This window comes from Olea europaea, unplaced genomic scaffold (genome assembly GCF_002742605.1).
Source record: "Olea europaea var. sylvestris unplaced genomic scaffold, O_europaea_v1 scaffold290, whole genome shotgun sequence".
In the NCBI taxonomy this organism is placed as follows: domain Eukaryota; kingdom Viridiplantae; phylum Streptophyta; class Magnoliopsida; order Lamiales; family Oleaceae; genus Olea; species Olea europaea.
Genome location: NW_019247561.1, coordinates 514136 through 586224, shown reverse-complemented (window position 1 = coordinate 586224; position 72089 = coordinate 514136). Strand labels below are relative to the sequence as shown.

At 34.6% G+C, this 72089-nt stretch overlaps 3 protein-coding genes across 5 annotated transcripts in view; 2 read left to right on the top strand and 1 right to left on the bottom strand.

Moving 5' to 3' along the window:
- Window positions 1-634: 634 nt before the first annotated feature.
- Window positions 635-4528, bottom strand: LOC111384349 (protein CMSS1). 2 transcript variants are annotated; one of them, XM_023008621.1, is made up of 7 exons: window positions 4108-4528; window positions 3266-3415; window positions 3136-3181; window positions 2887-2959; window positions 2333-2382; window positions 1093-1206; window positions 635-969 (listed from the first exon to the last, which is right to left on the bottom strand). In XM_023008621.1, exons 1-7 carry the CDS (start codon window positions 4433-4435, stop codon window positions 843-845), a joined length of 888 nt encoding a protein of 295 aa, XP_022864389.1. In that variant the 5' UTR covers window positions 4436-4528; the 3' UTR covers window positions 635-842. The 2 variants fall into 2 exon arrangements, with proteins under 2 accessions (XP_022864389.1, XP_022864388.1); XM_023008620.1 differs by lacking the exon at window positions 3136-3181 and having other exon boundaries at window positions 3220-3415; window positions 4108-4527.
- A 22960-nt stretch (window positions 4529-27488) lies between these two features.
- LOC111384341 (prolyl 4-hydroxylase 1-like) lies at window positions 27489-35165 on the top strand. Of its 2 annotated transcripts, XM_023008613.1 has the most exons (13): window positions 27489-27623; window positions 28736-28783; window positions 29946-30011; window positions 30118-30167; window positions 30391-30456; window positions 31701-31775; window positions 32367-32441; window positions 32659-32729; window positions 32823-32874; window positions 33005-33094; window positions 33977-34069; window positions 34592-34628; window positions 34772-35165. In XM_023008613.1, the coding sequence occupies exons 1-12, from the start codon at window positions 27533-27535 to the stop codon at window positions 34616-34618; spliced, it is 804 nt and encodes a 267-aa protein (XP_022864381.1). In that variant the 5' UTR covers window positions 27489-27532; the 3' UTR covers window positions 34619-34628; window positions 34772-35165. The 2 variants fall into 2 exon arrangements, with proteins under 2 accessions (XP_022864381.1, XP_022864380.1); XM_023008612.1 differs by lacking the exon at window positions 34592-34628.
- A 30512-nt stretch (window positions 35166-65677) lies between these two features.
- LOC111384342 (eukaryotic translation initiation factor 3 subunit H) overlaps window positions 65678-72089 on the top strand; it is a 7290-nt gene continuing 878 nt past the window's right edge. The window contains exons 1-10 of the mRNA XM_023008614.1: window positions 65678-65854; window positions 66309-66425; window positions 66756-66859; window positions 68655-68721; window positions 69437-69570; window positions 69693-69744; window positions 70392-70463; window positions 70553-70654; window positions 70715-70782; window positions 71493-71645. Of these exons, the coding sequence (XP_022864382.1) occupies window positions 65768-65854; window positions 66309-66425; window positions 66756-66859; window positions 68655-68721; window positions 69437-69570; window positions 69693-69744; window positions 70392-70463; window positions 70553-70654; window positions 70715-70782; window positions 71493-71645 (956 nt within the window). The 5' untranslated portion in view covers window positions 65678-65767. The remainder of the gene's footprint in view (window positions 65855-66308; window positions 66426-66755; window positions 66860-68654; window positions 68722-69436; window positions 69571-69692; window positions 69745-70391; window positions 70464-70552; window positions 70655-70714; window positions 70783-71492; window positions 71646-72089) is intronic.

Sequence of the window (72089 nt, the reverse complement as noted above, 5' to 3'; positions counted from 1 at the left end):
GGATCTAATTTCACATTCCAGCATGCCCATGGATCTAATTTCAACCAAAATTACTAAGGATGCTAACTATGAAAAAAAACATTCGAACTGGAGTTTTGATCAGAAAACTAACCGGTTCTTTTACTTCCACTGTAGATGATGATCGTTGATTGCGACGTTGGTGGAACTCCGGTGGTCGGATTTCTGCACTGATCGGTCGGTTCGATCGGTGAGAGAATTATCAAACAGTCTGAAGGGTAAAATGGGAAAATACTGTGAAGTTTTCTTTTTAACGTAATTTGTTTTTTTTTTTTAATTCATTTAATTGGTCAAAGGCCAATATCAATTTTTGCTACCGTGTATGGGTCATTTTTGTGTATTTCCTCGGCATAATACCATCCTCTTAGAACACTTAACACGAAAGGAGAGAAAATTTTACAGAGCAGATAAATGAATTTTTTTTTTTAATTAAATAAGTTAAAACCAACTAGATAAATCATTTTTCTCCATACACATTTCCCAATAATGGTAGAGGGTAAAATATAGATTATGAAGTACTTATAAAACCAACCCGGCAATATGATAAAACGATATCACAATTCGCTAGAAAAGTTAAATCAGCTCAAAATTTAAATATTAAAATAAATGGTACGCATAAAAAAAATTAACCCAAATTAATTTGGGGAATAATTTCACTCCTCAGAGATACAAAAAAGAGCAAATTTTCTTTTTAGTAGTTTTACAACATTCACAACTCTTGTACAGCTGCAAATCTAGGCTACCGCTTCTGCAACAAAATTTATGGGCTATTAACCATAATAAACGGAGCTTTTGAACTACTTTACTCGAACAGTATTGTTCAGTCATGAATCGGTTTTCCTCATCTTCGTCTTGGAATTAGCTGGTACTTGACCGTAGAGGCCTATACGGAAATTACCTTCAAGCAGCCGATGGTGAAAATGGCTTTTATACAAGTCCCAAAACTCATCTCTGTCAAATGCGCATAGAAAAAGATAACAAATAAGATTTGCAAAATGAAAATTTTTTAAGAGTGAAAATCTTAATGAATATACTTGATAGTAACAAGGAATCTACGGGAAATTAATGCCAAACCTGACTTGAGGAAGTGTGAACAAGGAATATCCCTTAACATCTGTGTGCATGTCGAGCACAATCACTGCTAATCGAGATAGGCCCAGTGCCTCCATATCGATTAGTTTCTTAATCCTGTATAAATTCGAAAAGAAATAATTAAAAAGATAAAAAGAACTCAACTATTCTTCCAGTAAAAGCTGCTGTTGACTCCACATCAGTTTAATTACTCTCTTCTTGTTTCCAAAAACAAAATTTTGTTTCACTTATCACTCAATTAATCTTCCTTTGAAAGCAAAGTATATAATCTCAACTTACATTTGACAACTGTCAGAATCTAAATCAGTCTGTCTTAATTAAAATTCATAAACGATTCAAGGTGAGATTTAAAATTGGCTATTTCAAGATACTGAAGTCATCATAATCCGTTCATAAGATTGGTTGAATAGACGGTTTCACAGATAGTAAAATTCTTCTTGTTTCATATTCCTACATATTTTACTTCTTGACCAATTAATACATTAATCATGCATGTATCAAGCATGCATTGGTATCTAGTACATTTTAACAAGTGGAAGAGCCGGAGAGGGTTGTGCATAATCCAGTGTTGTATTATTACCTACCCACGTCCTTCAGTATTTTGCCTCCAGTCGAGGACTAAAAGGTAAATCAACTTTGTAGTTCAGCTTCCTGTCACACTAAAATTTTCTCCATGTCAGTTACTCCTTACTCCTATGCTACACCGCTTATTAGCTCCCTCTACTTGCTTTTGAACTTTTACAGATACTGCATCCAAGACATGTCCAGTATTCAACTTCTTATACCACTAACTATCCAAGACAAAAATGAATCGAGGACATAAGATTTACAACTTGCAACAGTAGGTCACTATGACTAATTTTTTTGCTTCTTTGAGAATCTGCAGCTCTAAAATCTCATTAGTTTCTTTGAAATTAAAGCATCAAAGAAATTGCATGCCGTGATCATGTAGCTAAATAAGCCACTCACAACGAGTACAAGAATTTAAAATCTTAATACACTTAATCGGTCTTTCTTCTGGCTTTAAAAAGGGTCTGTTTTATTTCATAGAAAAAAATATGGCATGGGGGATCAAAAAAGTTGAATATAAGCGACTATATAAATGGTATAATTAAAATTAAATTAAGGGTGGTGGCCCTAGAGCCAGTAAAGGAGAAAGAGAGGGAGTGCAGGTATGAGTAAAAGATCATAATCAACATATGCAAGAAAGATCATCACAAACCTGGTAGGTGTTCCACAAGCAATATTGACACGACTCTTTAACAGGGACACCTACAACAGCACACAGAGAGCAAATACAAGTTCAAACTTCAAGAGATGAGTGAAAGAGATAATAAGATGCAGGAGCAGGACAGAGAAAGAAGATAAAATGAGGCCACCGTTCTTTATAACCATGGTGGCTGTGTAGTTGTTTATCATTTGTTTTGATGTAGGACATATTCCAACTGCTTAAACAGATAAAAAAATGTGATACTAGAAGTAGTCTGATAGATGTTAGTGTTTGTTTAAAGGGGTTTGGGAGAAAGAGAGGCAGCAAAAAAAGGGATCAGGGATGAGTTTTAGAGGCAGCAAAAAAGGGGATCAGGGATGAGTTTTACTATAGTTCAATTTAGGCTTCATGTGGTTGGTTGAGACACGAGAGCGACAAGGCATTACCAGGCTACCAGCCTAAATTGATGCAAATTAAAATCCACAGTCACATCACTATTCAAGCACGTCGTGTCACATAATTTGTTCACAACTAATTTGATGTTGGTCAGAAGTAAGAACTATTACCTGCTCCTCAATCTTCATATGCTTAGAGAATAACTTTGCAGCATGACATTCTTTTGTCAAAGGACGCAATTCTCTGTAGAAGTAGAATATTTTGTTCAATGGTATTGACCAAAAATCATATAGAAAATATGAACACATTGAAATAAGCAACAAAATTGTCAGGTCTCGCAAGAGTGAATGATAGATGCGCAATAAGCACAAATATTAAAATTACATAATTTATTATTTGAATGCATGCAAGGCATCAACCTGAGAAGTTCCAGTGACCTCAGGGCAGATAGACTTATTACAAGAACTGCTGNTTTATTATTTGAATGCATGCAAGGCATCAACCTGAGAAGTTCCAGTGACCTCAGGGCAGATAGACTTATTACAAGAACTGCTGGATTCCCAGGATCAACTTTCCCTTCTTGAACATGTTTTTCACAAAGCACTTCTTTCCACGATGGCCCAAAAGCAACCTTGATATGCTGACCCAAATTGCTAATATCCTGAGCAGGACCCTCACATAGATCAAGGATGCATGTGTCTGCTTAATACAGAAAAATTAATCGCAATAATAAATTATATTCTGATTAACACAGAGTAATAAAACAAGATGAAGGGACTACAATGAAAAATATTTAACACATTATTTATTAAGTTGGACAAAAGGCAATCAATCAGCATCTTTCCACACAACAAATCACGCATCATTCCCAAGATAGTATAAGTGATTTCTCTCCATGGCACTTCCAATCATATTTCTTGAAGCGAGGTCCTAGACTATAATGATTTGAAAAGATAGATAGTGAAATTTTCAGGTTTTCATAAGTTTGCTAATTGACAAGAGATTACTGAATATGTACCTAGGCTGTGATAGAGATTTTTGCTGAAACAGAACATCATCTTTGCCAAAACTACTTGCATGATTTGCTATCAAGAAAAACGGTAATTTTATTTAACCATACCAGCTAAATTTTGTTCCGTCGTTGTTATACCTAAATTTTTCTACAATTTTCAAAGACTTTTATCTTATAGTATTAGCTACTAGTGACGCCACTAGTTAGTCCAAACCCAAAGATTTCCGATGCTAATCAAAAACTGTTTCCATTCAACATATTACTCAGAAAAAATCCAACAAAAGTAACAAAATTCAAAAAATATATATATATTTATAATTCGATATCAATTCTAACACATACAACCACATGTGTGTACAAGAAAGGGAGAGAGCCAGACCTTTGAGGGATTCTAGTTCGAGAGACGAAAGCTGAACGCCATTGGCAGATTGATACTGGTGAACGAAAAATCTCAGCTGCAGAGAAGCAGTCGCCAGTTGAACGCCATAGTTTCCATCGTTTTCTGCTGCTTCCGTGCTTTCAGTTACGTTCTTCTTTTCACGGATTTTGGTGCTATCAATTAACGTATTCCCACCGGAATTCTTTTTCTTCTTCTTCTTCTCCTTGTCCTTTGATTTAGTTTTACTAATTTTAGGTCTTTTCGAGTCCAGAGGCAATTGCTTCTTTTTCCGCTTTGAGGGGGTGGCAGAAGAGGGTTTTGCCGCCATGGTTGATTCCGAGAGCAGCTATGCGTGCTTCCGGCTAGGTTTGGGGAAATTTTTTAACGCATGCCTGGTGGAGGGGTGGGGACGAGTAAATTTTACAATGTTTTTGTTTACGACATCCTTTTTTTTACGACATCCTTTTTTTTTAAGAGATCCTTTTTTTTTTTTAATAATTACAGAAATTTCACCTATCAGAATAAATTGCTTATTTTACATTTTGCCAATTATTAAATATAAAGTTATACTTTGTTTGCCTTTTATTTTAATTTGGAAAAAGACAATAATTTTTTTATCTTTTTGTAAAAATTGATTTGTCATAATCATATTTTGTGAAAATTGATTTCTAATTTTTTTCCCCTAAATGAACAAACTATTATCTAAGACATTTAAATAAAATAAAAAAGGTAGAGGTAGAGCTTTAAACATTTGATGCCATCTATATTGCATTTATATTGTTACCATGATATTAAATTATTTTTTTATACTTAATATAATATAAATATTAAGCCTTTGTTTGAGCCCCATTTTGAGGGAAAAATGAATTCTTGAATTGTGTATTGATGAAAAATGCGTGATTAAAAAATAAGAAAAAGTTTTAAATTTGTGTATAATATTATTTTATTAAAAAATGTGTGATTGAAATGATATCAAAATACTGTTGAAAAATACATTTTTCTAATAATGGGGCTCAAACAAGGGCTAAGCGTATAAAAATTTAAAAATTAGAGAAAGTGCTACTAAATCAAGTGATTCAATAATTCTTAATTAGCCTTTTAAATTATTTAGAAATTTTTTGTTGGTATGTTAATTATTTGTGAAACATGTTACAGTTAATAAATAAATAGTGTATTATAATTCTTAGAAGGTCAAAAAAAGGGGTTAATTTCACAAACAGTCGCTGAACGTACCTGAAAAATACAAAACGATCACTAAAGTTTAAAACTTGCAGAAACAGTCACTGAAGTTTAGAGTGTTTTTAGAAACGATCACTAAAGTTTACAAACTTGCAGAAACGATCACCAAAAATTTTCAGATTTTTGAGGCAAGGTTTGCGACAATTTTTCGGTGACCTTCGACTATCAAGACTGTCAAATTTGATTATCTTTGGAAATCACACAATGTCATCTTCAATTACTATCTAAAATCTCTCCATAACTCCAAAAGATTTGGCCGGAATAAGCCCACAAAGTCAGCTTCCCGAAATCTAAAAATCTGTCCAGATTTTTCAAATTTTTGGGCGAGATTTGCGGCAATTTTTCGACAATTTCCGATCACCAAGACCGTTGGAAATTCAACAATGTCATCTTCAATTATCACCCAAAATCTTCCCATAACTCCAAAGGACTCGCCGAAAAAAGCCCACAAAGTCAGCTTCCCGAAATCTGAAAATCTGCCCACAATTTCAGATTTCGGGGAGCTGACTTTGTGGGCTTAATCTGATTGAATTTTTTGGAGTTATAGGGAGATTTTTGGTGGTAATTGTTGGGAATCTACTTATACATGCACAGCGGAATTTAAAATAATTTTCGATTCCCACCAAAAATCGCCTTTGTGTTTAGATAGAGATTGTGACAAGATTGTACCTTTTCCAGATCTGCAATCTTTTTGCTTTTCTTTTCGTTCCATCAACCTTGATTCGCCACCACAGCTGTCCAATTGTCCAGCCTCTAACGGTAATCCACACAGAGAATAAGATTGCAGTTTTTAGGGTTTCTCTTGTGCCAGCAAGAATAATGAAAACCTTATGGACTTTAAACCCTAGTTATGTATTTATATAAACCCAAACAGGCTCGGCCTGGTCCGGTCCAATAATTAATTAATCCAATTAATTAAACCCGGTCCGTGAATTAATTAATCCAATTAATTAATTCGAAAATATAAATAACAAATCCAATTAATTAATTTATCCAACGATTATTAAATTAACCAATTGGCAATTTGCAATCTTCCAATTCTCTTTTGTGTGTGACCCATTAGGTTCCCGACCACGATACCTAACGACGTGAAATATTATTTTGATCTAATCAAAATTGATAAATTAAAACACCCTTTTAATTTATCGTCAATTTACATTCGCCGTCCCTGATTGACATCTAGCAATGTGTCAGGGCAATACATGTGACGGAAAATGTCACGTGGTATGACAAAACCAAATTCGTTCGTTTACCGTGAAACTATAATCCCTTCGTCAATATGATTCGATCAATTACGAGATATGAAGTTGTGTCAATCTCGATCATCGATCATATCTTTCACTCCACTATTAAGTCAATATAAATCGAAAACTCCTTTTCGACTTATGAGTACACCTTGGCCAAAGATTTCATCATTGACTTAATTAAATGAAACGCAGAGCATAATCTCCTATTATCTAAGAGCGACGAATCCTTTATTGATCAATCACAACCTTCATACGATTCTTGACGTACCCGAACGATGTCGTATTAGCGGCTCTTTTCAGAGCAACATCCAACACCGCCAAAGTATGACTGTCCTCATATAAGGTACCATGACGACCTCAAGTCAAAGGACCAATTTCACTACCGAACGTTAGAGATTAACCACCGACACTCAGATAGTTATCCATGTGGAATCTCTCGACGGGTCTCCAATGTTTTGTTCTATAACAAAACATCCACGTGTTCATTTAAGTGTCACTACACTTTAACTTGTGAGATCAGCTACTTACTTCACAAGTAAGAAATGCCACACGTGATGGTCTATCCGTAATAACGATATCCGTATCTCGTTATTACTTACGACCACGGATGATTTAAGATTCAATCAGATGTAATTTGTATCTCACAATCACAACTCATTGTGATTAACAAATTACAAGTATTTGAATCTACGGACTCTATTATTTATTTAATTGTCTATTAATTAAATAATATATCTGTCATTTAATTGCATTAATTACATATAAAAGTATTTATGTCCAAAGTTGATGGGACCTAGAGCATAATACTTACAGTAAGTGAAAAGGACATTGTGGGCTTTCCAATGGTATCAAAATCCGACCGTCTTGGTGGTCGGAAAGAGATGATAAATTGTCACAAATGTCGCTCGAAAATTTAAAAAATTTGGGTGACCATTTCTGCAAGTTTGTAAACTTCAATGACCGTTTTTGAAAGCGCTCTAAATTTCAGTGACCATTTTTGCAAGTTTTAAACTTCAGTGACTATATTGTAATTTTCTGATAAGTTCAGTGATCGTTTGTGAAATTAACCAGTCAAAAAACACAATATGTGTCTCTAATCTTTGGTCAAAATAACAAAAGTACTATCAATTCCCGTCCTTGTGGTAGCTGACACCATCAAGATCCAATAACACCACCACTATTGTAACTGCAATTGCAACGTGTGTATGTATACATATACTATTCATATTTCACACACACACACATACACATATATACACAGGTAGGATACTAGCCATCATTGCCTTGCCCTCCATTATCCTTTTCACAAACACCATGTGAAGAAATCTCCATCACCCACGAACTAGGTAGGGGAATCCCTATGGTTGTAGCATCTGAAAAATTCATTCTATTTTTCCTATATTTTCAAGTAAACTTATTTAATGTTGATGCTGGACGGGAATTATTCAAATTGACAACAATTAAATGAGATTGCTAAACTTATTTTATGTCTTCGTTTTTAGCTCTCTTTTTCTTCTTCATAGTTCAATTGTTTATCATTCCATAGAAGATATAACCTAGTATGATGCCAGCCTTTGAAACAATCTAGTGCAACATCAAGGATTGAAAGCCCAAGAATAACTAACCAATAGGGGGTGAATTGATTTTTAAAACTTTTTCGAAAAAAAAACTTAAATAAAGGAAGCAAAGGATATGCTGATCAATTAATAATTATAAATAAATAAAAGCAAGTAGATCAATCAAATAACAAACATAAATAAGATAACAATAAGTAAAGGGGTGGAGAGGATTCAAGCGATCTAATTGTGGAGGTTCAAATAAGATAACAAATATATACATGGTTTTAAAAGATATTATACAAAAATATGTTATGCAAGAAATGGTTCGAAGTTCTATTTTTGATAATTCTAGTGTGAACAAACTTGTTATCGATAAATTTATTTATGACTTTAACCCTGCATTTGAAAATTTATTTTTTCATAAACACTGTGTATACCACATTATCAATTTGATTGTAAAAGATGGATTAGAATATATAAAATTGCCTTTAGATAAAATTAGACAAGTAATAAATTTTATTACAGTGTCAGTAACTAGAACGTAAGCATTTAACAATTTGTGCACAAAGTAAGGCTTCCAAGAGAAATCATTTGTCATTTATGTAATAAATAGATAGAACTCTACATATCTAATGTTACATTGTTGTGAAATTTATGATAAAAATTATTTTACTATATTATAATGTTAGGCATACATATCGACTCAAACATAATTTCAAAGATTGATATGGTCAATTGCATTTTGTGTGAAGAAATTTTTAAAATCTTTTTTCATTGTCACAAAAAGAATGTAGTGATATTTATTACCCTACAACTTCATTTATTTTACAAAACTTTTTCTACACTTCACAAACCTTTCATAAATATAGGAATTTGTCAATTTTTGTTGATGTAGTCTACTCGATGAAGTTAAAATTTCGTAAATATTGGGAAAAATTGCCCTCTTTATTTCTTTTAGTTTCGATGATGGATGCTCAATTTAATTTAACTAGCACAAAAGTTATTATAAAGGGAATTTCAAATTCATGAATTTGGAATTATCACATGTGCATAGAATCTAAATTATGTAAAATGTATAATTAATACGTTGAAATATGGCACATCTCCTCTATACTTATCGCACCTGCAAAAGTTTCATAAAATCACACAAAAATCAAACGCATCTACCATTGCAATAGAAGAAAAGGAGGGAAAAAAAATAAAAAATGAGAAGCTATTTTGTCATTTCATTTCTGACGGTCAGACAAAGACTTTATATTTGAGATATATTTCTTCATATATGATAAATTGAAATTCCAAAAATTACAATGTCCAAATTATAATTGTATTTTAAAAGTTATGGAGATTGATTTGACAAGGAGACTATAAACTAGCAATCAATCGTGCAATTTTTCTCATGCTCTTCATGAAACCCCAGATCTTTTACTATAAATAAATTAACAATCGATTTTGAATCTCTTTAAATTAAAATTCTTTATGACTCCTAAACCCCAACTCCCATGCCAGTTCCTTTCTCATACTCATTTTCAATCGTACATTCATATAATAAAATATTTTGCACATAAATTCAAAATTTTTCTTTTTAATCACATATTGTCCAAAAAATCACTATTCAAAATATTATTTTTCTCCATTTTATCTTTATAAAGTACATCAAACGTGGGCATGTTCATATGACTTTATTAATTACACCGTATTTTTAATTCTGTGTTTAATTGTGAAGATTCAAATTTTAATTTTAACAATGAAACACACAAAAAATTTAAAATTTTCAAATGATGAAAATAGTTTAAAATTTTACAAAAATATGTTAAAATTAAATTTAACTTATTGTGTAATTGAGTAATCATTTCTTGCAAGATCGACAACCTCGACTCTTTTGTCCATTTTATCACTTCTATGCGACCTGTGAGCTCGTGGTGCACAGTTTTAACGAACAACAATCTGCTTGATTTTTATAAGTTTAGTGGCCAAAGTTTAACCACATTAAGTTTCAGTGAACAATTTAAGACATTTTTTGAAGTTTAATAAGTAATCGAAGACGTAACAATTTGTTAACAACGTAACGAGATGCTATATGTATAATCCATTAGCTACATCTTTTAACGAACAACAATCCGCATCATTTTATAAATTTAGTGGTCAAAGTTCAATCACCTTAAACTTCAGTGAACAATCTAAGACTATTTCAAAGTTTAATTAGTAATCAAAGACGTAACAATTTGTTAACGGTATAACAGGGAGCCACATGTATATTTCGTTAGCCACATTACTAATTTCGTTACAATTTGAAATGGATGTTATGTCTTTATTATATTTTTTCTTTAATTCTTATTTTTGTTTTTTCCTTACATTTATTAAATCATTTATTTTTTTATTAACGTCTATGAAAAATGAATTTATTTCTTGTGTGTAGTAGTTATAATTCGATTAGCTTCATTTTCTGATATTATGTTTTATTCGATTATCTCTTGTAGAAGGTTCAAACAGTTGAACTTTTGCCAAATGAAGTACATCCTGAAGATGAGTTGAGATAGATGGTAGAAAAATGTACTTGAAATAGTAGCTTCGATAGTTTTACTACTGTATTAGAGTTGCCCGATGATGAACACATAGATATGCTACGTTGGTCCTTTCTATAACACTGTATCAGGTAAAGAAATGTAGTATTCAAGGCAAATTATTGACGCATTATTATGTTGATTGCTTAGGCCATTCGACCGGATGCACTCTATTTTGATCTTAGGGGCAAGATAACTATTTTCTCTATGGTTGAGTTTGCCCTCAATACTGGATTGAAGATTACAAGCGATGAAATAACAAGCGATTGTACTCGAAAAAAACAATAGGTTGTACAATGCCTATTTTTAAGAATGGGGGATGGTGCTTCTACCATAGTTGATTTGTGCAATTAGGGAGTGCGATCAGATGTTTGATAGATTGAAACTGTGATCAATCTATATCATTAAGAGCATAGTGAGGTGTCATCACAAAAAGATTGCAATTTGACCTTTTTCATTTGGAGATTGTTGACGACGTCAGTGCCTTCAACAGGGGCGGAGCCAGAAAATGATGTTAGGATGTGCTGAAACTTAAATTTTTTTTAATGAACTTACGCCACAAGAAATCGATTTCGGAGGCTATTCTTGTGGCATTCACAATAAAAAGTATACGACACTCAATGAAAAAAAAGTTTAGATGTCTCATATTAATATATTTTACTAAATCTTTGTATTTTTTTACCAAACGCTTACTTTAAAAAATATAAACTAACTGAATCATGATAGGAATAAACAAATGAAAAATTTTAAAAATACTGAATAAGTACTCTTCTAATAACTTTTACAACCAATCTTTCCGTACAATTGAAACTTGATTGAAACATGCAATCAATAATATATCACTATAATCCATATGTTATTGTCTCAAAATGTTATTTGGCGTTTTCATTGATCTTCTACATCATTGCATTTCAAAGTGAGTGAAGAATCTCAATCAAAGATAAGCCAACTAAGAATTTCGAGGGTTAAAGAAATTAAATTTAATTCACGTCCATTTTCTGCTCGATTTCAAGAATATACTCGTATCTATATTACTTCATAAATAGATAAATTTTATCAAATATTCTTTTATTGTCAATATCAAATCTATAGTAAGTTATTTATTTTAATCATAATATCTATTTTATGGTCAAAATAAGTAATTTTTTTAAATAAATATGAATAAATAATAAATAAAAACAAACGCAGAAATAAAAAATAATAATTACTTTTAAATTTTGAAAAATATGTAGTGTCTCTAACTATTAAAATAAGTAATTTACTTTTAAATTTAATCAATACAAATTATCTACAATAAAATTTACTTAATAATTATAAGTAAATTTTAGTCAAACATACATTAAATAGAATATCTAATTTGACAATAAAATATTCACATTTTATGAATTTCATGAAATGAATAATTAATAATTAGTGTTTTTATACAATTTAAATAATTGAACATTTGACTTGGGTTAAGATTCAAGCTAAAGTTGGACTAATGCTAATATTTGGGCCAAAACTCGACACTTTCTTCTTAAAATTTTATATGGGTTGGGGAGTAGTGAGCTAATGCTAACATTTGGGCAAAAACTCTATACTTTCTTTTTAATTTTTTATATGGGCTGGGGAGTAGTGCTAGGATACAGCCCAGCATGCCCCCCCACTACCTCCACCCATGGCCTTCAACACTGATGAGTGTGTTTCACTAATTATATTAATAATACTTAATCTTGATATTTCGTTTGATTATTAGAGTTTTAGGGACATTGTAATGTGTGTTTTAATGTTGTTTCATAAGTTATGTGAATTGGTGTGAATGGTACAAAACTTGAAAAAAAAAAAGTGATGTGGCTTGAATCAATGAAAAGTTGATGTTGATTTAGTGAAAATTGAAAATTGAGGCTAAATTGGAAGAAAGAAGTAAATAACGACGAAAATGGTGAAATTCAAAGTGTGAGGATTCAATTGCAATTTTTGAATAGTTTATTCGGACACAAAATGATAAATGAAGATTGCTAGAAGTAATCCAGATGCAATTAAAAGTAAAAAAGGAGTGAAATATGATCAAAATATTTTCACAAATCAATTCTTAACTGCACAAGTATGTTCTACATTTTTAGCCAGAGATTGAGACACATTTTTGACATAGTAAACTTTTGAATTATAGAAAGTTATCTGAAGTGAAGTTGTAGCTCTTTGAGTTATCTTTCCAAATACTTTAAATCACCTTAATCGGATGTCGGAAGATAAAGTTATGATAAAAATACTGAAAGATGTGCAGTGCTGAATTTTTACTCGAAAGTAGGCGCTGCAACACCACTTATGCTGAAAATCAACAGTGTCACAGTGCCAAGCTTGTGGTGTCGGGGCACTGTCAGGGGAGAAAAAGGATTTTGAATATTTTGGTCTCTTTTTAAATCTCAATCAACCCTAACTCTTCCAGGACTTCATGATGATATAAATATAGCCCTAAAAACCACTTTCAGCTACAAATCAACAGGAAGAAGGAGAATGGAAGGGAGTACAATTCAATCGGATAAGGAGAAATCAATCAAGTGATCAAGAAGAACATCAAGAAGGGTGATCAATTCAAGCTTCAAAAGAGTTTTTATTCTTCTTCTATTTATGTTATTAATCATGATTTATAGAATTCTTTCTTCTACCATTAAATAAACTCCTCATCTAGGGTTTAATGTAATCAAAACTTGAGAATATGGTTTGATTTATTTTAGTTATTTCTATGAAATTTTCCTTTCCGTTTATTTATATTATTGATTTAATGTTTTCAATTAATTAGCTATTCATCTAGATAAAATAAGAGCTGCACAATTATAGTACTTGGTAGAAATTAAATATCAATTCCCATGGGTTCAACATCTTACTTGATTTTTATATTACAAAACTTGACACCATATACTTGTGGTAAAAGTTAAGTTGTAGAAAACATGTGACAAATTTTTGATATCGTTACCGGGGATTGATATATTTGAGTTTTACTAATATTATTACCAAGTAGCTTTTGTTTTAATTTAGATTCTATACTTTTAAATAGTTTGCTTGATTCTTGTTTCAAGTTTATTCGAAGATCGATGAATGTTGAACTACTACTCATTCATCTTGAACTAGAATGCACTTTTCATTTTTTTAGGGGCTTACAAAGAAATGAATGTGAAACAATGGTAGAATAGGAAGCACAGATACTTACTTAACAGCGGGATATAAGGGATTATGTTAGACTAGTTGTCAATGACAATTACTCTGGGATGGTACGCCAGGTAGTGGCTGCAAACAATTTCGAATTGAAGCTAGGATTGATATACATGGTACAGTAGAATCAGTTTGGGAGATCTCCAACAGATGCTCTAAATGCTCATCTTTGTTCTGTTCTCAAGATTTGTGATACCGAGAAGATGAATGGCATTATTGAAGAGACAATTAGACACAATCTATTTTCCTTCTCCTTGCCATATGGATCCATCACTACTTGGGAAGGTTTGGTCCAGAATTTCTTACTAAGTTTTTTTTTTCCTTTCCAAGTTAGCTCAATTGTAGAGTAAGATTGGCCAATTCAAACAATTAGACTTCGAGCCATTCTATGAGGCATGGGAGAGATTCAACGATTACTTAGAAGATGCCCTCAACATGGTTATCAGAAATGGATGTAAATTGAAATCTTCTACAATGGGTTGAATGGTCAAACAAGGACAATAGTTAATGCTACAGCATGAGGTACTTTGATGTCCAGGACCACAAATGTTGCTTACTCCTTGTTGGATGAAATAGCCATTAATAGTTATCAATGGCCAATTGAGCATTCAAGTGCACTGGAAGTTGTTGGTCTTTAAGAGGTGGATCCCATTACAGCCCTTGTAGCTCAAATGTCATCACTTACAAATCAAATAACTGCATTAACATCATAAGGAACTCAGAAAATAGCATATTCTATCATGTTTGCTCTACTTCATACCATAAGTCTGAACGAAAATTGAGCAAGTCCAGTATGTGAATGGCAGAAACTTCAATCAGAGAGAAAACTACTTAGCAAACCATTACCATCCAGGACAACAAGACCATGAGAACCTCTCTAACGATTACAATGCGAACATGTTGCAACCACTACTTGAGTTCAATAATCAGACTTCTGAATGAAAGTCAATACTAGAGAATATGTTGGGGACCTTTATTTATGAGACAAGGGCGAGATTCAACAAGGATGAGTCCAAACTTGACAATATTAAGACTTATATGATCCACATGGGGGCAACAATGAAGAATTATAAGTATAGATTGGTCAACTCGCAACTCCAAGAACCTCCCAACAGAAAGGAAAACTTCCTTAGTGACGCAGAGGCCAACCCAATGGAGCACGACAATGCCATCACATTGAGGAGTAAAAAAGAGCTCGAAAAGAACAATCCCACAGAAGCTATGGTTTCTACACCTGATTTAGATCATGTTGAAGAAAAAATGATTAAAGAGCAAAATAATTTATGCAGAGGTGACAAAGAGTAACTATCGATCTAACTCAATCTCATTGCCAGATAATCCTCCCATTTTTAAGCCACGACTACCTTATCCACGGAGGTTTTTGAAGAAGAAATTTTGATGAGCAGTTTGCCAAATTCTTGAAAGTCTTCAAGAAAATCTACATCAATATTCCTTTCGCTGATGCTTAGCACGAATAACAAATTATGCTAAATTTTTTAATGAATTGATCTTAAAGAAAAAATTGTTGGCGGAATTTGAGACAATGAAGCTGACAGGAGAATGTGGTACCATTCTCTAGAAGAAGGTCCCTCAAAAACTAAAAGATTCGAATAGCTTCATTATTCCATGCATAATTGATACTTCCACTTTTGATAAGGCATTGTGTGATCTGGAAGCTAGCATCAATCTGCCACTATTTGTATTCAAGAAGTGGGCCTTGGAAAAATGAAACTAACCACAATCACTTTGCAATTAGCTGATAGATCTATCACATATTCTAGATGGTAATTAAAGATGTGTTGGTTAAAGTTGACAAGTTCATCTTTCTGGTGGACTATGTGAGTTTGGATATGGAAGAAGATTAAAAATTACCATTAATTCTTGGTCAACCCTTTCTAGCAATAGGAGAAGCACTAATTGGTGTCCAAGGATGAAAACTAATAATACGGGTAAAGAGCAAGTCATGTTCAACATACATCAAACGAAGAAATCCTCAAAAAAAGGTCAACATTTGCCACGTGTCCAATTAATTTGACTCAATTGAAGGTGGAAATTTCAAAAAAAATTGCTCCATGACCCTCTAGAGCAATACAAGGCAACTAATTACTCAAAGATTGATACAGTAGCTACTGAAGGCTATACTAGGGCCCAAGAAGTTGTTGATTTCATCTTAACTCAAGAAGTTGATCCACCTGACAAAAAGAATAACTATATTGAAGAATCTCTAAAACCTTTCAACATTATCAAATCAAAAGAGTTTTTGAAGGTCATACCGAAGTTGAAGCCGCAACTTAATTGTAACGCCCCAATTTTCTATAAACTTCAGAACGTTACGAAAATTTCATTTTTCTTTATTTTAAGTGCAGAACTATAAAAATAAAATTCTTTATTAAACAAATAACTGCAACATTTATAAATCTAAATTTAAAACAAGCAAATTGTATCTAAACATAACATAAACTCCTAACTAATTTAAATAACACGTTTGGAACAAAATTAAACTAATTGGTAAATTTAAAGACAACAAACTTATTTTTTTTTTCATTTCATTTGATCCACTTGGTAGCCCACATCACCATTCCATATCGTTCAAATCGACCCGAACTAACCTGTAAAAATTGTAAGAATAAGTATTTGAAAACACCCAGTAAGACACATAGAGTTTCCATACACAATTACGTAACAATGAAATCTACATTTCATACCACTCTGCTCTTATGGAGTATATCGGTGACCAAGTGATACACTCATCTTAGGTTCTCTTATATCCTGTAGGAATCCATCTCTCTTTTTAAAGAACCCGAAGATCCACTAGCAATCCATGCTTATTTAATTGCATATAAGAGCATAAGGAAACGAAAACACTTTGCACATAAAAGTATCTTACCTTGTTATTGAAATATACACGAAAAAGTATTTGAATGCACGTTCCAAAATTTCTTCCTCTACTCTGGTAAAAGATTATTGACCGACAATGATAGTTGATGTATGAAAAAATTCTGATTTCACACACTCTTTCCTCTCTCTCTCTCTCTACCGTATGTGTTATAAAATTTGGTGTGAGTAAAACTTTTTATCATGCTTATATATATAGGTGTGAACTAGAGTAATAGATAGACCAAAATTTTATTTGATAAAAGCAAATTCGTGCAACAAAATCTAGTCAAATTGTACTACATCATTGTTTTATTCAATCTAAAAGGATACCATCTCTATCCAACCATATGCGGCAGCTATCCTTTCAAAATCAAAACCAATAAAATAATAGCCAAAACCAACTTATCCCACACGTGTCTGCAGCCATTCCATTCCAAGATTTAAATTGGTTGAAAAGTTATTTTTTTATGATTTCTTCAAACTGCAATATCTTGTTGCTAACTTATCCAAATCGACTTTTTCTCAAGTCGAAAAATTCTAATTAATTACAAGTTTCAAAATGAACCCAATATCGATATGCTTCATCCATGTTTATCAAAATCTAATTCTTTGAATGTGATTAACCTTTTTCAAATTTAAGATAATCATGCTTTTATAAATGCAAACAAATAATCAAAAGTGCATACAAGAGAAATCTTTATTCTAGGCTAATGACGTCTAATTATTATAATTTAAGCTAAATAATAATAACCGAAATTTTAAATAGCATTAAATTATTTAAATCCTTAAATTAGCCTTACTAAAATATTTATATGCTATTCAACGTTACTATTATATAGTAGGATAGACAAGATTTCTAATATCAAGGAAAATATTAAATATTAAAATTTTGACAACTCTTATCTACCATCATAACCTACCCTTGTACTGCCAAGAAAATAGCCCATATATTGTATAGTCATTCTATTATAAAAGGAAGACTAATTTATCACTCCATCAAATCATGACCAATTAGGAAATACATCTCTTTTTCTCCAATAAATGGCTCACGTGGGATTGGAAGATTTTAAAAATGAATAATAACATAATTAATTATAAGTTTAGGCAAATCTTTCAACCTCAATAACATGGATATAACTTATTCAAAATAACATTGTGCATTATTTAATATGAGCTACATAATGAGCCCAACATTGATATACTTATACTTACTCTATCAAAATTTAATTATCTAACACAAATAAAAATATAATTTAAAGCATATTTCAATTTAGTCCTCGAATTTTCAAAATATATAAAACTAAAACCTATTATACATATTTTTATTCAAAGATTTTCGGGGTGTTACATTAATCCTAGTGGCCATACTATATTTGAAGAAGAGTTCAAAGCCAATGAACAAGTTTGGACACATGAGAAGGGCCACCTAAAGACCCAACTTAGGTACTTTGATTATATCAAGCTAATGCCGTTAAAAAAGCGCTTATTAAAAGATAACCCAAGCTTCTTCTTCTTCTTCTTCTTTTTTTTTTTATCTCTCTACCTCTTATTTTTTTGATATTAATGTAAAATTTTAGTTATTAATGAGTTTATTTTCTTTATGGAAAATCTCAAGTTTTTGGAAGAAGAATCCATCAAATCCAGCATCACAGCACCATAACGTCATTGGCAATACAGATAATTGGAGGAGGTCATACTCTTCACGATGGGATAATGTTTAGTTTAAGTTTAGGGGTGAAATATAAATTGTCTAATTGCCTTAATTTTTTTATATTATTTGTGTGATTTGTATCATATTTTGTTAAAAATTATTTATTTTTACATGTTTGTATGAGTTAGATAGCTTTGACGACATTGATGTATATAATTGAGAACATGTGTTGGTTTATGAATTTGGATAACTTATCTGCCTTAGTTAATTTTTTGCTTGTTCATGTGGAACGTGAGAGACCTATGCACGCAAATTTAATGTAGCATTTTACATAAATAGGTTGATCCATGTTTATAGGTTAAAATAGAGAACTTAGATATTGAATCTAAACAACCACTAAATATTAATATATCTTTAAACCAGATATAGGATATTTGGGTGTTGAGCTGTTGTAATGAAATATGGAGAAAAATGTGGATTCTATGTATGATAAATTTTGTGTGGACTGTCTGATACTAATATAATGAAAATTGGGTGAAAACCTTAAGTCAGAGGTCAGTTTTCAAGAATGAGTGTTTATAATGTACCCTACACTAATTGCTACATAAAAGGAAAAAATCGTCTTGGTGTGAGCAACCTAAAAGTTCCTGATGAGGACAATTATAATAATCTCATTGTAAACATCTCTTTGTAGTATTTATGACTTGAGTGATTAAGTCTATTAAAGTTTAAAACTTGTTATCTTAAATTCATCTGACTTGGGAGTAATCGGCTTAAAGCTCACTATGAGATCATTTAAAAGCTTAATGTAGAGACGTCCATACATAAGATTGGTTAAAGAATATATATATATTTGGGGCATAAGATCCAAGATTGCTTTGCCCTGAAGCGCAAAATCAAAAGGTTGACCTAACTTCAAAATCTTTTATGCTCGGCCATACCAAAGCAAGTCTTGTTGGGTTAACGGACAAGATCCTTGGGCACAACAAGACCTGCTTTCCCTCTTTCTGTTACATTGTAGGGACTTTTGGTCTATCATTCCCTTTATAACTGGACTCGATCTTCTTTATATTATTCCCTTTCATCTTCAGATAGGTTAGCTCTAGAAGTTAAGTTCCAAACAATATTGGTTTTATGCCACTGAGACTGAATATCCACCCGTCTTTGGTGATCTGATGAGATCCATGGAGCAATTCTTAGATAGCAAGCTGCCATGATTTGTGCTCTTCCCTCCATGAGTCTTCCATGGAGTTTGGCGTTCGTCTAGCCTCTGAAAAAGTAGGTGCATGAAACAGAAGACATGCCGTGACTAAATCGCAAGTACTTGTTTTAGAGGACCAGGCTTTCGATAAGAGATTAGTAACTTGGTTGATTGATGGAGGTTGAAACAGTCAAAACTAAGGAGAATCCTCATTTGCTGATATGTGAGCTGCAATTAGAAAATCTAACTAAACTGAAGAGAGTATGGAGTAATGATTTGTAAATCAGCCTTAGATTGCACCCTTCGAAAGAGGATTAAGGAAAAACAAGTTTCAAAAGCAAAGAAAGGAAATACTTGACTTTTACGGTCTAGAGTTAGATAAACTTGAGAATGTACAATGTTGTACTTAATTCTCTACACAACATACATTGTGCATTGAATATGTATGAATTTAGGTTTTGTACTATAATCTTGAAGTAACTCATGAATTTAATGTAATGTTTTCAATCATGAACCATAAAAACAAGGTATCTAACTAAACTAAAGTTTTGTTTGTGCTTTTTCATTAGTTTCTTCTTCTTTTCTTGTGTGTTTGATCGGGGACTAGCAAAGTACTAAGTTTGGGGTTATTTGATGAGTATATTTCACTCATTATATTAATGCTATTATATTCTGTTTGATTCTTAGAGTTTTATAACATTTTAATGTGTGTTTTAGTATTGTTTTATATGTTAGATGAATTGGTGTGAATAATATAAAACTTAAAGAAAAGAGTGATGTTGGCATGAATAAAGGAGAAGTTGATGTTGATTTAGTGAAACTTGATGATTGGAGACTAAATTGAAAGAAAGAAGTGATTAACGATGAAAATGGTGAAATTCAAAGTTTATGGACTCAATTGCAACTTTCAATAGTTGTTTCAGACCACAAAATGATAATTGAGGATTGCTAAGAGTCATCTGAATGCAATTAGAGGTAAAAAGAGTGAAACATGATCAAAATATTCTTACAAATCAATTCTCAACTGCATAAGTATGTTCTAGATTTTTAGTCGGAGATTGAGATACATTTTTGACATGGTAAGCATTCGAATTGGAGAGATTTAGTTGAAGTAAAATTATTTTCCTTCGAGTCATCTTTTCAACACATTTTGGATAACTTTAATCGGATGTCCAGAGAAAAAAAGGATGCGCAATGCTGAATTTTTACTCGAAAGTAGGAGCCGCAGTGCAACTGATGCTGAAAATCAATAGCATTGTGGCGCGACAGTGCAATGCTTGTGGTGTCAGAGCCGTCGAGTAAGAAAAAGGATTTTGAATATTTTGGTCTCTTTTTAAATCTCAATCCAATTCTAATTTTTCCAAGTCCTCATGATGATATAAATACAATCCTAAAGACTATTTTTCAACTACAATTCAACCGGGAAAGAAGGAGAATGGAATGGGGCACGATTTAACCAGGTAAGAAGGAGAAAATCAATCAAGTGATCGAGAAGAACATCAAGAAGTGCGATTAATTCAAGCTTTAGAAGAGTTTTCATTCTTCTTCCTCTTTATGTTATGAATCATGATTTGTAGAATTTTTTCTTATACCATGAACAAAACTCTTCATCTACGGTTTGATATAACCAAAATTTGAGAATATAATTTTATTTATTTGTGTTATTGATTTCTAATTCAAGCTTTAGAAGAGTTTTCTATGGAATTTTTCTTTCCATTTATTTGTGTTATTGATTTAATACTTTCAATTAATTGGGCACTACTTGAATGTTTAGATACTAGTCGATTCTGGCACTCAAGAGAGGGACATTTAGGCGCGATCACAACAAGGTTTCGAAAGAAAGTACAATTCCTTTGAAGCTTGTTCTACATAAGAACCATGGACTTCAGAATTCTTTGATTTTAATTCAAAATAAAGATATTAGAATTGAATTCTAGGAATAGTTTTTACTCGACACTCGAGAGGGAGTAAAATTAAATTAGGTTTCTTGCATATAATCGTGAAAAAAATTGATTAGAGATAATTAGGTTTTTGAAAATCATATTTGATAGTTCGGTAAAATCACAAACCAGACTTTTTCATATTGATTATTCGTCTAACTTGCATTTAATTGTTGAATTCGTCACCCCATTCATCACATTAACTTATTTAAAATTATTGATTCCAAATTTCATTCATCTAGATAAAATAAAAGTAATACAATTATAGTACTTGGTAGAAATTAAATTTCAATCCAAGTAGATTCGACATCCATTCTTGATCTTCATATTACAAAACTTGATATTGTACACTTGCGACATAATTTACGTTGTAGAAAATGTGTGATAATAACTATCTGTGGGAAGGAGATATTTTCAGGACACAGTTTACGTCTTCACGAAATCACATTTGAAGCCCAATGGGCCCTTTCGTGAATACGATACTTTTACATTGCCTTTGGCAGTGCACGTAAATATTTAACATAATCAACGTTAATTTTTGTATACTAAATTTCTATATAATAATTGTATGTGTTCCTGACCTGAGTATATACGATTGTCCACTCTTGGATACCCAGTTTACAAGAAGAGGGGAGACACACTGCCCTCAAATGCATCATTGGCTACCATCCCAAGCATACGGTTGTCCATCTGACAGACAATTATCAAATCTCCTCGACGACCATCGGGTGAGTATTATTCAAATGCGATTTGTATTGTATGTCATTTCAAAATCTCAAAACATGATCATTAATTAGTTGAAATGTCAATATATCATCTTGAAGTCTTAACTGAGTTGATGTCATTGACTGAGGATGAGGGTCGGGGTTTTGTGCGTAAATTAGCCCGTATACTCAAGATGACTAGATGTTCGATTCCATCCTAGACCGAGATTGGGCATGTTAATTGAATATAATTTGTTGATTACCATTTCATATTAGTTGTCTATTTTAATTAAGTTCTTAATTTTCTTTGTCCTTGTTTGTGTAGGAGTGCAGTCTAATTGATTAACAATCATCTTCGTCCCAAATATCACCTTTGCTGAGGATTCCCTCTGCCTATGAGATCTTATTTTCCTCATTCAGATATCTTTCCCTTAAATCTCTTGCATACAATTAGAGTCATTATTTTGATGACCTTTACATACATTCGATTGGATTTATTAGAGAGAAGATTAGAGCGCTTCGACTAAAGTTGGGAGAGAAGGTTGGGATGCTGGGAAGAAAGTTGAGAGGCAAGGTAGCAGATTTACGTCATGACGTTGGAGTACTATGAGGTCATTTAGTAGACTTTTAGGATGAGGTCGCAGCGCTATAAGATGATATAGCAGATAGCCGAGGGGATGAAAGATGGAGTGATAGAGAGGGTGATGAAGAGGATAACGGAAGACCTGACCATACATGGTGTGTCCCATTGATGTGGACAAATGAGGGTGCATTAAAGTCATTTTGTTGTTTGTAGAACAGGAGGGTGTGGTCCTGACGGCGGAGGATGTGGTGGTCCTTAGGACGGAGGTGGTGGCGGTACCTTGGACGGAGGATGTGATGGAGCTGGCACCAGCAGAGGTGGCAATTGAAAAGAAGATGTCATTTTGGTTCCCAAGCAGGCATTGGCGGTAATAAAGCGTGCTGTTGATGCGTCGGAGTAGGTGGTCGACAAAAGGTCGAGATTGTCGTTAGAGTATATTGTTTCTCCCTTCACGATTGAGGTAAAGAGGAAAACATTCGTGGACGGGACATACCCCAATTTCTTCTGAGAGGTCGACCCTTCCAAGTGAAAAGGGTTGGAGACAGAGTGAAGAAGAATTATATCTGGATAAGTATTTTATGATTTCAGTGCCCTACTAACTCATCTATGCTTTCTGTAACATTTTTCTTTTTCATTTTTTCAGAGCTAGCAATAGGGTAGCTCAAAAGACGATACCGGATGCATATAAGTGGTTTCAAGATATCAAAACTTCGGCAGCTTAGCTGGCCGATGATGTAATTGTAATATCGCAATTGTTATTTATTATGCTTATATAATTTGTTATTTATTCAATTAAACAACTTTCTTTTTTTATTGGTATTTCCTGCAATACCACATCGACCTGGTCATAGATCTATTGCGTGATCGAGCTCGGAGATATTCAAGATCATTTGACATTCCTAGTTGAGTCATATTGAGCACCAAGTTCCTATGTGTGATCAATATTGAGCATCGGTCACTCCAACTTGTAGGGTATGAGTACAATGAGTGGGTTATAGAAATGTGATCGAGTGTCGGGAAAAGCCAGGGGCGGGTTGTATGTAAATGTATATTTCAGTGATTGTGAATCATCACACATTTACCGTGGAGATTGTCTTTGTTGATTCTACTATATATTTGTCGACTTTGACGATACATGTCTGACACAAGGTTAGTTCGAGCATACATTAGAGTCGATAGCTGTGATCGTTCCTTTGATGACTAGATATACGAGGTGATTGTGCAAGATATATTAGTCATCGTGTGGGACATGACGACGATGACGGCGAGACAGTCATATTTATAAATTTTTTAATTCAAAAATATAAAAATTGATTATTTAATTTCAAGTCATTGCATATTGTATATTATTTCTAAAAAAAATATATAAATATTATTCATTTAATTGTGATTCGTACTACATTGTATAATATTTCAATTGTATGAACACAAAATATGTGGACCTAATTGCAACTTTTTAATACTTGATTCGGAATATTAAACTATAATTGATGATTAAATAGGACTACTTGAAAGCAATTGCAAGTTTAGATTACATATTCGTCTAATTATTATTCAGGGAAATCTGAATCTTACAAAATTAATGAGTATGCTCGATTACTTTGTATCTGTCGCACCCACGCGGTTGAGAAAAATCTTCGTTAGATGGTATTTTAGATGTATGTTGATTGTCAGGATCATGTGGCTCAACTTCGAGTGAGAATAAACAATCAAATGGGAAAATATGATCAGGAACTTCCCATACGGCTTCATTCGATTGAGGAAATATAGTATCAGCATATGTTATTATTAAATAATTAGTCATATAATAAGGAGAGCATAATGTTCTCATTACAAAACCTCTATATATAGTCACTACAATTGTATGTTCACATGAGAAACTCCTTAACTGAAATCGACTACAAGTGCAAGTATTATCAGTCAAGTCTACTATGTATGCGATATTACGTGCACATGTCATAAAGAAGCGCAACTCATCTTGTGGTTTCACATTTAACTTTCTCTCAGTCTCTAAAATCTTGAACAGTTTTTCCTCCTGAGTCGGGGCTAGCATGCTCATGCAAATCTGTGACTCCGCACGTCGGTTGTGAAATTAATATTGTAACTTGTTACGAATGTTCTCAATCGTTGAGATGATTGGTATCTCTCGATCATTCTTAATTGATGCATTAAGTGACTATAAATAGTTTGACGTCATCATGTTGTATCGACGTCCTCTAAAAATGTGATTGCAACCAATATTCAATCCCCATTTTCATTAAATAATCTCATGCCGTGAATGATTTACTTGCTATTTCAACTATAAACTTATTATACTCTTTAATACTGTAAGCTTTTGCCACTCTCATAAACAAAAGAACGATGCCTTTGCCCAGATACCTAACTTTCGGGTTGCATTGTATATTATGTAATACACATAATGTGCCTGGAAAAAAATTTTAGCGATACCATTTATCTTTGACATTCCCAATTACTTCCCTCAGCGTTACAAAGAGTCAGTACATCGACAGATCATTCTCGCTATCGAATATGCCGAATGCAAGAAGGTAAATTTGGATGTTGATATCTTGATATGTAACAATAATTAACTTGCTTTCGTATCTAGTTTTGGGAATTGTACTGTCGATTAGAATTAGGGATCTCATCATATTTAGAAATCCCTTGAATATATTGTCCAAGAGCCATGAAGAAAGGCTTAAAACAATTCTCGCCATCTATCTCAATAAAAAATACCAAGCCAGAATTAGTTGTTCCCATTCTATGACAATACTTGGGTAATTTAACATAACTCTTCTCGGTCGAGCTCATTAAATTCTCCAACGCGCATTTAGCTACCAATAAACCATACTTAGGCTTGCCCGTGATCATTTTGATGAATTTTCACTTCGCAATTATATTCTCGTGTATACTTACGAACTATAAATAACTTATTTGTTTCCATCTTCGTCATTTGCAAACACCAACTACAACTGTCATTGACGCAGATAACTATTAACAATGCTTTTTTTTTTCCAGTTTAAATTTAAAGTTGTATTTCATTGCAATCCGTTGTACAACTTCCTGCAAATCTCTCTTCATCGAAAACACTTACTCGACATGCAAATCCTTATTATTGGGAGTCATATGCAAAGAATTAGAGGACAGTCTATTCAATCCAGCTCCTGAGCTCCCACTCATTTCATGTCTCCAACTGTATAAAGCAATCAAATTTTCATTTATAAATTCATTTTCATTTTCGTTGTCGTAAACTATCAGAGGAATTATGTGCATAAAAGTGAGATCACGATGAGAACCAATTGTTTCGAGAATAACCACATCATCCTCATAAGCTATCTTCATTGTGTTGCCAAAATCATTTACATATGACCCTTCCATCGGAATCTTCGTATTCACCCTCTACGACATTCTTTCTCGCTAAAGTCATGTAAAAATGAGTTATGCGCATTTTATTCAATTTAAATATATAACTCACTTCAGTATTAGAATTAACTTTCATAGGTAGAATCGAAATGGATGAATGCTCATTGAATAGGAATTTCAGTTCCATACCATACTGAGAGATATAGACTTTTAGCTTGTTTTGTAAATCATGGTACATTTTCGCATATGATGTACTCTATGTTATGAACGTTGGAATATCACCACGTATATTATTCTTCCATTTTCATACCCATCGATCTTTCTTCATCCAATCTGAAATCGAGATTACAGTCATATCTGCGTGACGAAACATAATTTTTAATTATAAAAAATTAGTCGGAATGTCGGTCAGCCACTGGGCAATAGAATCTTTAATTAAAAAACTTGGCACTGGGCCGACTATAACTATCAGCCCAGGGGACTGGTCTGATTGTTAACATCCAACTGTTGTCAGCAGCTATTAACAATCCCCTTTATACATTGCTATGAATCTCATTTGAAAGAATATTTCTGCAGATGCATTTTTTTCTCCTTTTTGCTCAAAAAATTTATAGATATGTTAAAAAATATATTTACATATGAATCTATGTCGAAGTAAGATTTATCGATTAAAATGTATACTAAACATATGTAAATATACTTACAGACTCAAAAGTGATAAAAAGTATTTTATTGTTTAGCTTTTAATAAATTTCTAAAATTTTGATGTTAAAGCAGATGAAAAATGAGAGAATTTTTAATTGTGTTGGGATAAACAGATAAGAAAAGTGAGTTGATTTTAAAATTTTAAATGAGAAGTGTTTAATTTTTACTTGTTAGTTAAAAGGGTAATATTGTCTTTTAAATCAAATAATATTTTATAATTATATAACATATTTAAGGACATTTTTTTTTATCTTTTAGCACCAAAGACCATTGTAAAAATACGTAACTGTAAAGGTGAAAAAGACAAATCAATTCCATATAAGTTGGAAAAGAAAAAATCATCAAAACCATAAGAATTCGATTTCCATGAAATTTGTCAAAAACATGCTTTAAGTATTTGTACCTTGAATTGAAATTTCATTTTTACTTTCATATCAAATAGTCAAAAGTAGGAAAGAAATTTATCGAATGTAAAATTTTCCATGAGATTCTTTTCAATCAAACGGACAATTAGAGAATTTGACTAAGCCAAACTTAAAATAGCCCACAGATAAGTTCAGTTACGACTTGGACAATTAAAACCTATGTAAATAATAAAGACATTTCCTAATGAAGTCTCCCATTCTCTTTCCAATGGCTTCCCCGGCTACGAGATTTGTCTTCGCACTTCTTACATTTGTCACGATGGGAATGATAATCGGTAATCCTCCTATTGTACATCCATGTGCGTGTGTTTCTATTTATATATAAATATAAATATATAATTTGATTTGACATGAATTTGTGAACTGAACGTTTATTGTTTATTGATTGATCTCATATGACGTGATTATCAGGACATTTTGTTTTTTTGGTACTTTCAGTTTGGTGTTTGTTTTGAGCAATTCAGCGTTTGATTTCTCTACCTGGCATTTTTTTTTCCTCTTATCTGACACTGTTTTTACCAAAAAAGGAAAAAAAGAAAAAAAAAAGAGAGGAGGAAATCTAGGAGGAAGGAAAAGGGTTGTTTAAATTTCAAAAAAAATAAAATTGTGCAGAAATGTTTAATTTTAACGCCATTGACTGGTGATTGGTCATTGAAATGAATTTAAGAACTTGCTAGTACAAATTTATTAGCTCTCAGATTGAGTCTGAAAGTATGAAAGAAAATCTACTTTATCTAAAAAAAATCAATTATTTTACAATCTAGTCGAAGAAGTTTTTGTTTAGCTGTTTATGTAGTCGTAATGAGGCCCCAGTTGTGTGATGGACTTTGGATCATACTAACGACCAGGTTTTGTTATGATTATCGGAAATGCTATCATGGGAGATTGATTAAAATTAATCATTTTTTCTGGACAGTTTGGGTAATTATGCAGTAATTTCTCTGTTTTGTTGCATTAACCAAATTCTTGTTGAGCTTTTAAAGGTGATATTCATTAACATGAAAAAAAAGAATTGAAGGGATTTTTCAGTAAGATGAAAGTTCGGAACTGAAGGGAGCCTAAAGGGAAACATTTCTTTTATCCTTCACATGTTCCAACTTTTTGCCTATACTTGTAAAAGGTTGATAATTGTCGTCTATAAAGAGCAGGGTGAAGTTAATAATGCATGCTTCACAAAAGTAAAATAAAAAAACTTATGTTTCTGGATTTATGTTTCTCTGGCCCTGCAGTCTTAAGCTTAACGTGTAGACTTTTATGTTGAATTGCCTTCACCTTCTGAATGTGAATTTGACGTCAAACAATGTATATGTGGTTTTTAATTGTTTTCCTGATCTCTGTGTAAATAATGGGCTAATGCTGCAAACGACATTTAATATGCATTGACCAGGGGCTCTGTTGCAATTAGCATATATTCGAAGGTTGGAAGATTCGTATGGTATATTTCTCAATCATTACTCTCTAAAGATTTAATTTTTATGCAATAATTTTTAACTTGAACTGTTTTGTATAATTGTTATGATATTATCTTTACAGTTCTTTGCTATTTTCTATATATACTTTTCAATATTTTCAAATTCTTCTATTGGTAGATTATATCAACCTTTTTTAGCAATGGCTGACAGGAGTTGATGTTTCAATTTATGCTTGTATGTAGTATTTAAAGTGAGGTTAAGATATCATAGACACTAATTCCCAAAGCCTAGACACTTTCTAATACTTGGAGAGTACGTTTGTGTCAACGTGGGATACAACTACTTAAGATTGTGCATATTTAATCACAATGCGTAAACTGTCCATTTCTTCTATATTTAGTGCATTCTTAGTGCTTTGTGCAAAATTGAGAAACCTTTTTTCTCAACTTTAGAACAGAATCTGACAATTCTATTCGCTTTCTCATATGAATACTTAATCCTTAGTTGCTGATAGCCTGCTGGAAATTGCCAATGCTATTCTCAGTCTGGTGACAGGCCTCAAAAGCTTATAAATCCTTAGTTTCTGTATCCTAATTGATCTTATAGTCATTCTGCATAAACAACCATTATCAAGGTAATTGCAATTCGGGGCCACCCACAATACCCTTTTCTAAAAGTCCGCAAGCTGATGCTTTTAATTTACATACAAAATCTATAGATTGTCGTACAGTTGAGGTCCTTCAATCCATTGAAGTTACCTACACATTATCTTCAAAGCCAAAATTTGATTGCTTGCCATTTTAGGCAGATTTGTTTCAATTACATCTTTGTGGTTGGAACCTGTGATGCATATTATATCTGTAGATTATCTTCAGTAACTTTTGAACTCATTACTAGTGCTAGTACATCTTTTTGTTTATTTGTTGTATGTTATGCTCCTCCTTTGGGTGAACTGAGAATATTGAGTGATGGTACTATACTGATTTTAGAAGCTTGCAATAGGATATGTTTTATGCTTTTCACATCATGTTGCTTCTTCTTTTGGCCGTGTGGATCACTTTCATACTTAGTCTCTACACTGTGAACCTTACAAATGTAACAAAATGTTACACTCCCCGCATTAACTTCGTATTTTGCACAAAAATATTCTATCAAATAACCTTTTCAGAAAATTTTGGTGTGTAGGAACTGAATCTTCCTTGAGAAGATTACGTGAAACTCGGAATGGAGGTGGTGTTCAACTTACTCGAGGTATTTACCTTTAAAGTAAATTGAACGCAAAAACAAGCACAGTTTTATTTGCTCATATTATAAATACATCACGGAAATTTATGCATTTTTGTATTTATTTTTCTAGGTATTTCTCATTGGGAGGATGAAGAAGCCTTGATTTTACGTCTTGGATATGTAAGTTCCTTGTGTTGTTCTCAAATCTCTGGTTAGCCATTGATCTTCTACCTAAGATGCATTAATGTTAAAAATGGCACCAAAATTTGACGTCAGTTACACTTAAAGCGAAAGCCTGAACACATGAGCTTATATACGTAATAAAGCTCCACTTGTCTTATTTATTTTTCAATCATGACTAAGAATTGTTTTAAATTATGACTTCATTCATTTTCTGATGCAGGTCAAACCTGAAATAATTAGCTGGTCACCGCGCATTATTGTGTTTCATAACTTCTTAAGTACAGAGGTAGGCCAGTTTTATCCTATGTTTTCTTGATTGGCATGATTTAGATGATCTATAGTTCCTGTCTCAAACAAATGTGTATTTCTGTGTTTACATTAGTTTTGTCTACAGTTATGCAGAAAAATGTAATTCATGATTAGTCATTCAATCCTATTAAAGCATCTTAATAGTTCATTATGTTCAAACTAGACTATGAATCCAGGAATCTCTAAAGTTTTGTCCTAAATTCTGCGGCTTTGTGTTCAATATTGAGTATGATAAAGTGACTTGCAGTATTTGATGCTAGCCAGGTTGCATAAACTGCTTTGCAATTTCTGCTCATAATTGTTCCGTAAGGTGAGATCTACAAGGAGCAGCAACCTTTGTGATAACCCTAATGCTGAGGATGGCTAGTTTAGTAAGAACTACGATACATCACGAGAGTAGAAGTACTAGAGCTGCCTACTCAAAATCCAGTGGAAACTTTGCCCCTGTTTGGTAGGGATTAAAATCAGATTTTTAATAAATTTTGATAAAAGTTGGTGAAATGTGTGGTTGAAAAATTAATGGGCCCCATAAAATACATGGTTAAAATTGAACGTTGATTTTCACTTAAGTTAAAATCTAGACTAAAATCATTACCAAACAGGGGCTTAATTTCTGTAGGATTTCACTTCAAATATGCTATTTTTATTATTATTATTATTTTTCAATCCCATTTACATGCTCTACATCAAGACACTGAAATCTAATGAATTTATTTTATTAACAGATCATCAAGATTTGAGCTAAAACATCTTTCTTCCTTTTGCTAAGCTTCTTGCTCCTCTGTCATTTATATTTCCACCACAATGAATTGATTTCTAAGATACTTTTCTTTTTGTTCTTGTTGACCCAAGAAGTTTTCCTTATTAACTCATTTTCCTCGTCACTTCTTCCATTTCTGTGCTCTGGACTTTTAATTAGTTCCTTGCTTGTTCTTCACATGATCCTAAGAACTGAACATTAATCTTCCCTGACCACATCATCTTTCTCCTTGTGTTTTATTTTCTATTTCTTTCGTTTGCAACTTAGCTTTCAACGTGTATTTTGTCAAAGAAAAAGATTGAGGATATAGGTACTTGTGTGCCTCTGTTGAATTTATGCTACGTTTTGACAAATTGGCTTTGCAGTATATGTTAAATAGCTTATTTAAATTGTGGATGCTTATAATGTTTATTGCTCTATGAATGACAACTAAGACAGGGAAAACATTTTTCTACTTACAGGAATGTGATTATCTTAGAGAACTTGCCAAGCCTCGTCTGCAGGTTTCTACAGTTGTGGATACAAGAACTGGAAAGGTGGGAATAGAAAGCAAATATTTTAGTCTAATCTCGTGGCTTGTCATTTTCTTTGGTTTGTTGATTTCTTGTAGTACAAATCATAATTTACACCGTTCATATTAGCATTTACACTAGGTATTGAAATTATCTGGAAAACTGGATCTACCCACTCTGGGCTTAGGATTCCCGCATAACATTGCTGGTTCGCACAACATAAATTATACCTTGTACTCTATCCAGCATTATTTGCTCTGTTGTTTACTACGCCTACAAAAATGATGTAAAATATTTGATTGTGCTGACGTGATGGTGTTTTGGCATACCTTGCTTCATATATAATATATTTTCTCCTCTTTTCAATGATCTGCAATGACCTTCTATTAATACTTAATATCTTCATTAGCTACTAACTCATAAATTTACTTCATGGTATGGTTCAGCATTTCAGTCCTTCTGGATACATGAATGGTTTGATCATTGTGCTTCTCTATTATTTTCTGTTCTGCTTAGTTTTACTAAATTTTCTTTTGCTTTGATGACTTTGCAATCCTTGTTACAAATTTCAGTAAATTCCTCATATATACTTGAGTGTACTATATAATGTCTCAGGGTATCAAGAGTGATGTTAGAACAAGCTCTGGAATGTTTCTTAGCCATGAAGAAAGGAAAAAACCTCTAATACAGGTTGACTTGCTTTGAACTCTGTTAATTCCCATTGATGTGTTATGTGCATCAACATGTCTTTGAGGATTCATGCATTGTAGTTCTTTATTCGTCTCATTTTTTTCAATTTCCATCAAAAGGAAGTTAGACAGTGGTTGCATACTTGCATTTTATGATTTATTGTAAACCATGTTTTACTCACAATAGGACTTATGATTTTGGTGCCATTCACCTTCAGGCAATTGAGAAACGAATATCTGTATATTCTCAAGTACCAATAGAAAATGGGGAGCTTATACAAGTATTAAGGTGGGTGTAATTCTCATGCTTGTTCTATTTCCCCATTTCAAGCAAATGGTGATTGGTTTTAATATCAAGGCTAACACCTCCTTTGCAGCACAGGTATGAAAAAAATCAGTTTTACAGACCGCATCATGATTATTTTTCTGACACGGTGAGCTTTTTCTGCCTTCCTATTATGTTCATTAGCTCAATAGCATCTCTTTCATCCTTTTAGCTCTTGCCATCTTTAAAGGCTGTCATGTGTTGACAAAGAAATGATGTTTTTTTTTTTTTTTATACAGTTTAATTTGAAGCGGGGTGGTCAACGAGTGGCAACGATGCTTATGTACTTAAGTGACAATGTTGAAGGAGGAGAAACGTTCTTCCCACAGGTAGCTACATTCCTTACTATTAGTTAGTGTTGCCATGTTAATTTGTATTTTTCTCATTTCTATCCGGAACTATATTCTTAATTCAGGCACACAGATTGTACTTGTATTTTAGCATTCTGCTAGAGCTTCCAAATATTAAACTACGATCTGACGTACACAGGGTTATCTGATAGACAATGAACGTGATTCTGGGATGTTGACCTGGGAACTAACTTTAGCAGGTTGATCATGATTACTAAAATTACCATCTTAAACAAGGCAAGAATTTAGCAACCTGTAAACCAAAACATAGAAATAAATGTGCTTTGGTATGTAGAATGCAAGTTTCCAATTGCTGATGGCTTTGTAAGCATGCTGCAGTGTCAAATTGCTAAACTAAGATCTGGTGACAAGACACACGGTATTATTTGTACAAAGTACTGGACCAGAGTACACAGTCCAGTGAAATAGATTTCAGTTTCTTTTATTTCTTACTACTGTTTAATATGGTAGAATCCACCTTAAAAACAAGCTAACAGCGTTCTTGATATAGCATACACATAATTGTTAGCAGTTTTTCTTTTCTTTTTGAAATTGTACTAGGATGTTTTTAAACAATTAAACTCAATTCTAAGTTCTGTGGCATAAATGTGCAGAAAGCATGAATAGTAAACTATTATCACGAGTTTTATAAGTATTTGTTTATGCAGCATGTTTAGCTGCTATGATGAATTTTTATGCATCGAATGTCTCCACCCAAAATAATTTTACAAGTACATAAATTAGTTTGTCCAAAAACACTCGTAAACACACTACTATCTGTATATTCATTGTTCTGATTGTTATCTTTTAGTTGCCTCTCTTTTTATAATTTTTTTAATTGTCATTTCCCACTATTATTAGGCTGGATCAGGCGAGTGTAGCTGTGGTGGGAAAATGGTTGAAGGATTGTGTGTGAAGCCAAATAAAGGAGACGCTGTGCTTTTCTGGAGCATGGTTTGTTTTCTTCCCCTAGTTTTGGCATTTCTTGATTCACCATTGACGGTTGTTACATAATGTGATATAATATCATGATCCTCAGATTCGAACATCGAAATTAACCATTTAAAATGTTTATATGCACCAACTATTCATGATTGTTTTATCGATTCTTAGTTTTAAGTTTCTTGGTCCCAATTACGAACGGTGTAAAATTTTTTTTATGACGATATTGTGTGTGGCACATTTGTTTGATGGAAATATTATACTCTAGAAGCTAAAAGCAATTAATTACCTGAGAAATCTTTAAAGTTTTTGGAATAAGTTACGTAAAGAATATACGAATGAATGCTTGAGCATGTCGATTGACTGGAAGTGGAGACGCTTTCATGAACTGCGGGAACAAATTTAGTGTTCCTGGACTGTCTCTGCTAAGGTAGAGGTTATGCATTCAAGTCTCATTAAAAAAATAAATCCAGCATGTTGAGACATAATTTGAATAAATAAGTTTGTTCCCTATCTAACTTCTTATGCTTTTAGATCGGGGTGCTTCAACATGGTATTTGAGCTGAGTTGAGTTAAGTTTCACTCCACCTATATTTATCGAAATTGTTCCCGAGTTAGGTTTTGATGAAAATGAATCTATCCCGAGGTGGTTCGAGAGGGTGTGTCGTCTAACTTAATAATTATTTTCTATCTTTATGCTGTTTTGTTTTACAGGGGCTTGACGGACAATCAGACCCGAGTAGCCTACACGGTGGATGTAAAGTATTGTCGGGAGAGAAATGGTCTGCTACTAAATGGATGAGACAGAAAACTGCGACCTAATCTTGCTTCAACCTCTCGAGATTCGACCTCTCAAATTTTTCGAGGTATACTAAAATGATACATTAATGGTTAGTGTGAATTAGTACAAATGAAAGAGGGGTTTTCATTGCTTGGTGATCATATTGAAAAGAGAAGTGCCCTTGTAATACAATGTATGTATAGTAGTTGATTTGTTTTATGGCACAAACATGTAAAATTTGTTGTCGGAAAGCAGTTCACATCTCTGAGTGACCTTTCTGGACTGCGATTTAATTGATTTGAATCCATTCCCCGAGACTTACTTTGAGTTCTGAGTTTCTTGAATTATCAACTCATTACTTTTTAATTTACGAGCTTGTTCTCATGTCTCCCTTATGAACCGTCAAGGCACTGAATCGATAGAAGGGCTACTAGTGGTATAAATTAGATGTGGCCTAAAAGAAATTGAGTCGAACGATGCTAAGATGGGTCGATAGAGTTAGATTCATGGTGCCTTCTATGAGAATCCTAAGCAGTAGAATAGTCATTTCTCCTGGGATCTTCTACGCCACCTACACTTCTAGTTTTCTTTGTCGTGGGTGTATGGTGACGATTTCAATGAAATTACTAGGAATTTCCAAAATTCAGGAGGAATGGACAATAACTTTTGGGTAACTATGGATTTCGGGTCGACTATTACAGATTGTGAGCTAAGTGATTCGGGTTTACATGTCGTATCAACACGTGGAATAACAAAATGTATGGTTTATAACCTACCTGAATTCACGTCAATCATAGAGAAGGGGTTACATCAAATGAACATTTATATCTTGGTTATTAATATTTGCCTGAACAAAATAATACTTTGATTGTCAATACTTGCCTTGAAAATAGAATGTGTAAGTCTTTAACATTAACGAGAAACGTGATTAGATGCCATGGGTAGCCTCGAACATGGACGTGACTCATTTTAGTTCAAATTCCAACATATCAATCTTAATGTTAGTGCGTCATGCATTTGTTAAGAGTATAGTTGATTTCTTAATTTTTAATATACATATATTTAACGTGTCTTTTTATCAACAAATTTGAATTACTGTTATTTAAATCATTATTTAATGTATGAATATATTGGCAAAAATATTAAAGAAATTTATATTTTCAAATTTTAATTTTTTTGGAAAGCTTTTGATGAAGAAATGTAAGTTTTTGAATTAAATTGAGTGTTTTCATTAGATTTAGTCTGAAATATCTATTTCATGATTTTGACTATATATAATTGGGGAATTTGGCCATTTAGCATAACTAAACAATGTATTTGATGAAATGGCCTTTGACCAATAATAAAAACAAATAAAAAATGTAAAATATTTTAGTTGGCAAAATGACAAAATTCTCCTTTAGTTGTTAATTTAATGCCTTCCAATTTTACTCATTTCATCCCGTCATTTTTTCTTCAAATTCATCTTAAAATTCTATTTTTTCTCTTGAAAATAATATCTTCTTCCCTTGTTCATCTTCTTCAATTTTAAGTTCTTAAAATTACATTCACATATTTTCTTCTCTTCAATCACATTTGAACAAGGGTTTGTTTAGTATACATTTACATTGAAAGAAAGAGAAAAAATGCTCTTAAAAATCCCATCTATGTTGTATTTTTATTATTAAAAATAGTATATAATAATATTTAGTTGGTATTGTTTGTGTATTTAGTGTGTTTTTTTTTTTTTTTTGTATTATTTGCAACCATTGGATGTAATAACACTCCAATTGCTATTTGAAATATATAACATCACTCCAACCGTTATTTGTTAAGTAAAATGACACTACAGTCGTTATTTGTTGTAATTTAATTTTTTCAACGAAATGGCTCTAATAATGGACTCACTAACGTATATAACATAAAAAAAAAATTGACTAGTCACAAAGAACGATTGAAATGACATAATTTTAATATTATTGAGATGGTGAAAATACAAGTTATCACACTTATATGTGCCGATTAAGTTAATAAACATATTTATTAACTTTTGTATGTATCACGTACAAATTACAATATAAATAAGTTCCACTTATTATTTTTCAGGGAAAGAATGGATCATAACTACTTAGACTCATATTTATATACATAACATCATAAGTGTCGTTTTCATGTCCAGTGACGACACTTGTGTCGTTCCGAAATTTTCACCGTATGTGTAGTTTAGATACTAATTTTAAGCATACCGTATATGTCGCGTAACGTATTTACAAGTAGCTTACCATATTTGCAGCCTACTATACTTGCAAACAACTTACCGTATTTGCACAAAATTTTAACAAGCTGTTTTTATTCCATTTCATATACAGTGAGTGATTTATACATATTTGCTAGATACCGTATACGCAACTAATATACCAGATATGCACTTACATACACCAAAATGTAGAAATATCATATTTGCATATATTATCTAAATAAATGCCGGTTGGACAACTATCAAACATAATGTTATCAAATTAATTAATTTTCTTCAGATTTTTTTCTCGACATACAAATAATAAATTGTAAAATTATATGAAGCACATAAAAAAAAAAAAACTGAAAAATTTACGAAGCATAAGATTAAACTATAAATATGTAAATCACTAAATAAATAAATATGTGAATTGCAAAAAATAAATAAATCTTCAACTCGAGACCTGTGCAAACATAGTTTCCTTAAAACAGATTCGCCCCCATCACCGTAAGTGCTTGAGTTTTAATTCGAGCGTCTGTTTTCCATGATATAACGGTAAAACTTGTAGACTCTAAGCACCGCAGAAACTATTTCGGTGAACTGATTTAACGTCTGAACAATATCACCACCACGACTTTGGACAGAAACTGAGATTACGTATGCAGACAGAAAAATTATGCAGTATACATACTATATTTGTGTGTGCAGACAGAGTTTCTTTTTTCTCCTGTATTTTCGAGTATGCTAGAATTGTCGGAAAAATTATGAGATTTAATATATAAAATAAATCTGCCATCTGCACGAGTATAAGTAGCCATGAGCCTTTCGGGCCTCGATATTCGATAATTTGAACACATTTAAGTCGCAAGATGAATATGCCGCTCACATAATTTGGGAGATACTCTCATTACTTTTGTTTTCCAACGAATGTGAATGGTGACTTGTGATTTCACCAACGCAACATCTACAATCTATGCCAATTCTGCCGTTATTTGCCACGTAATCAATAATTCTAACTTTCTTATATTATCAGGTCTGAACCTTTAGGTCGACGCGGTGGAAATGAAGCGAAATATAGGAGAAACCAACAGAACGACACAGGTGCCATTAAGTCGATAATTTATAACCACGAGCCTTCCGGGCCTCGATATTCGATAATTTGAACTCATTTAAGTCGCAAGATGGACATGCAGCTCACATAATTTGAGAGATACTCTCATTACTTTTATTTTTTAACGAACGTGGATGGTGTCTTGTGATTTCAACAACGCGACATCTACAATCTATGCTAATTCTACCGTTATTCGTCACGGAATTAATAATTATAACTTTCTTAAGTTAGGAGGTCCGATCCTTCAGGTCGATGCGATGGAAATGAAGCGAAATATAGGAAAAACCAACAGAACGACAGAGGTGCCCTTTTAACGGTACCTGTGTCGTTCTGTTGATAAACACGAGTATGAACAGCCACGGGCCTTCCAGGCCTATATTCGATAATTTGAACTCATTTAAGTCGCGAGATGGACATGCCGCTCACATAATTTGGGAGATACTCTCATTACTTTTATTTTCCAACGAATGTGGATGGTGACTTGTGATTTCACCAACGCGACATCTACAATATATGTCAATTCTATCGTTATTCGTCACGTAATTAATAATTCTGACTTTCTTAAGTTAGGAGGTCCGATCCTTGAGGTCGACGCGATGAAAATGAAGCGAAATATAGGAAAATCCAACAGAACGACACAGGTACCGTTAAACGTCACTTGTGTCGTTCTGTCGATAAACACGAGTATGAGCAGCCACGAGCCTTTCGGGCTTTGATATTCCATAATTTGAACTCATTTAAGTCACGAGATGGATATGTCGCTCACATAATTCGGGAGATATTCTCATTACTTTTGTTTTCCAACGAATGTAGATGGTGACTTGTGATTTCACCAACGCGACATCTACAATCTATGCCAATTCTGTCGTTATTCGCCATGTAATCAATAATTCAGACTTTCTTATGTTAGGAGGTCCGATCCTTTAAGTCGACGCGGTGGAAATGAAGAGAAATATAAAAGAAACCAACAGAACAACACAGGTGCCGTTAAACATTACATGTGTCGTTCTGTCGATAAACACGAGTATAAGCAGCCACGAGCCTTTCGGGCCTCGATATTCGATAATTTGAACTCATTTAAATCGCTAGATGGACATGCCACTCACATAATTTGGGAGATATTCTCATTACTTTTGTTTTCCAATGAATGTGGATAGTGACTTGTGATTTCACCAACGCGACATCTACAATTATGCCAATTCTATCGTTATTCATCACGTAATTAATAATTCTAACTTTCTTAAATTAGGAGGTTCGATCTTTGAGGTCGACGCGATGGAAATGATGCGAAATATAGGAAAAATCAAAAGAACGACACAGGTACCGTTAAACGTCACTAGTGTCGTTCTGTCGATAAACACGAGTATGAGCAGCCACGAGCCTCCCAGGCCTTGATATTCCATAATTTGAACTCATTTAAGTCACAAGATGAACATGTCACTTACATAATTCGGGAGATACTCTCATTGCTTTTGATTTGTAACGAATGTGGATGGTGACTTGTGATTTCACCAACATGACATTTATAATCTATACCAATTCTACCGTTATTTGAGGTCACTGTTTTGGAAAAGAAGCAAAATATTTGAAAAATTAACAGAACGACACAAGAGCTGTTAAACGACACTTGTGTCGTTCTGTAAATAAACACAAGCATACTAGCCACGACCCATCCATGCCCCAAGAGTCAATAAGTTGAACTCATTTCGATTGCAATATTAACATTTTGTTTACAAAAGTTGAGAGATGTGCTTATTGATTATATTTTCTAACGAATTAATACAATGACTAGCGATTTTACCAACTCAATGTTGTATAATCTATGTCAATTCGACCGTTCTTTATCACGTGATCAACATTTCTAACTTTCTTAAATTAGGGAGTCCATGTTTGAGGTCGCTGCGTTGGAAAAGAATCAAAATATTTGAAAAATCAACAGAACGACACAAGAGCTGTTAAACGACACTTGTGTCGTTCTGTCAATAAACACGAGTATACTAGCCTTGGCCCATCCATGCTCCTGAGAATCAATAAGTTGAACTCATTTCAATTGCAATATGAATATTTTGTTTACTAGAGTTGAGAGATGTGCTCATTGATTATATTTTCTAACGAATCAATACAATGACTTGTAATTTCACCAACTCAATGTCGTATAATTTATGTCAATTCAATCATTCTTTGTCTCATGATCAACATTTCTAACTTTTTTAAGTTAGGAGATCTAATGTTTGAGGTTGATGCGTTGAAAAGTAACAAAATATTTGAGAAATCAACAGAACGGCATAGTAGCTGTTAAATGACATTTGTGTCGTTCTGTTTATAAACACGAGTATACGTAGCCGCGACCCATCCATGCTTAGAGAATCAATAAGTTAAACTCATTTAGGTTGTAAGTTGGACATGATATTTATAAAATTTGAGAGATATGATTATTAATTATATTATACTGAACTAGTAGAATAACTTATGTTTTTATCAAATCAATATCATATGATCCAATCATTTAATTTATTCTTTTTCAAGTGATTAACCTTTCTATCTTACGCACGTTAGTGGTTTCAATGCTTGAGTTAAAAAAAAATCAAAATATAGAAGAAATTAACAGAATAGCACAAGTGCCATTACTGAGAAGAAAACGACATATAGGTCGTTCTGTTTGTAAACACGATTATAAAATGGCCATGTCTTGTTCACGACTCCGAGAACCAATAAGTTGAACTCATTTAGGCTATAAGATGAGCATGATATTTACAAAAGCCAAGAGATATGCTTATTATTTATATTTTAATTAACCAGTAGAATAACTTATGCTTTCACCAATTCGATATCACATGATCTATGTCATTTCAATCGTTCTTTATCATGTGAATAACCTTTTCATTTTACTTACGTTAGATGGTCCAATGCTTGATGTCTTTGTCTTGAAAATAAATCAAAATATTGAAGAATTCAACGGAACGATATAAGTTCCTTTATCGAGAAGAAAACGACCCTAGTATCGTTTTATTTGTAAACACGAATACAAGCAGTCGCGCCCCATTAGTGTCTCAATAAATAATAAGTGAAACTTGTTTACATTGTAATATGAACATGAAATGTACAAAGGTTAAGTAATATGTTCATTAACTTAATCGACGCATATGAGTAGGATAACTTGTACTTTCACCATTTCGATAATATAAAAGTTATGTCATTTCAACTGTTCTTTATGATATTGTCAACATTTCTATGTTACATACATTATGGAGTTTGTTATTAGATGTTATTTAATTGAGAAAGATTAAGTATAGGTAAAAATTTCTGAACGGTACTACTGTCGTTCTGGACATGAAAATGACACATGTGTTGTTACATGTGTAAACACAACTATAAGTAGTCATGATCCATACATGTTCCTAAAAAATAATAAATTATACTTATTTATGTTGTGATATGCACATGACATGTACAAAAATTGATAGATATGCTCATTAATTTAAACAACTTGTGATTTCACCATCTCGATAATATAAAAGTTATGTCATTTCAAAATTTCTTTGTGACATGGTCAATTTTTCGGTGTTATGTCAGTAGTTCATTATTAGAGATTGTTTTGTTGAAAAAAATTAAATTACAGTAGATAACGACTGTAGTGCCGTTTTACGCAGGGAAAAAGACTGGAGTGACGTTTTACATTTCAGATAACAGTTGGAGTATCATTACCGTCCAGAAGTTGCAGAAAACGCAAAAAAACATACTAAATATAAAAACAACACCAACTTAAATAGTATTCAATAATAAATGTACAATTTATATAAGATTTCTAAAATTATCTTTCTTTTTTCTTCAAATCTACATGAGATTTTTCAATATAGATGATAAATGTTCAAAGGATATTCAAATAGGTGAAGAATATAATGAAGAATAGGATTTTAAAGTAGCAAGAATGATTGAAGAGAAGAAATTGGATTACTGTGATTTGGAAACCAAAAATTGAATTGGGGAATTTAATTGGTTTGATAAGGGTGTTAGGGTCTTTTCCAATAGTGGGGGTATTTATGACATTTGACATTATTTGTTTATTGTGCTTAATAGTTGAAGGCTATTTGTTCAAAAAACATTAAAAGGAGGTTATTTAAACAATAACATTGTTAGTCCACGAGAAACCAAATTTTGTTTTTTAAAAGATTTTCATGAAGAAATTTAGTTTTTGAGTTAAATTGAGAATTTTATTATTAGATGGAGTCCAAAATAATTAGGGCATGTTCGGTAGTGATTATGAGAATTGATTTTTTAACTTTTAGAGAGAAGAGAATTCCACATGTGAGCGAATAAGTAAAAAATGACGGCTGAAATAATAAAATAACAGTCAAAAAATTGATTTTTGGGAGAAAAATTGTTACCAAATGAGGGCTTATTCTAAATTTTGTTTGAAAGTTGCCCACAATAGTCAACTACAGAGAAAAGTATCTAACTATTGGATTTAAGGTTGACTTTTACGGATTGTGGGCTAAGAGATTTGGGTTCACAGGTTGCATCAACACTAAGAAAATAACGAAAGAAATGTTTTTTAGTCTACATGGATATCACGTCAGGCATGAAAGGGATTTCATTGAGTCCATGTGCCATGGAATGATCATTTACTCCTTGGTTGCCAAGGCTTGCTTGAACAAAAGAGGCTAGTTTGGACAAAGGAATGTGAAGGACTTATAGCATTTACCAGAAACATGATTAAATGCTGCAGGTAGCCTCGAACATGGATGATACTCATTTTAGTGCAAATTATGACAAATCAATCTTAATATTAATGCACCGTGTATTTGTTAAAAGTATAAAGTCTGTTTGGTTTGGATTAAAATCTGATTTTAATTTAAATTAAAGTCAGACAATCAATATTAACCACATATTTCATGGGCCCACAACTTTTTAACCACACATTTCAAAAACTTTTATCACTATCTACAAAAAAATCTAATTTAAATCCTTACCAAACACTATCACAGTTTATTCTTAATCTTTTTCAATATATCCATATTTAATGTACCTTATCATAAACATATATAAATTACTGTTCTTTAAATTATTATTTAATGTAGGGATATATTATAAAAAAAGATTAAAAAATTTATGTTTCCAATTAAATTAATTTCATTTTATTAATCTATGTAAAAATGAAAATAAGCATGGAAATTACTGCTCCCAATATAAGTATGGATAACGGTCATATTTTTCAGTTTAATGGAGAAAAAATGGGAAAAAAATAGGGGAGAATTTTAATCAATTCTTTTTAATACATTATTCAAAAATCACCTAAAGTTCGCTCTCTTTCATAGCCATACAGTTATAGCTCTCTCTCTCTCTCTCTTCCCCCCCTCCCCTTTTCTTTCTTCTTTGTCCCAATGATCATTTATTGATACAAGCGGCGTTCTAATCTTCTTCAATATTTGAATATAATGGCGTCATTAGAGCACCATTCCGGAGATAATATAAATTTTTTTTAAAAAAGGGTTAAGTTTAATAAAATTCAAGTTAAATGTTTCAATGGCCTTCGAACTTAGAATTATGTCACGACTTACTCATCGAGTTTTCAAAATCGTCCCATTAGCCATTGGAATTTACTCCATAGTGGGTTGATAGTAGTTTTTAGGCACTTAAAGTAGTTCTTTGGCTAGGCTGTGATTTTACGCCCTTCAGTAAATTTGGAGTAAAGGGATATAACATTTCGCAAAAAGTTGCTTGCCCATCACAACCCTTGATTTTAAATTATGTGCCGGCTCATTACATTCCACGGACTGCTGAATTGTAATAATTTCGCAGTCTGTTAATATATATATATATATTAACCTTTCTTTTCAGCTTGCAAGTATTTTGGCAGACTAGATAAAAACAATACAATCACGTTATGGTAACCGAATTAGGGAGGAAATAAGTGAAAATAGCCAATTGACCCGCCCTTATTTCCACTTTGACCTTTGATTGATTTAAAAAAAAATGAAAACACAATTTAAAGACACTTTTTCAAAAATACTCCTCCATCTTCTTCTCTCTCTCTCGATGGTTTGGAAAGGAAAAATCAGATTCACTGATAGTCGGCCATTCGGACATCTCTCTCACCAAAGAACTTCTGGTTATTGGCTTTTAAGAGTTGTGAAGGTTAGATTTTGTGGAATTATAATTAGATTATTGGGTTTTGTTGAGTTTTAGTTAGATTATTGGTTAGAATATGATTTTTATGGTATGAAATGCATGATTTAGGGTAGATTTGCGTATAGATGAAGTGTAGTGGCCAATTTTTGGTGTTTGAGGAGCTCCAACTCGTCGGAAATAGTGGAATTTGGTGAGTGGAGATGGTTAGTTAGTCGGCTGTCAACCGTCGGCTGTTAACAGCTAGGTTCAACTCGGTTGTTAACAGTCGGGTGTCAACAGTCGGTTCTGATCGGCTGGTTTAATAGTTAGTATATATTTTTTTATGTAATATTAATTTTCCTAAAGTAATTTAAAAAAATTTAATAAATTTAGAATTTATTTTCAAATTAATTATTTAATTCGAATTTTGACTTTTTTATTTTATTTTAAATTTAAATTTAAATTTTCATTTTAGTTATAATTTTAATTTAAAGAAATTTGTTATTTAAAATTAATTTTCAAATTACTTTTTTAATTCCAATTTCAACTTTTTATGTTAAATTTAATTGTAATTGTAATTTTATTTTAAATTTACATTTTTTTATTATAATTTTAATGTAAAGAAATTTGTTATTTTAAAATTAATTTCAACATAAATTTTTAATTCTAATTTTTAATTTAATTTAATTTAATTATTTTATTTTATTTTATTTTTAATTTAAATTTTCATTTAAATTTTTACTTTTATTTAAAGAAATTTGTTAATTTAAAATTTATTTAAAAATTAATCATTTAATCCGAATTTTGACTTTTTAATTTTAATTATTTTATGTTATTTTAAATTTAAATTTTCATTTTAGTTATAATTTTAATTTAACGAAATTTGTTATTTTAAAATTAATTTTCAAATTACTTTTTTAATTCTAATTTCAACTTTTTATGTTAAATTTAATTGTAATTGTAATTTTATTTTAAATTTACATTTTTTAATTATAATTTTAATGTAAAGATATTTGTTATTTTAAAATTAATTTCAAAATAAATTTTTAATTCTAATTTTTAATTTAATTTTAGTTATTTTATTTTATTTTATTTTAAATTTAAATTTTCATTTTCATTTTAGTTATAATTTTAATTTAAAGAAATTTGTTATTTTAAAATTAATTTTCAAATTACCTTTTTAATTCTAATTTCAACTTTTTATTTTAAATTTAATTGTAATGGTAATTTTATTTTAAATTTAAATTTTCATTTTATATAATTTTAATGTAAAGAAATTTGTTATTTTAAAATTAATTTCAAATTAAAATTTTAATTCTAATTAAAAATTTTTAATTTTATTTAATTTAAATTTTTTATTTTATTTTATTTTAAATTTAAATTTTCATTTTAGTTATATTTTTAATGTAAAGATATTTGTGATTTAAAAATAAAGTTAAAAATTCGGTTCGCTTAATTTTGGGTTATTATGCTTCTTTCAATTATTACATGTACAATGTTCTAATATTTTGTTTCAATTTTTGCAGGATAGATTATCATTTGAATGCAGAGTTGAGACAGATGTTAGGCAAAGTTACGTGGAACAGTAATTTTGACAGCTTCACCTAGGTCCTGGAGTTGCTGGACGACCAGCATGCAGATATGATACGTCAGTCCTTTCTGTGGCCTCTATACCCTATGAGAAAGTTACAGTATTCGGGTCAGATGATCGATGCTCTTTTATGTCTGTTGCTGAGTCCAGTTGACAGCGATGTCATACATTTCGACCTCGGGGCCAAAGTCGCTAGCTTTTCCATGTTCGAGTTTGCCCTACTGATTTAATTGAAGATTAGGGGTGATGAGGCAGCTAGCGGCGGGATTCAGAGAAGAAATAGGCTGCAGTACACTTACTTCTAGAGACAAGGGGCGGTAGTTTTGCCTCAACTGATGGACGCGATCAGGAGGTGTGACGAGATGTTCGACAGACTGAAGTTAGGTTTGGTCTACATCATTGAGAGCGTGATGCGGTATCACCACAAGAAGACTGCGATCGACCTCTTCTACCTCAAGATCGTCGACGACATAGATAGCTTCAACAGCTACCTGTGGAGCCGTCGATGTTTCGAGAACACCGTCCACATCTTCACCAGACCGCACTCGAAGTCCAAGGGGCCTGTGCGTAAGTACGACACGTACGGATTTCCCTTGGTGCTGCAAGTATATGATTAATGCAATCAATGTTAAAATATTTTTTCTATTAAATTTATATGTACTAATGTATGTGTTGCAGGTCTGGGCGTATGAGACCATCCCCATAGGTACCCGTTTTGTGTGGCGAGAGGAGACACGCTGTCCTCGAAAGCACCATTGGCGAGCATCTCGAGTGGAGGGATGTCCCACTGGGAAACAATTATCGGCCCTCCTCGACGACCCTTATGTGAGTATTATAAATTTGTGATTTATATTGTACATAGTTTAACATTACATGATTTTATCTTTCTAAAATGTCAATATGTCAGCTAGAAGTAATAACTCATTTGATGTTGTCGATGGAGGAGGAGGAGCAGGGTCTCGTGCGTGAAGTAGCGGTTCCGCACGCCTAGGACGACTAGATGTCCGATTCGATCCCCGATCAAGACTGGGTAAATGAATTATTGATTAATATTTTGTATGAGTTAGCAATTATTGAATAAGTTAATAATATGTAAGTTTGTGCAGGACCGCGAGCCAGTTGATCGGGCATCACCTTCGTCGAGGGCATCACCTCCACCAAGGGCATCACCCCCGCACAAGGCATCACCTCTGCCTCTGGCGTCACTTTTTCCCCCTCAGGGTGATTATTCTGATGATCTATACCATCGCCTGACTGAATTTATGGTGCAGGAGGTCGGCGCGCTGCGTCTAGAGCTGGGAAGAGTTATATCAGGTGAGGTCGGCGTGCTGCGTCGAGAGTTGATATGAGTTATATCAGAGGAGGTCAGCGCACTGCGTCAAGATATGGTGGAGCGGGTCGACAATCTGGGACGTCAGTTGGTAGGGAGGGTCGAGGATATAGCTGATGATGTTAGAGTGATGCGCGGGCATTTAGGGGACCTTCATGATGAGGTGATAGCACTTCGATGTGATATATCAGGCAGATGATGGGTTGACGGAGGTGACGGCGGGGGGGGGGGGGGATCGAGAGGATAGAGATGGGGGTCACCCACAGTTGTGGTCGTAGGATGCATGTGACTCCTTTTTTTAGTCCATGGAGGATAGGGTGGGGGGGGGGGGGGGGGGGGGGGGGGGGTGATCGAGAGGATAGAGATGGGGGTCACCCACAGTTGTGGTCGTAGGATGCATGTGACTCCTTTTTTTAGTCCATGGAGGATAGGGTGGACCCGAGGGCTGATGGAGGGTAGACCCGAGGGTAGAGGGGAGTGGCCTCGAGGTTGGAGAAGGGGTGGCCCCCTTGGGGACGGGAGCGACGATCGAGAAGGTGGTGCCGACGATGACGGATGAGGGGTCGAGGAGGTGGTGTTGACACGGGTAGATGAGGTGGTGGGCCTCTCGGAGACCGGAGCTATGGTCGAGAAGGTGGTGACAATGGGGACGGAGGAGGAGAAGAGTATGGAGGAGGGGACGATGCCTGAGGTGGGCGAGGGGAGGACGACGGTCGTGACTGGGCCGAAATAGTGTGCTGTTGACTTGTCGGAGCTGGTGTAGGCAAGAGGCCGAGAGTGCCATCACAGTACATTGTCTCTCCCTTCATGGCTGAGACGAAGAGGAGGAGGTTCATCGATAGGACGATCCCCAACCTATTTCGGGAGGTGGACCATGTCAAGTTGAAAGCGCTCAAAACGGAATGGAGAAGAATGTTGCCCGGGTTAGTATTCATGATATTAGTGATATTAGTAATACCAGCGATCGTTACACGTATACGCTTTTTTTAACATTTCTCTATTTCTTTTGTCCGAACCAGTCGTACGACCGGTATTGTGACGGTTTCCGATACTTATAAGTGGTTCCACAACATCATCACTTCAGGAGCCTGGCTTACCGACAATGTAAGTGAAGTAGTCATACTGTTAATTTTTATGACTTGTAAATCATTGTTTGTTTATGCAATGAAATAACTCCATTTTGTATTGCTATTTTTTAATGCAGTACATCGACCTGACCATGGACTTGTTGCGTGATTGGGTTCAAAGATATTCGAGCTCATTTGACAGTCCTGGCCGAGTTATACTCAATTTGGAGTTCGGACGAAGCGTTGATATTGAGTACCAGTCGCTCCAACATACTTACAAGGAGTACACGGTGCCCGACTACATGCTCAAGTGGACCATAGGGATGTGGCCACGTGTTGGGGGAAGTCATGGGAGGGTTGTACACATATGTACGTATCAATGATCGTGAATCATCACTGCATGCCATGGAGATTGTGTTCGCTGAGTCTACTATATACGTGTATGACCCCGATCATTCATAGCTGACACAAGGTAAGCTCAAGCAAAGTCTAGAGTCTATTGCTGTTTTTGTCCCTATGATAGCTAGACAGGCGGGATTGACTGTGAAGGATAGATTAGCCATCGTGCGGGACACGACCACAGCGAGGCAGATAATGTCGTAAGTGGTTCTAAATTTTTTTAAAATTTAATACTTAATTTTTTTTGCCGCACGGTACTGATCGAACTCATTTTTGTTCATTTGCAGGGATGATTGTGACATTTTTGCAATAAAGTACATCAAATTTCTGAGCATAGCACATAAGATTGATGAAATCAACCAATCCTGGATACAGAGTTGGCAGAATAAGTTGGCGTACGACTTATTCTATTTTAATGGTGATCCATAGATTTATTGTAATTATTAGTAGTAATTTTTTGTAATTACGAAATAATTGTGAACACTGTAAAAATTGATTTGTTATACTTACGAAATGTTTGTAACACACTGTGATGAATTATGAAACGATTATTAACTACGACGGCAATTAATTTGTTATCATATAATAAATGCAAATACTGTTTAATTCAGATGGACAACATTACTAAATCATCTAACTATCATTTAGAGGAACATGACGTACAATATTGAAGAGTATGCCCTACTGATTTGCACCGGCTGTACCTATGCAGTCGAGAAAATTCTTCAGTAGATGGTATTCTAGACGTATTTGGACGTCCAGGACCAAGCGGTTTAATGAGAGGTGGCAACAATGTATTGAGTGGGCAAATATGGTTGGGGACTTCCCACTCAACATCGTTCGGCAGAGGAAATATTGTCTCAACGTACGCAGCTCTCCAATAATCAGTCGTGTAGTAATAAGAGCATAATGTTCTAGCTGCAAATCCTCGATACATAGCAATCGCAACTGCATGTTCACATGAAAAAGTCTCCAAATGAAATTTTTTACATCAGCATATGTTATCAGGCAAGTCCACCATGTACGCCATATTACGTGCACATTCCATTGAGAAGCGCTACTCGTCTAGTGGTTCGACATTCAACTGTCTCGCAAGTTCTGCAGCTTTGAATAGCTTTTCCTCTTGCGCCGGCGTTAGCACGCTTGTGCAATTCTGTGATTTCGCACGTCGATCGTGAAACCACTGCTGCAGCTTGGTACGGATATTCTCAATCAGTGCAAGAATGGGTAATTCTCGATCCTCCTTGAATAATGCATTGAGAGACTCCGCGTTGTTTGACTACGACGTGCTAGAAAAAATGAGCGTGCCCAATGTTCAATCCCCATTTTCGTTAGATAATTCCATGCATCGAATGATTTACTTCTTATTTCAACCATGAACTTATTACACTCTTCAATACTGTAGGCTTCAGCTGCTCTCTTGAACAATGAAACGATACCTTTGCCCCGATACTTGGTTTTTAGATTGTCCTGTATATGGTACATGCAATACCCATGATGAAAAACTTCAGTGATACCATTTATTAAGGGCGGTCCCCGATCTGTTACAAATGCAAGACCCTTGATTTTCTCGATTAGTTCTCTTAACTTTGTGAAGAACCACCTCATCGACAGGTCATTCTCACTATTGACTATGCCAAATGCAAGAGGATAAATCTAGATGTTAGCATCTTGACATGTAGCAATAATCAGTTTGTCTTGATATTTAGATTTCAGTGTTGTACCATTAACTAGAATTAGGGGTCGCATTACATTTCAAAATCTCCGAATGCATTGTCTAAAAGTCATGAAGAAAAATTTGAAACAATTCCCACCCTCCGTCTTAATAAAAAATTCCAAGCCAGGATTAGTCTTCTCCATGTTATGGCAATACCTGGCCAATTCAGCATAACTTTCCTCCGCAGAGCCTATTAAATCCTGAAACGTACATTCATTGGCTTTCCAGGCCTTCTGGTAGCTCAAGACCACTCCGTACTCTCGACGGACGTCGTTAATGATGTCCGATGGTCTGTAGATCGTATGAGGATCCTGATACTTTTGCATTATCTGTTGACCAATAAACCAAGTTCGAGTTTGCCTATGATCACTGCGACGTAATCCCACTTCACAAGTATGTTCCCGTGTGTACTTGCGAACTACAAAGCACTCATTCGTATTCATCTTCGTCACTCGCAAACGCCAACAGCAATTGTTGTCTACGCAGGCAATTGTCAACAACGACTTGTTCGATTTTTTTACTTTGAACTCAAAATTGTATTTCAGCGCAATTAGGTGCATAGCTTCCTGCAAATCTTTTTTTGTTTCAAACAGTTGCTTGACATACAAATCATCACTATCGGGAACTACACAGGAGGAGTTAAATGATGGTCCACTCGATCTAGCCCCTGAGGTCCCATCCTGCTCATGTCTCTATCAGGATAAGTGATCAAATCCTTATCTGTAAAAGTATTTACATTTTCACACTCATTCACGTGAACCACGGATGGAATTCTATGAGTAACTGTTTCTGGAATAACCACATTATCTTCACGAGCTATCTGAACCGTATCCCAAAAATCATTAGCATTGTCATCCCCTCCATCTGAGCCTACTTGTTCACTTTCGACGACATCTTTCCTCACTAAAGTCACTTCAAATAGGAGTCGAGTGCCTATTGTTTATTTCAAGCAGATAATTCACTTCGGCATCAGAAGAAATCGTCATAGGTGGACTCGAAACTTTATGATCGCTGAATTTAAATTTCAATTCCATGTCATACTAAGAGAGATCGACATTTAGCTTGTTCTATAAAAGATTATAGAGTTTTGCATACGTTTTTATTTCTGTTATGGAAATTGGGATGCCACCACGTTTATCGCTCGTCCATTTTCATACACATCGATGTCTTTCGTCCAATTCAAAATCACCAAAGTAACAAACTGGGACTACAACCATATCTGCGTGACGAAAATGAATTTTTAATTGCAAGAAAATATCGAACGAAATAGGAAAAAAATTTAAAACAGCCGATTGGAATAGCCTGCCGTTAAAAAATAGCCAGCTAGACAGTCAGCTTCGGCTGTTTCAGTCGACCGCCCGTCCGACTGTCCAGCCAGCTGTTAAATAGTTCGAGTGTCCAGCCGAATTTTTTCAACTGTTAACTGAAAAGTCGGCAGTTCAAATTTGCCGTCCAACAGAATAAACACACCAAACTTTTGCAGATTAATTTTTCAGTATTAATGTAGATGATTTTTCTCGTCAAAGGCTTAAAATTTTTCACAGATCTATTAATAAACTATCTACATTAACATATATGTCAAAATAAAATTTATCTATGCAAACGTAAAATAATTTAACGAAAATAAAATTAAATATGCGTATTATAAACTTACTGATCTGATGAGATTGATATAAAAAAATTTCAGCTACTGCATTCGATGAATTCAAGAGCTACAAGCAAATGAAAGATGAAAGCTTTTTTTTATCTCTGTTGGAGTAAACAGATATGAGAAGTTTGCTGATTTTGATATTTTAAGTGAGAAGTATTTGATTTTTATTTGTTAACAAAAGGGTAATAATGTCTTTTAATCAAAACATTCTTTGTAATTGCATAATATACTTAAGGGCATTTTTGTCTTTTAACACTCAATAGGCATTGTCATAATTTTAACAATTCAACAAGTCAAAATGGAATTTCCCTTCTTTGACAACACCATTTTTAAAAGTACCCCTGAATTAGGTGACAGAAAGGATGACCTGCTGAGCTGGAAAAAGCAACAATTAAGAAAACCGAAAAGAAAGAGAAAAGGAACCCGGCACAATATGTTTCAAACCCTATAACTCACTACCCAACCCTTATAATCTCACGACCATCGTTATTGTTCCCCAAATCCACCAAACCCTCTAGCGTCACACCAATTATCTCAATCCCTCCGACGTCGGTACCAAAATAAGGCATCTATACGCTACATCGGTTGCTGCACCAGAAGGACCCAACCTCGTCTTCGTTCGTCGCATCGCAAGCGAAAGTATGTTCGAATATGTTGGGAATTTTTTTGTTCTTTTCTCATTTTGATTTGAAGTTTGTTTTAGACCCTCTTATTATTGTAGTGTATAAATTGAAAGGAAGAAAAATGCATTATGCTTCCTTTAGTTAATAGTGAATTCTTGAATCTTCATGTTGCTTTGAATTTTATTCTTTGCCTCATTTTGTTTTTTATTGAGTGGGGGGGATGGGGTCTGGCTGGGTTGTACAATTGACGACAACAACTTCATTTTTTAACATCCATGTTGTTAGGTCAAAGCCAGTTGATATACTCGATGAATGGTGCACAATTCCCTTTTTCATTCATTTCCCTATCTCCCAAATAATTAAACATAAATGTTAATAGTTCTTGCAAGTGTAAAATAGAAGTCTGTTTCCTCTTTGATGGCATTACCGAATGGGGGAGTTACTTCAAGAATCATATGACCATATCATTACTGTAATTCATGTCTTAGAATTTTACCTTTCTCATTTTTTGGATAATGCTCATGCTTTGAATGGGGTTTCGTAGATTCTACATTGTAGGAGGCTATAAAGATAATGAGATTTTTTTAATGGGATTTTTTAGATTCTGCATTTTAATGAGATTCTACATTTTAAGATGCACATCTAGCATATTAGTTATAAAGTTCATGGTTTGAGGACTTTTTTATAATTCAAATGTTCAATGTAATTGAATTATGAAGTTTACCCTAAATTTAACCAGGAAAGAATCAGGGAGTATGTCATAATTGTAGAGAAAATGGCCATTATTTTTGCGATTTGTTGAGAGAAACGTCGTTGCCCATGGTGCAAACATGTATTCGTCAAGTGTTTTGAGGTGGAGAGAGAGAGTAAGAACAAAGGTAGATTATTCAACACTTGTACTGCAAAATGCGGATATTGGAGTAGGTCGAAGATGGTGAGACAAGCGGTGAGTCAAGTGCAGTTAGCACGACTTTGAAGAATCGTGTGACAAACAAAGGAGCTAAATAATTATCTGCCATGTTTCAATCTCGATGCCAATTATCTGATCGACAGGATGTGGAGATTTCTTTCAACATGACAATACATAAAGGAAGAGCAAATGAGGATGGAGATAAGAAAGGAAATGGGCATGAATGAGTTGTAGTGGTTAATTGTAAAGACCTTATTTCACTTATGCATTGTTTCATTGGGATGTAGTAGTTAAGTAATTTCATTTTGTAATTGTAGTCATTGTATGAAAACTAGATTTCCAGTGTATATATGGCAGTGTTGTCTATTTCTACGTGTAAATATTATCATGGCTATGTGCGGGTATAATTTCTTGTAATTTGCAGGTGGTTTGAGGTAGATTTGATGTTTATGATGTTAGTAACTTCATACTGGCAGTTTGGCATGTGTATGGTGTAAACTGAGCCATGATACAACTATTAACCTTCTCCATAGATGTATAATTTTGTAGAGATTTGTTATTTCCCCGATTTTTATGTTTAGTGCGTGCATATTGATTATTTTAGCCCAAATTTCACAATGTTTTTTTTAAAGAAAATGTCTCTAATTCATCTGTCTAATTCTTGATATCTGTCTGGTTGTAGGAATCTAAAACTTAGAAGCAAGTTAGAGGCAGTAAAATTTCTAATCAGAATTTTAAAATCCTAACTTGCAATAAGCCAAATAGAAATTTATGTGCAAGAACATCAAATATGCAACAATAATTCTGCTTCCATGCAGTCTTATTAAAAAATGAAAATAACCAAAGCAGAGTTCAAAAAGAAATCAATAGATTGTAACACATTAATCATAGAAAATGAACCTTTGAAATTTCATAACACTAACCACAAAATTCTTTACATTTTAGAGAGTAGAAATCATTGTCTATTCAAATTTACATCATTAAACTGTAAAATAAAAGAACAAGCACATCAGTGCCTCCTAAAACTTGATTTCTAGAAACCTCCCCTGCTGAATTCTAGTTTAAGCTGCCAATATTTGTAATCGATCAAAGAATATTGTTACTACCTAATGTCAGTACTTAAAGAAATCACTTGAATTTATGCAGTCAATATAGTAAATTAATTATAAGGCAGAATCATAATACAATCATTATAGTTCAAAATCATCCACACAATGTAACATATTCAAATGGACTAAATTTTAGCCTTCGTATGGCACTCGTTGATCTCTCGCATCCATTCTCCATTCAAATACCTATAGCAAAACGAAGATTAGTTGACACGAAATGATCAGAATATTTAATAGGTTTGGTCATATTTGTATGTACCACATCAGTATTTCCATGTTTGTTATTCCAATGTCATGGGTTAGCGCCATCATTGTTCAGCAAATATGGAATATAGTAGGGCATTGCATGACATACTGTACACCATGAAAATTATTACACAACCCAGAAAATATCAAGTAACCTCAACTATTTAGAACGAACATCATCATTACCTTAACCATCCAGGCGGATCGAAGTAGACGATTGTAAGTGTTCTGAAAACCCAAGGCTCTGGTTTGTACCCTCTATGGAAAAAGATTTAACTTATCAGTCATATTCTTTTGCACAAAGGAAATGTAATCGTGTAAATATACTAACTATTAGGAGTTGTGAATATGATAACGGTACTGGAATTGAATATTCTGATTGTTGTGTTGTCTGAAAAACGGTTGCACCATCTCCGAGCTTACTTTGGCACAATGTTTGAAGCATGGACTTTATTCGTATTCGTACAAGGTAACAAAAGTGATGTACATTCGCTTTATTTGAACTCTATTCCAACGAGGACTTCTTCCGAATAGTATGATTGGACATGACGGTACTCCTGCAACTTGGCCTTGACGTGGCCATCTATTTATACTGAGATTCGATCCATTCCAATATGGAACCAAATTTCATATCATCATCACAAGTGAGGTTTGCCAATGTAGTGAACGATTTAACCATCTTGTCGTACATCAATTGTGCTAAGGTACTAACCAACCCGTTGTAGTTCACTACAACCCTCGTTTGGGATTTGATAACATATCTCCGCCATCTTCGTAAAATATATTTATCTGGTAGCGATTGTACACCATTGCATATCAGTACTGTGATTGCATGCCTACATAAAATTCCTCGAAACTCGAACAAGTGCTAGCTGCAAATAATTTCACATTTATCTCTCGATAATGAGATGAATAATGTTTTCTTCTGCAATGATGATCATGCATGACATCTTTGTGTACCTCACACATCGTCTCCAAACATCCTTCGTTAACAAATACGAGGTCGCAATAAACTTTGCCAGCGAACTCTTGAACTTCCCTAAATTTTGATATTGTGTACACTGCCTGGAATTGTTTGTCCATTTCATAGCTAGTTGTACAAAGTACCATTTGTGAGAAAGACCTGAAATCTACTTTAAACTCTTTCTCCGCCTTATTTCTTAATGATTGTTCATATTGTTCGACAAATTGCTTCAATAAGATCTTCGAATGAACATACCTGTCGAAATATGTATTAATACTGTCACTTCTTTGAGTTGTTGATATCCTCGCCCAGAAAGTGATTTTCAAATAATAAGGAACCCAACGAGATTTATTATCATAAAGACCTGACAACCATTCATTATCCCGCAAATTATACGTTTCTATCATTGCTATCCAACCCTCTTCAAATTCTTCCACAAATTGAGAATCATAAACCAATCCATGTTATAGTAGAAAATATCAAAGCTTTATAAACGTGAATTTCGAACTTCTCCGGCAATTTTTTCAATATGTGCCAGAAACACCGCCCATGCTTCATATTGGGAAACATGATCTGAATTACATTCTGCATTGCCCTATCCTAATCAGTAATTATCTCATTGGGAGCATGGTCGTTCATGCACTACAGCCATGTCCGAAAAGCTACATAAATGTATCAGTATTTTCGTTTGATATAAGATTACATTCGAGGAGTGTTGACTATCCGTGATGGTCCACTCCAACAAAAGGAGCGAACGACATATCATACTTATTCGTTAGATATATGGTATCGAATATGATAACATCGCCAAACTCTATACATGCTTGTCGACTCCTATTATCTGCCCAGAAATATTTTTCAGACGTGACTCTTCGCCCAAAGCAATACTGAAGTAGAACCCTAAGCACCGTGCTTGCATAGTTGAAAAGCATGACTGTACTGCTGTGGCGTCACCTTCTGGAAGCCTTAACCTCCTAACTTGTTCAACATAGTTTTGATGGTCCTTCTCAACGCATGTCATATTCTCATATCCACCTGCTTTAACAACTGTAGACTTGAAACTTTTATGCAACGGTATTCTTGCAATGTCATTTACTTGGACCTGACTTTTTACCCGAGCACTTAATTCTCTGTTGCATCGATACAGTCTAGACTTCGAAGGACTTGTTCTATTAGTGTGATTAAGGTGTACTTTGTTTATTCATTATATTCCATGAATATCTGAACATGCGGTCAGTCTGACTTTACATCTACTCTGCACCGTAGCTTGTGGCTTTAGAGAAATGCTTGTATTATTGGTTTTCCCCCTTCACGGCTACAACCAAATGTAACAAGGCGCAGAACTCCATCATCATCCTTTTTGGAATTCTTTTTCTCGTTGAAAAACCTAAGTCGTTTGCATATGTTTTATAATACTCGAGTATTTTATATTCGTTTTTGAACTTCATACCCACCTCAGGCATAGTCACACCATCCCCTCCTATTGCATCATCACCCAGGAATTTTGTATTGTCAATATCATTCTCATCATTGGACTTCACCAACATAACGGCTTCGATGTCATTCAAAATTTCTTTTCCTATGACAAAAAGCCAATTGAACTGTGATAGGACTCTAAAAAGGAGACTAAATCTGAAAGGAAAATTGACTGAAATAATATGCAGAAGTTACAAGTATAAAGACGTTTATAGGACTCATTTTCCTTACTTAATATTCGCCTACCTATCTCTTACTTTTAACCCCCTATTTATAACCTGTTTCTAACAAACTTATTCCCCTCCCCACATGCTCCTAAACAGAATTTAGTTAACCTTCGTTCCAGATGATTCTCCCCCCTTCTTGAGTCTTCTAGAATAGTTGAAGTGGACGGAAGGCCTAACACTACTCTCGATTTCCAAACACACCTTGTCCTCAAGGTGGAAGTCGGGGAAGTGTTGTAAGATGGAGTCTACTAATTCCCAGGATGCATCTGTCGCAGGCAAGTTTTTCCATTGTACAAGTACTTCTTTCCTTGGAGGTTGACCCAAAGGTGCTTGACGTATGCCCAAAAGTTGTTGGGGAAGCAATTGATTTACTGTGTTTGATCCCAGGGCCTTCTTCAATTGTGATACATGAAAAATCGGATGTATTGTTGCGCTGGAAGGCAAGTCCAGACGGTAGGCTGCTGGACCTATGTGTTTCAGCACCTCAAACGGGCCAAAGTTTTTAGGCCCCAGCTTCTCATTAGGTCATTTTGCCAAAGAACGAAGGCGGTATGGACGTAACTTGACATAGACTAAATTCCCTTTATCATATTGGACATCCCTTCAATGTTGGTCCACTATTAACTTCATCTTATCTTGGGCAAGACTGAGATGAGCCTTCAGTTCATCCAACATTAGATCCCTCTGACGCAACTGATGTTCAAGAGATTGTACCTTAGTGGATTGGTTGCCATAACGAATTAGAGGCGGAGGGTCCCTTCCATAAACTGCTTGAAATGGAGTGGTATTTGTAGAAGTGTGAAATGTCGTGTTATACCAATATTCAGCCCAAGGGACCCAAGTGGACCAGCTCTTAGGTTTGTCATAGGAAAAATATCAGAGAAATGTTTCAAGGCACCTGTTAATAACTTCAGTCTGTCCATCCGTTTGAGGGTGGTAGGCAGTGCTCTGACATAGAGTTGTCCCTAGGAACACCATGAAGCCGTATGATTTCTTTAACAAAGAGGGCTGCTACTCCTGGGGTTGTGAAAGGATGCTTCAGTAGTAGGAAGTGGGCATATTTGCTCAGTCGATCAACCACAACTAGCAAGGCATTCTATCCACCAGATGTGGGAAGGCCTTCAACAAAATCCATGGAAATATCTTCCCATATTTGACTAGGTAGTGGCAACGGCTATAGGAGTCGGGAAAGGGCAAGAGACTTGTTTTGCTGACAAACCGCAAATTCTTCCACAAACTTCTGGATGTCTTTCTTCATCCCTTTCCAGTAGAGGTTGCTGGCTAGTCTTTTGTAGGACCGTAGGAATCCAGAGTGTCCCCACATGGTGCTGCTATGGAATTCCTTCAGGATAGAAGGAATCAGGGAAGAAGTTTGAGGAATGACGAGGTGACCTTTAAAAAGTAACCTGCCTTGTTCGACTGAATATCTGGGGTAAGAGTCTGGGTCCTCTTGTAAAGCATTCATAATCTTTGAGAGCAACGGGTCATTTTTTACCTGATTGCTTATCAACTGGACATCAATAACCTGGGGAATTGTGATAGCAACTAGTTTAACTGTGTTGGGGACATGTGACAAGGCATCTGCAGCTCTGTTTTCCCTTCCCAGTCTATAGTGTATCTCGAACTCATATCCCAGTAGTTTGGTTACCCATTTCTGAAATTCCAGCTGGATGAGTCTCTGCTCAAGGAGGAATCTTAAGCTGCGCTAATCGATATGGACTATGAATTTTCTTCCCAGGAGATAATATCGCCATTTTTGGATAGCGAGCACAATTACCATCAACTTCCTCTCATAGACAGATTTGTGTTGTGACTTGGCAGACAACACCTGACTGTAATATGCGATGGGCCGTTGTTCTTGCATGAGTACTGCTCCCAAGTCGTGGCCTGATGCATCTGCTTCGATGATGAAGGCCTTAGAGAAATCTGGAAGGGCTAAGACAGGGACATTTGTCATAGCTGATTTCAGTTTCTGGAATGCTGTTTCTGCCTCTTCATTCCATCCAAATTCGTCCTTCTTAAGTTGTTAGGTTAGTGGCCAAGATATTGCCCCATAACCTGCCACAAATCTCCTGTAGTAGCCAGTCAAGCCCATAAAGCCCCTTAATTCTTTGAGATTGCGAGGGGTAGGACAATGCACCATTGCTTCTATTTTGTTTAGGTCGACCGCCACTCCTTCTGTCGACACCAAGTAGCCCAAGTATTCTATCTGTCGTTGGGCAAAGATGCATTTCTTTGCATTTGCATACAGCTGATGGGCGGCCAGAGAGGTAAAGACTATCTCCAAGTGTTGCTCATGTGTAGGGAGATCTTTACTGTAGACAAAAATGTCGTCAAAGAAAACCAACACGAACTTCCTTAAATAGGCCCAGAAAACCTGGTTCATTAATGACTGAAAAGTTGCCGACGCATTGGAGAGACCAAAGGGCATGACAAGAAACTCATAATGTCCCTCATGCGTCGAAAACGCAGTCTTATGAACATTCTCCTTTCTTACTCCAATTTAGTGATATCCCGACTTGAGGTCAAGTTTAGAGAATACGGTGGCTCCATAGAGCTTGTCTAATAACTCGTAGATCACAGGGATGGGAAATTTGTCTGGAACGGTCACTTTATTCAATGCTCTGTAATCTACACAAAACCGCCAACTACCATCCTTTTTCTTGATGAGTAGTACGGGACTAGAGAAGGGGCGGACACTTGGCTGAATAATCCCTACATTTAACATCTCTCGAACCAGTCGTTCAATCTCGTTTTTCTGGATGTGGGGGTATCGAAAAGGCCTGACACTAATTGGCTCAATTTCTTCTTTTAATAGAATTGGGTGATCTGTATCTCGGTGGGGTGGTAAACCTTGTAGCTCTTTAAATATCTGCTGGTGTTTCTGTAATAATGTCTGCACTCCTTTGGGCAACTTCGCCCTGTTTCCCATCCTAACAGTTGGCTCGTCATACTCTACCCAGATTCCCTGGCCTTCTTTTTGTAATGCTTTCACCATGGCCCTTAACGAAACCCCAGATTTATTAGGTCCTCGGTCCCCTTTTAACGTCATCAAAGTCTTGCCCATACGAAATCTCATAGTGAGAAGTTTCCAGTTTACTTCCCTATTACCCAGACTCTCCAGCCATTGCATCCCAAGTACCACGTCTGTACTCCCTAATTCCAAAGGCAAGAAATCTTCAACTATAGTCAAACCCTGCAATTCCAAAACCACACCCTTACAAATTCCCATCCTTTTCACTGACTTGCCCATTCCCATAACCATCCCATAATTCGTTGTTGCTGTGGTTGGAACTCCCAACTTCTGGACAACATCCACTAATATAAAATTGTGGGTTGCTCCACAGTCGATTAGCACTGTTATTATACTGGAGCCTACCTTCCCCTTCAACTTCATGGTGCCTGGGGTAGTTAGACCAACCACCGAATTTAATGATTGTTCTACCTTGTCTGCCACTTCGAAGGGTTGTGCCGCCTCTGAATCATCAATTGCTTCTTCGTCATCCTCCCCTTCAACCAACAAAACCCGTAGCTCGCGATTCTTGCACTGGTCACCCATGGTAAATTTTTCATCACACCAGAAACAAAGCCCTTTGTCGCGGCTCATCCGCCATTCCACGTCCGACATATGCCTGGTTGGATGTTCTCGCCGGTCGCCGACCGACTTTTCTCCCACCATGACAGTTTTGATATGGAAAGTCGTCTCTAGCTTCTGGCGATTTGGGAGTAATTAGGGGATTCTGTGGGCTGCTGATGTAACGACCAATTTTTTTTTTTTTTTTCAATTTAAGTTGCTACCAACTTTATTATAAAAGGGTCAAATTCATTGGAAACCACATGATTCATAAATTTTAAATTATCATCTGGCACATTCTAGAAATCTAATCTGCTAGGAGTAAATAAGTGTATTTCGACGTGTTCATGGCCAACTAAACATTTTAATTAAAGAATTTTAACTAACATGTGACAAAAGATAAGAATACTATTAAAAACTTATTTTCATTGAGAAAATCCAAACACGTTACATCACATGTCTATGAGAGTTAATCATTTACTACTTTGAAATGAATTTGCCAGTAAGGAAATATTCAATTATTATTAAACAGTGACATTGGTGTAAGAAATAATATTTAATTCGAACAGTATTATAAAATGAAATGACATTTGTGCGTATTTGACATCTTTTATACTAGCATGGTTAGTGAATATGGGTTATGAATATTATTATCATAAAATCCAATTCAAAGTACCAATAAATATTACAACCCCATTGCATAAAGTTAAGTACGGTAGGCAGACAATTGAAAATGTGGTGTGACAAGTACAGAATCATTGCTTTGACCATGCATGTTATAAATCTTGAAAAGGCTGTAGATGCCTCAGAAAAGTACAAAAAGTCTTTGACGTGAACTTGACAGTTAATCAATTTTCTTTTAAGCATTAAAATCGATAAAAGCTGTAACATATAGTTTGAACTTTATTTAAAATGAATTAAACAAAAAAACATCCATGTAGCAAATAAACATAAATGATAACTTAATCTTTAAAATAGGATGTCTATGGCAAGGAACTAAAATTACTTGTTAAAGTTATAAATTTTCGTCCAGCAAATGAGGTACAACCACTCCATCGAACCACCACGCTCCGACAGGACCTGATCTAACCTGTGAGGTGTAGGAAAAGGGCGAGTACATGGAAATACTTAGTAGGATATCAGATTAATGGTGCGATCCCGAATAATAATTTTAAGACGTGTGTCAGAATATCATACCATCGCATAACTTTAAATCCGGTAAGAGCTCACAGCATATCATGTCATTTCATTTCATTTTACTGGAATGGCCATATCATTCATATCATAGCATTCATATTATAACTTTAACTTTCACGAGTATAAAATTTGTCACCATGTAGCCAAAATAATTAAACGAAAATAAAAAAAAATACTGCACCTCATATCCTACCTTGTTAAACTGCTTAAATTTTGGAAGTCAAAATAAGGTTCACGCTTCAACAATTTCTTGAAATACGAAAACCCAAAATCACGTTGCCTTGCTGTGCAATAATATTATAGTGAAGTGAATGAAAGCTATTGTTTTCATATGATATAATAAAAATATCTATAGAAAATGAGGAAACGTGTTGTGGAGATGTTAGTGCCCGAGGCCCATGAGCGAGCCTGTTAGCTGAGGTCGGGGTGCGTGGCGGTGAGCGAATATTTGTTTAAGGCAGATATGCGTCTTCCTCTGCACCCCTTCTTCAGGGCTGTGCTGAGGAATTTTATGTTGTTGTCGACCCAGGTTCTACCAAATGGGTGGAGTCAGTTGGTCGGCTCGTACTTCCTGTGGAAGGAAGTGTCGCTTGGGGAGGACATGCCTCTCCACGTCTTCATGACCCTATTCCAGCCTAGGATAATAGGTAAGGAGTCCAAGGGGTGGTATTACTTGACTCCCTGGGGGGGCCCATGCACCTTTTCTGGTGGAGTTGCCTTCTTTCATAAAGGGGTGGAAGGAGTCGTGATTCTGGGTGAGAGACAGGTGGCAGGCGGTGGAGGGAGACAAAGCCCTGTCTTGCACAGTACCGACCCAGTACTATGAAACTCGTGAGTCTCCCAGCCTAAGTAGTTTGCATTCCGTTTTCAGCTTTAATTTTTCTCTAACTGTTGAGGCCTCATTTGCAGATTGCAGTATGAGGTTCGAGCTGAGCAGGGAGGAGTTTGCAGTGATAGAGGATATTTACAAGAGACCTCTGAAGTTTCGCCACTTCGATCACCTCATCGATAGAAAACGCTATTTCCTGGACTTCGAACCGATGGCCTCTAAGGGTATGAAGCTCCCACACTTGTATATGTTTTGGTGTTTTCGTTTTAGTACTGACGCGCTGTGTTCTACAGATAAGTTTAAGAGGAAGGAGTACCCAGCCCCTGACATGGCGTCCATACCGAGGGCAACTTCCACTGTGAAGGCGAGGCCCCTGAAACTGGGGTCAAGTGGTGCGAAGGAGGTCCGAGGTAGAGTTGAACGTCTCTCCAAGGACAGCACCTCGCGGGATTCCGAAGAGGGGACCCCCTAGAGGTAAGAAAAGGCCATAGAGCCTCGAGGGAAGGAGAAAGTCCCAGAGGAGCCGAAGAAGAGGAAGCTGGTGCACATCTCCAGCTCGTCTGGCAAATTTGGGAGTTTTGTGTCCCAAGGCAAAGAAGCCGGACCGCCGAATCTACTGAAAGCCGCCTCGAAAGCGGTTAAGATTGAAATGGTCAGGCGTGCAGAGGCTGATGAGGCGAGGGAGGAGGCTGCAAGGAGGCAAGTTGAGGTGGCTGAGGAGGAGGCTGCCAAGGAGAAACCTATTCGAGTACAAGGCAAGTCTCCGAGCTTCCTTGCTGGCAGGGAGGAGCCTCTGGCCCTAGCTTTGGTGGAGACCCTGCCACCTGAGATCTGAGGCGCCGCAGAAAGTTTTTATAGTCTCTGGACGGATCGGTGGTAGCTGCACGCCTCCTCCTATGATGCCACGGACTTGACCAGGGCTCTTGTGAGCCAAAGTTAGTTACCTTGATGAACATTTAGTTTTGCTCTCAAATTCTTTCTAGTGGAAGGATAGAAGCGAAGGGAACGAACAGTTGAAGCCACAGCGTCGCTCACTGATAGTAGGAGAAATTGACGCTGTCGATAGTTCGAGGACCAAAGTGACGATGAGTGATATATGAAGGAATATTGGGGTTGAGTACAAATATGACGTTGATTGATAGTTCAATGAATAATGTCCTAAGTAATAAATTAAGGACTAAATTAGCAAGTAAAGATAGTTAGATCACTGAACTGGCAATATTTAATAGTTAGATAACCAACTTAAACTACACTAATAGTTGGAGGGTCAGTCTAACTATTGTCAAAGATATAGGATGAAATTGGACACTTAGAAACATAGAGCACCAAATTGCCTGCAAAGATCGTGGAAGAACAATGAGGCGAGGACTAAAATAGCGAGTAAAGATAGATGGAAAAGCAAATAGGAAAATGAGAGAAAGATAAAGGACTAAATTAGATTTAAGGGAAAGATAGAGGACCAATATAAGGATACTAGTAGGTGAGGGGCAAACTATAGAGATCTAATAGTTTGGTGACTAATGAACTCAAATAATAGTTGGAGGGCCAATATAATGATAAATGAAAGATGGAGGACTACATTGGACTTAAGATAAAGTTAGAGGATTGAATAGCGGATAAAGATAGTTGGAGGGACAAATTGTCGAGACTTAATAGTTTGATGACTAACTTGAACTTAGCTAATAGATGGAGGGCCAATACGACTATGATTGAAAGATGAAAGACTAAATTGGACTTAACAGAAAGATGACTAACTTGAACTTAGCTAATAGATGGAGGGCCAATACGACAATGAGTGAAAGATGAAGGACAAAATTGTCCTTAAAAGTAAGATGGAGGAACAAAATAATGGGTAAAGATAGTTTGAGGGTAAACTGTCGTGTCTTAATAGTTGGATGACTAATTTGGACTAAACTAATAGACGAAGGTCAATTCAACTATGATTGAAAGATGAAGGACTTAATGGAAAGATGGGGGACTAAATTAGCTGGTAAAGATAGTTTGAGAGGCAAACTATCGAGTCGTTATAGTTGGATGACTAACTTGAACTGAACTAATAGATAGAGGGCCAGTACGAAAATGAGTGAAAGATGAAGGACTATATTGGCCTTAACAGAAAGATGGAGGACCAAAATAATGGTAAATATAGTTTGAGGGCAAACTACCGTGTCTTAGTAGTTGGATGACTAATTTGGACTAAACTAATAGATCGAGTGCCAATGTTGTGATGCTGAAAGATGAAGGACTAATTTGGACTTGATAGAAAGATGGAGTACCAAAATGGCAAACTATCGAGTCCAGTTAAATGAGTAACATGATCTGAACTAATAGATGGAGGTTCAATACGATGTTGAGTGAAAGATAAAGGAATAGTTTAGATTCAACAGAAAGTTAGAGGACCAAAATAGCGGGATAATGATAGTTGGAGGAGCGAACTGTCGATACTTGATAGCCCAAAGTACTCAGGCCCGGCCCATATTGGTTCACTTTCGGGAATCGCTGGGGATTCTCTCAATATCGCCATTGATTCCGTTACATTCTTCAGCACAGGCACATCGACTCTTTCTCTAGATAAGCACACCATGGCTACACAAGGACGGTCTTTTTTACAAGTGGCAGCAACGGAGGAGGCCGCCCCGCTCCTCAGAGTCGTTCAGATCGAAGGACTGGTACGCTGTAATTAGTTTTACTTTAGGATTATTTTCCAAAAAAAGAGAAGAAAAATCGAGGTCAAAATTGCTACCTGTTCACGACTTCAAAGAGCAAAAATTCCAAAAACGTGATTGCATATTGAAATTTAACGTTTAAGGAAATTGCTTCCGTTTGCTTATATTCTGTTAATTCTTTTTTGTTATAGATTGGGATTTTGGACTTCAAAACCTATCCATTTTGTTTCAGGTCTTATGACAGTGTGTTTCTTTCAAATTTAAAAATTTTCTAACTTAAGTTTCTTTGTTTAATTCATAGCTGAACTTATATCCTGGTTACAGGCCTTTGAGGCTTTGGGGCCCTATTTTACTTCTTGAGCTATTGTCTTTTGGGTAACTTCTAAAAGGAAATGACTAATGACAATATGTTTTTAAGTTTTTCTTAAGATTCTCTTTTATTAATTACTTTGTACAGGTTATTTTGAAGATAATAAAGCATTGCCAAGAATTTTCTCCAGCTTTGGTTACAGGACAACTGCTTGGGTTGGACGTTGGCAGTGTTCTTGAAGTTACTAATTGTTTTCCATTCCCGGTATACAAAATTCTGAGGCTTTTTCATTATTCAATCAATTATTATTATTTTTTATTTTTTTACTTTTTTTAGATCACAATAGGAAGCCATTGTTAGGGCTCCACTAACAAAAAATACAATTTTTTCAAAACTCATTTTTAACTGCACATTCTTCAATAAAATAATGCAATCGGAAAATCCAAAACTTTTCCTTTTTTTTTTAAACACATATTCTCTAAAAAATTATTATTTCAAAATACCTTTTTCCCAAAACCTCATCAAAATGGAGACCAAACAAGGGCAAAATTTGGACACTGTTCTGCCTTGTAATGGTTAAATATTATACTATAGATCCGGGAAGAAGATGAAGAGATTGAAGCAGAAGGTGCTAATTATCAGCTAGAAATGATGAGGTGCTTGAGAGAAGTTAATGTTGACAATAACACTGTTGGATGGTGAGTGGGTCTGCTCTTCCACCCATTTTATCCATATTTACCAATATATAAGCAGTTATTCTAAGAATCACAATATAAAAATAGTTCCTAATTCAACCATGCTCATGTTTTCTCTCTCTGAATATGTTTGCTAAAAATGACTGCAATATCCGTCATTTCGTGATCGGAAAGAACTTGCCTTGGGAGCCTGAGTGAGTTATAAATACAAAAATTCGAGATTAAGTTCAAAAATCCTTGTTTGTGATTCATGTGGCATTGGAGTCTTGAATTCATATATTTGGAAACTACTACGATCAGAGGTTGCTGGAGCGAATATAGCGGCTGAGTGGCATATGCATTGTGAAACTAATTGTGGGCAATCTGGCCACAGAATTTATCTTGAGAAGGGAACGAGAATTGGATATAAGAACAAGTTGAGTTAGTTTTTCACATCATGTGATGCAATTTATCTTGAGAAGGGAACGAGAATTGGATATAAGAACAAGTGGAGTTAGTTTTTCACATCATGTGATGCAATCCTATATTTGGTATTGACATGAGCATTTTAAGCCTGTTTGGTGGGAATTAAAATTAGAGTTTTAGTAGGTTTTGATAAAAATTAGTGAATTGTATGGTTGAAAAGTTGTAGTAAAATTAATTGTTGATTTTGACTTAAATTAAAATCTGAATTTTAATCGGTACCAATCAGGGATTGAATGTGCTGGGTGAAATCTTTTAGAGAATTTAGAGCAACTGAAGCTCTGAAATAAGGTCAATCGAGTGACTTCGATTTTCACTTGGTTAAATGTGGATAATAAACATGTATATGATGTACATAGGATTAATCTAATAATATACACGGTAAATTTTAGTAAACCACCAAGTGGGCATGGCAATGGTTAAGGACAACTTAAGTGGATAACAACTAAGGTAGTTGGGGCCATGGTTTAGTTAAGCCTTTTGAGGCTTATGGCTCGAATCCTGCCTCACGTGAGGCTTTTGGTAAATGCCTCTTAAGATTTTTGCGTTAAATTCCATTTTGAGTCTTATGCGTTGACTTTGTGAGGCTCACGCCTCAAGAAAGTCTCATTTAGACTTTTAGGTGTTAACCATTTGTCTTGTCTTCTCACCTTTAACTTTTTGGGCTATTTTTTAAATGAAAAATGCTTTATGGTTTTTTATTTTTATTTTCTATTTTCTTCCTATACACGAAAAGGCTTATGTTTTATTATAGGTTTTTGAAGGTGGTTTATAGTTTATTATGAGCATACTTTTCTATTATTATAATTTTTTTAATTTTTTAATTAGTTTGTCTTTAGGCTTATGCCTCAAAAGGCCTTGAAACTAGCGCCTCGATTCGAAGGTAAATTGTCTCGGTGCTTGATTAGCCTTTGCTAAACATTGGTTTGGGCATGTGTCGCATAGACTTGAAGAGGCTTCATCCATAAGGATGATGCAGTTTCTGTGGATTTAGTTAGAAGAGGGAAGGAATGGGAAGGGAAGACTAAAATTGTGGTTGCTGAGGCTCCAACTGGATCTTCTAGTGGATGTAATTATGAACCGAACACAGTGGTGAAAAAAGATCCATTTTGGCTATCCCAAAGTTACCGGGAGTAATGCTTGCTTTGTTTGATCTTCTTGTTTTTGTGTCGTCGAACAATTCTTTAAAACAAAAGATACATGCTCTAGCTAGTGGTCCATATTATATCTTCTGTTAGATTAACAGTGACATATCTTTTGCTTTAGTCAATGAAGTGCTTATTTTAACATACATTTTTTACTGTCTACATTATTCAACTCAACGAAACTTTCCCAGGTATCAATCAACATTATTCGGCTCTTTTCAAACAGTGGAACTCATAGAGACTTTCATGAACTATCAGGTAATTATCTCTGCCTTTGCTTTATCTTTTTCATTCTCTAGTACTTTTCTGGTCCAACCCTAGAAGGGAAAATCACACATGAAAAACTTCTCTTAGTAGTAGTGATATTAATTTTTGAAGGCAAGACTGAAATGCTTTTAATTAGATCTTTACTTTCCTTGGTGACCTCTCCATTTTGAGCTTCATGCCTTCTCCAGAGCTTTGGAGGCTTTTAAATTTTATTTTAGAACACAAAAGAAACCTAAACAATTTGTGTTTCTAAGTATCATTAATGTAGAAAACCTTGTGCAATGAAGAGCTTCTACTCTTGGCTTCCTAGCAAATGATCTCTAAAGACAATTTTGTAGTGATTTTTTAGGTCGTTGAATCATTAAATTTTTACTCTGTTCTTTCCTTATGTTTGATTACTAAAATTGCTTTTCTCCTTATTATTCGAATCATATCTAGAGATAAAACAGATGATTGTAGGCATGATCATCTAATGCATTTGAAAGCAAGGCTTTATACTTCAAGTCTTGGTTATATAGTGCACGCTCTTTAGTTGCTTGCCATGCTATTTGAGACATTCTGGGCTAGACTACATAATTTGGAACAGCCAATTGGCTCTAAACAATTTTTACCAAACTGACATTGAATGTAGCAGTACGATATGTTGCAATCTCACCATATTGTTAGTTTTTGCGTGCCTAACTTCTGTTATTTCTTCTGGTTGCAGGAGAATATTAGGCGATGTGTTTGTATTGTTTATGACCCATCAAGATCCAACCAAGGCGTCCTAGCTTTGAAGGCTTTGAAGCTTGCTGATTCATTCATGGATCTTTATAAAAATAATAACTTCACTGGAGAGAAGTATGCTTTACATTTCTGCTTTTTTGTCCTTTCAAAGATGGTTAAAAAGGATTCTTTTGTTTCTTTAGTTACCCTAGAGGATTATAACTAATTTTATTTTCTAATAAGGGTTTACTTATCAGGTTGAGGGAGAAGAATCTTTCATGGGTGGATATCTTTGAGGAGTTCCTGTATGTCACAGATAATCTCTTGTTCTCTTTAAAGCCATTCTAGTTTTCATTTTGACACTGTTACTTTTAAGATCTCTTCCTCTGTATACTGCATATCATGTAGCTAACTATATGTTTTTCTGATGCATCTTTTGCTTGAGTTACTTGAATATATACTTCCAAGTTCTCTCTTTGTAATTGAAATTTCAGAATAGGCTCCTTATTTTCTTCAAATGTAATCTGCAAAAGTTTGTACTTATTTAGAAATTACAATAACTGGAGCTTAATTTATTGACTCAACAATTAATGACCATTAATCCATCATTTTAGAAGGCAGTTTCTGTGATATGCATGACTTTAAGCTCCCTCCTCTTGAGGTAAATTTAAATTTGTGCTTAGGAACACATGGTACCTTGTCGTATTTGTTTTACTTTACCATGTTTTGACTTCTGCATGAATATTAGTTCCTGCTTTCTTTTAGTCCTCATATAGCCATGTAATGATGTAAGCATATGGGTATCCTGCATCATTTTGTTGATTCTATTTTGGTAGGAATGGTATGCAGTAGCATGATAATTTGTCTCTTACAGGAACTTTTAGAGGTGGCAGAATATTAGTAATTTAGTATACATGTTGGCGGTGTCTTTATTTTTTATTTTTATTTTTTGACAGATTAAGGTTTCAAATTCTGCTCTTATCAGTGCTTTTATGACTGAACTGGAGACTGATACTCCTGTCAAACAGGTAATCTTGTTTTTCCTTTTCTCTAAGCATACTTCTTGTTTAAAGTAAATTTGAGTACGAGTTATAATATATTTTCTGTCACGTGATAGTGTGACTATGATAGGTTGCAACTGTCCACCAATCCATTCTTAGAGAGGAATATGGAGTTTCTAATCGAATGCATGGATGATTTGTCAATGGAGCAACAAAAGGTCAGTCTTCGACAGGGCATAATTTGCTGAGCATGTGACATGACCCTTTTTCTTTTTCAGTTTCAATTCTATTATAGGAATCTTTCTCGTCAACAAGCTCAGCAGCAAGCCTGGCTTCAGAAAAGAAGGTAACTTTTACTTGGGCTCTTTTTCTTGTTGATGTTTTCAAGTTTTTTTCTTCCTCTTCATTTTTGTTTTTTTGTTTTTTTTTGGGTTGGTTGTGGTGTGATTTATTGATATGCAAACCAAAGGAGTGTCTTGGGTGGCTCAGAAGGTAGTCTAAAGTAGAATATTAGATGAAAAGAAAGAGTATCGTGGTGGGCAATTTTGAGATCTCAAGGAAACGGAGAACTGGTTGGTATGATGTGATACTGATAGAGGTTATTCTACTTGGTTTTCTGCATTTGGGAAAATGTAAAGGAAAGAGGGCAAAAAGTAAAAAAACGATGGGACCCTGTATAGCTGGACACATGGATTGTTACCAAGTTCATTCATATAATCAAGCTAAGAATGTGTTTTTCAATTCTTAAATAGAAGTGGTCAAGCTGGAAGGACTTTGTGCTGGAGCATGAACCAAAATTTGGTCTCTGAGTTAATATTTGGAGGGTACAAAGTTCTCTGAGTGAAAATGATCAATTGAGTTGCTACGGGACTTGAATATGAATTTCTTTGAACTGAAACTTATTCTCCATATGCATCAATATTATGTCATGTCTAGATATGTATATGAGTATATCTCCCCCCAGAAAATATATTTAGATGATAAAGAGATTTCTATTGAGGTTGCATGTCAATGTCATTCTTTAATTATTCTATGCTTCATTAACATGTCCTGTAGGACTGAAAACATGTCACGAAAAGCTGCTGGAGAAGAACCATTGCCCGAGGAGGATCCTTCAAACCCGGTTTTCAAGCCTATCCCCGAGCCTTCACGATTGGATAGTTTTCTCATAACGAATCAAATTTCCAACTACTGCAACCAAATTAACGGGTATATTTTATCCTCTTCCTTCTGTGCATGAATCTAATTTTATTCATAACTGGTGCTTGTCTATTCTAATAACTCTCTGTTTGAGCTCAAAACTTGATATAAGGGTGATTAAAAATTTATCTTGTTTCATGCCAACATTCCGTGAGTCTTGTGCAAGGCCTGCCATCTTAATGTTCTCTATCAGGATGTCAGACAGACTGGATTGGAAGTATGATTTTTGAAATTTTAGAATGATTATGATAAAACATTCTATTGATGCTCTTCACATCCCATTGTTGACGTATGGGTGTGGATCTGTACCACATATTTAGCCACTTCATTTTTACTTTTGATGAGAATAGTTACTCGTGTATACAGATGCCTATTAATCAAAACATCACTTCCTTTTTAAGCATGTTGCTACCCATTTCTTCATTGACATTCTTGTAAGTAGGATATACGCTC

Coding starts and splice junctions, on each gene's coding strand:
- LOC111384349 (XM_023008621.1), bottom strand. CDS start 4,435: ATGGCGGCAAAACCCTCTTCTGCCACCCCCTCAAAGCGGAAAAAGAAG. Junction 2,383..2,886: donor ATATGAAGATTGAGGAGCAG/GTAATAGTTCTT, acceptor GTGCTGTTGTAG/GTGTCCCTGTTAAAGAGTCG. Junction 970..1,092: donor TTCACACTTCCTCAAGTCAG/GTTTGGCATTAA, acceptor CGCATTTGACAG/AGATGAGTTTTGGGACTTGT.
- LOC111384341 (XM_023008612.1), top strand. CDS start 27,533: ATGAAGTCTCCCATTCTCTTTCCAATGGCTTCCCCGGCTACGAGATTT. Junction 30,012..30,117: donor TGGTGTTCAACTTACTCGAG/GTATTTACCTTT, acceptor TTATTTTTCTAG/GTATTTCTCATTGGGAGGAT. Junction 31,776..32,366: donor TGGATACAAGAACTGGAAAG/GTGGGAATAGAA, acceptor ATAATGTCTCAG/GGTATCAAGAGTGATGTTAG.